The sequence below is a fragment of the Pristis pectinata genome, chromosome 13 (assembly GCF_009764475.1).
Source record: "Pristis pectinata isolate sPriPec2 chromosome 13, sPriPec2.1.pri, whole genome shotgun sequence".
NCBI classification, from domain to species: Eukaryota; Metazoa; Chordata; class Chondrichthyes; order Rhinopristiformes; family Pristidae; genus Pristis; species Pristis pectinata.
Window position 1 is genome coordinate 32,285,438 of NC_067417.1, and position 72,089 is coordinate 32,357,526.

Genomic DNA, 72,089 nt, shown 5'->3' on the forward strand with positions numbered 1-72,089 from the left:
CAGCTCATTTGTTCTAATTGACTTTTATTTGTTGTATAAATAGTCTAGAGGGAAACCATTTTTTTTCCTTGGACCTTTGTTGACTTCGGCAATCATAATGGTGAACAAATAGATGTGTGGGTTTCATATTTAACAAGTAAAAAAAAACTGCATTTAAACAGTAACCAGAAAATCGTAGAATAATCGGTTACGTGGGGTTCTGAACAGGTTTATAATGTTGGAAGGATTCCTCAGAAATAACCCTGTAGTTAAAGAAAATGTAAGTTATTAGTCAGGGGAGTTATTTTTCTGCAGTATCGTTTGTGATGGAAAATAAAAACCGGGTCGTTCCTAATTCTGATCGATGACAACCTCTCTGATTTCTGATGTTCAACTGTCCAGTGTGGTCTGACGGGGGCACTACAACGTGGAACATCAGCCATCATCCCACATAGTGATTTATTTACTAATAATCGATACAAGGAGGGAACACAATTGAATCACCCTTGATTATTGCTGACATTGTATAATTGATCATTGTTCATGAACAGAGGTTCTCACCGCATAATTGAATCATCAGCAATATGGGTCAGCCAAGGGCGCCAACTTAATACAGCAGCAGCCAAAAAATGATCCTGATTTTTCAGAATGTCCAGAGGGTACAAGGGGCGAATCTAGTGAAATCTGCTAACCTTGTAACCAGATGAGGTGAAACATTTTAACTCGATTTGTTTCTTAACACATTTGATGGCTTTTGTTTGACCTGTTTGTCAGCAATCCACTAGTGCTGTCCTTTTTAACACTTATTGATAGACATACTTTAAGATGATTAACTACAGATTTACAGTTGACAACCCACCTGTGGAAGGGGATAACGCATTCACCTTTATGGAAGCGCTATGTTATATTTTAGATGACAGCTTGTCACTATTTATAAATGCATATGTTAATTGAAAACGGACCACATAAAGCAGGCTGTCCACATTTCCATATTTCCTGTCTCTAGCGATCCAAATACAGCTGCTTTACGTGCATTTTGAACGTTCAATCTTTCAGCTACAAGCAGCAAATATGTTTCATTTTTTTGTGTTAGGAAATGACAGCAAAAGCTTACACATGAAATAGTGATCAGGGGTCAAAGCTTTTCAAACGTTTTATTTGTTGCAGTCTTGGGCACAAGATGTTTATCTACAGCCACCAGACACATACCCAGGACAGAGTACCTTAATTCTGTCTGAGACAGGCTGTTATTGTTATTGATAGTTAGCATCAACGTCCAGGGTGAGAAATGGAGCCGCTGCAGGGAACTTCATGCAAGACATGGTATTGATCTACTGGTTCCCTTACCTCCCTGAAGCTAGGTGGAAAGAACAGAAGAAATCCACGCTTTATTCAGTTTCTATATCAACTATTATCAGTTCTGGAACATATTAGCAATGACAGAAGGCGATCTTTTGCTATCCAGCACCTCCACAGGCTAGAGTAGGAAGTTTTTTTTAAAAAATCATATAATGTATAAACACAAATAGTGCATTGAAGTGCACCGGGGTCGTCGACGAATACATTCTCTTGTCAATGAAGACCCACGCAGGGGGAATGAAGAATTAATCAGACTACACATACCTAACGTAGCTGCTATCGATTGTTCAGCTAAATCAACCTCCGAAGTGTAAGCATTGTTTCACTGGGTTACCAAAACTTAACTGCAAGCTCAAAAAAAAGTAGCATTCGGAGATTCCACACGAAGGAGCTGTAGCTAACTCCGACAACTTGTCCACGTGTGCACAACAATTTTCCGCATTGTATTTTTGCACACAAGATTATAACAATTATTGCAGTTCATTTCCAAAACTTATCAACTATTGATTCCCTTCAGCATTACGGTTTGGTTTTTCTTTTGCCTTTTAAGGTTTTATCGGCTTATATAGGGTTCTCGTATAATGAATGAAAATATTTGCGTTTAGGCCATTCCTATTTCTGTCTGAACGCATTTATAACGGACGCCTCTCCTGTCAGTATAAATACTGGTTCTACTTAAGTGTTTTACCACATGGGGGTCATTTAGAAAGTTGTTACTTCTTAGGTTGTAATAATAAAATATAAAACACTAAAACATTCATATGTAAACACTTGCATCTTACCTTGACTATCTCAAAAAAGTGGACAAGTTAAACATTAAGTATTCAAAATAATACAATGTAACATAAGGCAATTATAAATATACAGAACAACGTGTATTTTGTGTTTATTTTGCAACGTCGTTTTACTACCAATGCAAACAAACTTGGCGATAGGTGATGCTGTGTAAATTTCGTTGCAAGTTGTAGCTAGTTACTCCAGCGAAGCTTCGATGTTTATCTTGCAGTGGTGAAGTTTAAACTATTTTCGCGCTTTTTAGCGACGCGATTTCCCACGAATCTCCTACATATTAACAAATCCACTCTTTGATATAAACACAATTAGGTATAATGGTTTGGAATATACAAACAAGGGAAGAACCATATTTAACGGCTTTAAATTATTCTATTTGAATTAAAAATATCAAGTGGAATAGCAAGAATAGAAAAATCAAACTAATTTGTAGAATCTCTATCACTTTAAAAACATTGTTACTTCAACTAATTTAGTCTCTCCCTCAGACGTCACCTACTTTCCTGTATTAACATTATAGTCGTTTATATAACATCGCGGAACAAAATCCAAACGCTGAGAAATTATTCCAGACTTCTGAACCTAATTTCACTATAAATATGTAACTAGAATAAATTCAGATCCACAGGTAAAAATCTCTTTGCAATTATATCACTACTGTCTAACTAAACAGTAAGCAACGTGTCCTGAGAGGAATACTGTAACTGACATCACTCTATCAGATGTACTGTATCAGCCTCTTCGAATCAAAACCCCGTGGATGCAAAGTATTACAGAGGACCAAAAATTAAGATAAAGCCTATAAACTATATTTCAAGAGGTAAACTAAATAGTAAACATGCAGGTAATTATTATTGATCACTGTAATTCTAAATCATGCTGGTTGTGTTAATGGGCTGATTGTATCATTCATCTGTAAGAACAAAGACCTTCCATAACTGAAAAACCGTACATAAATACGCAATCTGTTGATTTTGGACAAAGAGAAATTTGGATGATGTGATGATTTTTGTGAGCATTTACAACACAAATGATTATTGTACTTCAAATCCCCAAACACAAAGCATTTCCTTCTCAGGAAGATTTCATTTAATGCCAGAAGTTGTTCAACCCTCAGTGTTGTTTGGCTGAATTTATCTGGAAACTGTGAAATGTAGAATTTTTAATTGTCTGAAATACACATTGAAAGGTGTAAGGAGATATGTTCAAGTATTTGCGCCAATTCCTTTGAGTAACTGCTACTCCAAATCTTAGTTGTTGATTTATTTTCTTTTTATTTTAAAATATATACAAGCATTTCTACACTTTTTAATCATAATTTTGGTAGTCTCAGAGACAGTGGAGAAAATAAGGCAATCTTAAGCATATGCTTGTACATCCTTGCATCCATATGTGGAGCTTGAATTTAATTCCAGATTTTATCTGGCAAAAAAATACTGCCCAAATTATTTTTTGTATATTTGGCACAGGCATGAATCCATAAATGAGGCACCCTCATCCTCTGCTACTTTTAGCAGCACTTATGTTCAGGATCTTTGAAGATTTTTTTTAGGGGAGATGGAATTGTGACTAATTAAATTGTCCCTGTCATTGGGATGGCTGGCAGTCAAGGATTAAATCATTTGAAATCAGAGTAGCTGTGAGCTAATTTTGAGAGATAAATGTGGAATGACACAAAACTGAGGGAAATCTATCATTTACACTGAAATAATGGAAAGATCAGACATTAACAATTAAGATGCTAAGGACAACAAAGGATGATTATTTTAACTGTAGGGTTTCTTTTGCAGATTATAGTATCCGTAAAAGATGAATTTTGCTTATTTCCTTGTGCCAAATATTGAAAAGTGATATAGAATAAACACAGGGATTCACACGACTTTCCTAGGGAAGCAGATAACCTTCACAGAGACATATTTTGTGAACATTCTGGAAAATAAGAGCTGAAGGTAAATATTTTCAGGATTTGAAATTTTAATGCTTCCTGTCCTGGATCCCATGGACACAGTGAAGAAGTGAAATAGCATTAATTACGAATAATTTGTATTAATTTTGAGTTATGATAATGAACACGGCTAGAGTGCAATTACGCTTTTGAGTGCAGTAAACACACTGGAGGTGCAAAGAAATTCAATGCGTTCTGTAATTGAAAATTCATTTCCAAGGCTCAGTTCCAGCCTGCTATCACTGTTATGTGTACCAAGTTTGAGGAAGCCCCGCATTGATTTCTGAGTCTATATGTCAGCCATCCCATCCTCTTTCCTCCGGCAATCTTGCATCCTTATTGGCTCCATGAAAAGATCATTAAGGCTTTACTTTTCCCACAACTGTAAGCAGGAAAATAAGTTAAACAACACAGATGAAGAAAAAAGCATGATGCTGTTAATATTTATTAAAAATGAGTCAAAGATTTTGTCAACGCTTGTATGATCCTTGATGGAGGAGCAAATACAACTATGGGGTATTGAGACATACAAAATAGGAAGTATGTGAGGTTATCTTGGTCCAGTTATAGTGGAGATGGGACATTTTCTCAGATCAGGATTAGGGAGAAATGTTCTTCCTCATGAACATCATTTAGCGATCTTATTCTAAATGCCTTCATATGATTGCCAAGAGACAGTATGCTTGAGCATGGTGGTAATCCATCTCCCAAGCATTACATTGCTGATGCTGAGTGTTGAGACTCAAATACGGCTACTTTGATAAGTAGCGCAGGGTTGCTAGCACATGAGAAGCCATGAAGATGAATCCATGGTATGGAATTTTCAGCTGTATTGAGAGGACACTTACTGCCATGAATTGCATGGTAAAAGTCAAGCTTTTGCCTAGATGCACACCCCTCCTCTGGGAGTGTTGGATTACTGAATTACCATCTATTCCATTGAGTTGGGTCATGTAAGAAAGGAGAGATATAGTGTATGTGCACAGAGAGGATTTGGAGGTGGGACAAGGACAAACACATGGTAGAATACGCTTCTCAATTGTACTTACTCTCTTGCTTGCAAAATGTGTATGCACAAATCACATAACATGGATGATATTAAACATACGAATTCAAATCAGGACGGCAAACAATCCTAGAGCAACAATGGAAAACAAAATAGGATTAATCTAAAATTGGTGCTTGATAGTTGATGTGGACCTGTTCCTGTGATCAATAACTCTGACTTATTCAAAGAAGAACAGAGCGGGTTTTGTTTCACTTCTAATTGTTTCACTCCATATTATATAATAGTATTATATAATAGAATGATCTTTCAGATTAACTCTAGTTTTTAAAACATAGAACATAGAACAGTACAGCACAGCAACAGGCTCTTCAGCCCACAATGTCTGCACCAAACACAATGCCAAGTAGATTCAAAAATAAAAACAGAAAATGTCAGATATACTCAGTTGGTCTGGCAGCATATGTGGAAAGAAGAATAGAATTAATGTTTCATGCTAATGACCTTTCATCACTACTGCTCCTTAGCTATCAATTCCTTTCCTGACCTCTCTCTTAGGGTGAACCAGAATGTTCACAGTCTTGGCATCCTATTTGACCCTGTGAGCATTGAACCCTCTCTCCCCTCAATCACCAAGAGCGCCAACTTCTACTTCTTTAATATCACAGTTCCACTCCTGTCTCTGATTCATTATTTTTATTTGTTTTGTTGGATATAGAGATTACTGGCAAGGCCAATATTCAAAATTAATTTTTAATTTGGTTAGACTGGTGGGGCCAGGGAAGGGGTGTTAGTCGTTGAACATGAACATTAAGATATAATTTCTATTTGTACTTAAGGGGAGATATTTGGATAAATTCACAAAGGTATGGTGATATTACTTAATCAATTTAAAATTAAGGGAATTTTGTTATCTCCAGGAATGACCATTCTGCTGCTCTCCATCCAACTTTCACTTTCCATATATCTAAGCTCATTCTAACTCAGAATGTTCCATTCACCCATCTTATTCCCCTTCTTAAGCAGTTCCTTGGGATTGAGAATGAGTTACCTCCACTCCAGTTCCACACCAGATGATTAATGAGACCTTATGGGGGATTTACAAGCTATGCCACATGGCTAGATTTTCATCTCTCAAACTTGCTATGTCTTTCTCTTCCTATCTGCTGGATCTTTTTGATCAAGCTTTTGGTCACCTATCCTAATGCCTATGTCTTGGAGTCAATTTTTGTCTGATTTTGACTGATTACAAAGTCTGAATTTATTTGGAATAATTGATTACATTGAAGCCAATGCAATTTTTAGATAAGGTATCAATATTTCATTGTAAAAATAAGTAAATTAATAAGATATTAAATAATGGTAAAAGAATGATCATCATCTTTCAATAAGATGCTTTTTTGTTCATTCTAATCCTTGTCTAACATCAAAAATTTTTGCAACCCTTTTTCTTTCATTTTTCACTAATCCACTCAAAAACCTTTGAGGTAATTAACAGTGAGAATGCAACATGACAGTCAAAACAGATGATGCATACTTTTCTAAAAACTATTGTTCATTAACTTTTCCCCAACCTTCCATCTTTAATAACTCCTTTCATTAACTCATTGTTGCAATTGCATTGGGTTGTATCCTTCAAAATTGTTCCCAAGTAATCTTTCTTTATGTGGAAACCTGAACAGTTGATGGTCTCATCAACTGAGGACATCAAAGTACACTCAGCAAGTGTCCAAGTGTATGTACCTGTAGAATAATCAGGATCAAAAACCGAGGCAAATATTTCCCTCCCTATCCTGGAGTCAAGCATAATTCTTCTATCACTGCCTGTGCTGAGCCTAACCACATCATATTCTAAAATCAGAACTCAAATGAGAATAATTAGAAGTGGAAAAATAAGTTGTGAATTTTCATGTCTTATAAATAAAAATAACTTTTAGAATATATTCATGACAGTAACACACACAATTCACAAATTGTCTGAATTTTGCTTTTGTTTATTATTTCACCAATGTGTATTATTGTTCTGTTAAAGTGTTCTCCGTCAGCTGAACTACTCTTAATTTTTAGTGGTGAAACTTGTTTCTTTTTGATCAGGGTGTACCTCTGTACTAACACCTAGTACTTCTGTTGTGTGATAGTTTACTATTTTTCCACTGCTTCGGCAGTCCTCAGGATCAAGGATGACTTGCTTCCACTCTGGTTTAGTGGGTTCTGAGGTGGTAAATAAGGCTGATGTGGGAACCACAGACTCTTCCGTGGATGGTGCGTGATGGATAGTTTATGAGGTAGTGCACTCCTCCTGCTGCTTACGCAGGGCCTCTGTGTGCTCCCAATGCATAGACTCAATTCAATCCCAAATGTTCCTTCTCCACTTCGAACGGCCATGGGTCAGAGATTCCCAGGAATCAGTGAGCATTTCTTCAAGGAGCCTTTGAGCACGTTCTCGATTTTTTTTCCTCTGCCCACCTGGTAATCCCTTTCCATGACTGAGCTCAGATTAGAGTGTCTGCTTTGTACAGTATGTTTGGTGTCAGGTATGCAAAGTACATAGCCAGCCAATGTAGCTGACTGAGCATAAGTTGGGTCTCAATGCTGGGAATGTTGACCTGGGAGATGTTGCTTTGTTTATCCTTCCAGTGAATTTGGTGATATTTGCAGAGTCAGCATGAGTGTTATCTTTCCCATGTCTTGAGGTACCTGATCTAGGTAGTTCAGGTTTCAGAATATCACTGCTGCCCAATAGCCAGGTCAGAAGTCTTGACCTTCAAATATCCTTTCCCTGAATTGACTAAAAGCTGTCCTGGCACATTGAAGACGTTGGTAAATTTCATCATCGATTCTTACTTTCCTGAAGAGATATCTCCCAAAAAATGGGAAGTGGTCCATGTTTTCCAGGATCTTGACATGAACCACAATTGTCACAATGCACCGAGAATTTTGACAACTGGTGTTGGCTACCTTCAGCAAGTTTTGGCCAGGCTGCAAGGCTACACAGTAATGCTGGAGATCTCTGTCATATTTCAAACTCTAAGGATAGACCACATTTTAAGCATGCTAGCCATGCTAGCCACTTTAATTTTATTTATTGTACGTTTGGACTATCTAAGTTAAGAGAAAAGCTTCATTCCTTGAGTATGCCTGGAAATGACTTGAGGGTTTGGGTTGGATGTCTGCCCAGCAATCACCTTGGCCAGCTTAACTCTTTATTCTTTTATGTCAACCCAGTGACAACATCTTACAGTACTCTAAGCTACAGCATTTCCTTTGGTTCTTATTTTACAGTTTGCTTTGTTCTTTATAGATACTGTCCAGATTCCATGTTATTGTTTGTTTGACATGGTGACAACAGTCTGTGAAATAACTAGAAATTGTTGGAAAAACTCAACAGGTCAAGTAACATTGTGACCTTTCATTGAACTCTGTTTCTCTCTTCAGAGATGCTGCCTGGCCTGCTGAATATTTCCGGCAATTTCAGGTTTTATTTCAGATTTTCAGCATGGGCAGCATTTTGACTTATTCTCAAATAACCCTGGTTCTCTCGCGGGGGTGGGGGGAGTGGGGTGGGTTCTACTTCAGGGTTTAGGGGGTTAATTAAAAGCAGCATGCTCAGGCTGGAGGTATGATTAGAAACCTTGGCCTGGCTAAACACTTGCAGTTTCAATGATGCAGGAGAAAAACCCTGAAAATTCCATGGGAATGGACAGTACCTCAGCCTCACAGTTCCAACAACTCAGGTTCAATCCTAACCTCAGGTGCTGTCTGTGTAGAGTTTGCAAGTTTTCCCTGTTACTGCCTGGGTTTCCCCTAGGTGTTCCACCCACATCCCCAAAACATGCAGGTTGATAGGTTAATTGGTCACTGTAAATGCCTTCAATGTGTTGGTGAGTGGTAAAGTCTGGGGCAAATAGCTGGCAATGTGAGGAGAATATGTTACAGGAAAAATTAGTGGTGAAATGGGATTACTCTGTGAATTGCCATGGCCTCAGTGGGTTGAAATGATTTCCTTCGATGTCATATGGAAATAGGAAATAAACCTCACATACAAGTTTTGTGGGATGCACACACAGCCCTGATTTGGAGAAACAATGGCGTTAATTTCTTCATCAGTTTGATACATCTTAAAAATATAAAATTGTAATGATTTTTCATTGTCTCATAATGATCAATCTCTTATTGATCAAAATGAGGGAAATATCAAAGGGCCTATATTATTTTCTACAACACAGGTGTTCTTTTGTATCCCAAAAGTAAAGCTTCATTAACAGATGCTGTGTATATAAGGTCAAACATTGGAAAAAGACAAGCATTTACATAGCAACTTTCAGGTCATCAGAAAATTTCAAAGTGCTTTACAATCAACCAATTGCTTTTAAAATGCAGTCATAGGTGTTTATTAGGAAATGGAACAGTTAATCCATGTGTGGCAAGGTCCCACTGAAACAACATTAAAACTCATTATTCTGCCCTGATAATGTCAGCTGAGGGTTGAAAGTTGGCTGAGAAACCTGGGGAACTCACTTGTCCTTCTTCAAATACGTTTAGCTTGAACAGATAACCAGGACACAGATTTACACCTGTAAGAGAGTAGCTTCAGCAATGGAATTTTCCTTAGTTCTGTATTGCAGTGTAAACTGAGATTACATGCCCTAGTGTATGATTTCACCTGCAAGTTTTTGACACAGAGGCTAGGGTGCTACCATTGCGCCATATTAATTTGTAGGCAGTAAAGGCTCATTTATCACAATCATTCTTTACAGTGAGTGTCTGAAAAATAATTGGATGAGGGTTAAAAAATTGTAGCAGGTGCCAAAGTTGCCCTCAGTTTTCATGAGTTTTGGAAGGGAAAATATCAGCAAATAATATTTGATTATTGTCAAATGGTCCTTAATGCACATGTGTAGAAATCAGGAGAGAGCAAGTAAGGTTCAACATTGAAGAAGTGGCAACTTGTGGAGGGATCAAGGTAGTTTCATTACCTGTAGGAGACTGTTGCAGCATGATTCAGGAGTGGAATAGTAAACCAAATAATTGTCCAATTGGAATATCTCAAATATGATTTTTCTTTCTTATATTAAATTAGTTTCTTACAAAGTGCACCTTATTTTCAAAAACAGCTCACAAGGGGAAATATAAAGTATATACAAAAATCTGTGGTGACAAAACAATGCATCTTGCAAGGATCAGAAGTTCTATGGAAGCTAACAATGCTGATGTTTTGCATTAACTAGTCCTTGTGTATATCTGCTTTCAGAATTCGGCAGCTACTTTCAAGAATTGCATATATTCAGTCTATTTGTTCCCTATACACAGCTTAACCCTTTGATCAGTGGATAACTCATTCAGCTGGTATGTGTAAACAGCAATGATAAAAGGCTACAAGAGAATCAAAATACCAGACAACAAGCAATAAAATCCAACTGAACATTGTTTCTGAAGATATGTACTAATGGGATGTTTTACTGCTTCCTGTTTTCAACTTTGAAGTAAATTAGTAATAAAAACCACTTTTTTTAAAAGCAACAAACATTTCAAGTTAAAGGGAATAAATGGTGGACTGAGCCAGTTTAATGTCAAATAGGCACATATCCCCTTTGTTTTACAAAACAATGATATTACTTGGTTATTAGCCCTGGTAATGCCATTTTACATCATCTTTACTGATTTGCCACAGCCAACCTTTGAGAGAAATTAACTATTTTTTCCCAATTCTCTTTCAGCAGCAGTTCTTATATTCAATTAATCGAGCAGTGAAACAAACCACTGAGTGATTAGAATTTAAAGCTGGCTGGTTGGAAATGGTTATACAAGATGATATCAGCCAGGTTTTCAGGTTCACAGTTCTGTTTAACAAATATAATCTGCAAACTGTGATTTTTCCCTAAAGATGTATTAACCAAAGCACACCTGGATAAGATTTAACGAACAATGGTCACCAACATATATAAGCTGTTCTTCTGTGCAAATGCCCATATACAATGAGATTCTTGACTCTACAAACTGCAATCAATTTAATTGATAGGGATTCTGGAATAAGCTGTGAATAGGAGGTTTGTTGTTTACTTTGGGTAATTGCAAAATATTTTTTAAACTTAAACCTAACTACTCAGTTAAAGTTAGATTCTGGAGGTGTGTCATTAACTTGTATAGAGAACTAATATATTACAATGAAATTAATGCACGAGGTTTCTTTAGACAAAAATAAGCATGTGCAAATACAAGTTCTTTCAAGAAACAAATGAAACAAATGAAATGAGGATCATATTACACCATTTGTACCTTTATCTAAAATGTTATCTCTGATCTATGGTTCATTTTATAACACTGCCAGTACATTTGAAAATTCACAAGATAAGGGTCTCAATCTCAAGGATTAATCTAGCTAGTTTCTGCAACAATTTGACCTCACAGATGACTTTGGATAGTATTACTTGTTTGAGTCCTCAAACAATTATCAAGGGACTGTTAGAAAACGGTTCTTTAATGGTGCAAACTGCAATTGCTTGTTGCAACAAAAGACTAAATGTTGACCCTTGAGATTTTAAAACTCTGGAAAAATACTGTCACAATGCTGATGCTGCTCTGACGACAGATAGGAAGTGAAGTCACTGAAATGAATTAAACAAAAGGGAAAATAGCCCCTAACAAACAAATACACAAAACGATAGAATGGAATGCATTGTGCCAAGAGTCTGCTTTCTTTAAGAGTTTAGACCATCTGTTTTATTAAATGGCATGCTGTTACCATTATGTCAAAAATAGGTTTAATGCAAAAAAGCACCCGAACGGTACCAAATTGGAACAAGGAAGGGAAAAGGAATTTGCCAATGTAATGACTGGCACTTTTTTGTTACATGCATATTTGTTTCAAATTCAAAGGCAGCGATAGCAGCAAGACAGAGAAGACACCAATAGAAGGCAATTTCTCTTTGTTATCAAGTGAAATGACTCAACAAATATGACAATAAATCACTGTAGAAATCAATCTGAGTGTAGGCAACTGCTCTGGGCTGATAATGCATCAATCAATATTTAATGTTTACACTTTAATTAATCCACGGTCAGGAAGCATTCTTTCAGTGACAAAATAGTGATTTGGAATAAAGCACCTTTTATATCAAATGCATACAAGTTGCTGGCTATCTATTACTCTTTGATTTGACCGCCAATTGATCATCATGCCCTTTCGAATTTCATGAGTATACAGAGTGACAAAAGCTGGTACATGCCATAAATACAGTTATTGAAGCCCTATTTTTTTAAATAATAAAATCTGGCTACAGCAGATTATAACATAAGGAGAAAAAAGGCAGAGTGTGGAAAGCTGCAACATGCAAAGGTGTTTAAAACCAGAGATGCTACTCAGCAGGAAAGGTAGTTGGTATTCTGACTACTGAAACAGTGGAGCTTCTGAAAGAAATCATAAATACTATCAGTGCACACACACGCACACACACACACACACACACACACACACACACACACACACACACACACACAAACATCCTCATTAAAAAGATTGTTTTAAAAATAATCACTTCGATCACATATCGTAACTATTGCTTTAAATAAAAATAAACAGAATATAATACAATGGTTTGGTTCTGAGTACTGATTGTTATAGGGAAGAATTATTAGAAAAAAATGATTTACAGAAAAAAACATACTGTTCATTCCTCTGAGTAAACTGTCATAGAGTAAAGTTGGTACACAATAATAGTACAAATTATCTTTCTTAATGTTCTGGACGGTAGAATTTCCAGTGTGATTTATCGGAAGAAAGTTGCTATCTTTCCCATGGTGTGTGTCGATTTAAAAACTCAATCAAGTATCTGAAGAATTTTATAATGAGAATCACTCTTGCACAAACCTGACAGCACAAATGGATAAAATCACAATCTGATGCATGCTTTAGTAGGCTACATTGACACAAGAACAAGAGTTTGAATCTGAATTCATTTAATCTATATAATCTGAAGCCTAGGGATGGATGCTTTTATTCTCAGATTGTATCAGAGTAAATCTCTGCCAATTCTCATTAAGCATTATTATTTTGAACCGAAGCATATTCTGAATCAATTGTAGGAACATAGGAGTAAGAGCCATCAGATCTTTTCATTATTCAGTGAGATTATGGTTGATCTGCAACCTGACATCATGCAGCCAGTTTTCTCCTTATAAACCTTACTATCTTTGACAAATAAACATCTATCACTATCGGAGCTAAAACTAACAAATGACCTGGCATCAATTGCCATGTTCCAAAGTGAGTTCCAATCCTCCACCTTCTTTTCAATATCCTGTAACTTCATGTTGGAAAGGCCTTTCCCCGAATTTTAGACCATAGCCCTTGGTCCTAGATTTCCCAGCCAGTGGCTATCTTTCTTCCTAATTGTCCTATTTATTCTTAGTATCTTGGAAACTTCAATTGAATCATTTCCCCCTCAAAGTTGGTTCAATAATGTTCATTGTTACAAGTGGAGTGCCACAAGGATCAATGTTAGGCCTTCAGTTGTTCATAATTTATATCAATAACTTCAACGCTTTACTGCAATGGTTTTTTGGCTGCACCTATTTCAAAGAGATTTTTTTTCTGCCTTCCCCAACCCCAGCCTTCTCTACTCCAATTATAAACATTAATAAAAACTATTTGTTTTTATAGGTGCATCCCCTACTAATTTCACCCCATTCTCCACTTTACGGGCCCCCATCCACCACGTTTGATACTTTGATAAAAAAGCAGAATGTAATGTATCTAAGTTTGCTGATGATCAAAACTGAGTGAGGAAATGAGCTGTTACCAGAATTCAAGGAGCCTCTAAAGAAATATATGCAGGTTAAGTGAGTGAGCAAGAAGTCAGCAGATGGTTTTCAGCGTAGAAAGCTGGGAGGTTATTCACTTTGGCAAGAAAGGTACAAAGAGAAAACCTTTGGTAAATAGTGAGAAAATAGTAAATGTTGGTCTGCAGAGGATCTTGGTCATGTAATGCAAGAAGTAAATATACAAGTAGAGCAAGAAATTAGAAATCCAAATGGTATTTTGGCCATTATTATAAGGGGATTGAAGTACAAAAGCTAGAAACTCTTGCTGCAGTCATTCAGAGCTTACATGAGACTACATTAGGGAATACTGCTTGCAGTTATGGTCTCCACTAAGCAATCACATGCCAGAGATTCCCAGGAGTCAGCAGGGGTGTTGCTTTTCTTCAAGGAGGCCTTAAACATATATTTGAATCATTTCCTCTGTCTGCCTAGTAATCTCTTTCCAGGATAGAGCTCAGAGTCCGTTTTGGGAATCTGGCGTCAGGTATGTGAAGAACATGGCCTGCCCAATGTAGCCAACTGAGTGTAACCAACTCTTCATTCACATCTACTCTGATAATCACTCTCAATGTCTTTACCACTCAATTTTTCAAACTCCATTGAGAATAGGCCATTCTTCCTTATCCTAGGAATCAATCTAGTGAATCTACGCAGAGCTAACTCAAGACCAAACCACATAGAATTGAGATGAGGAAAATTCTTTTCCTTCGAGAGTTATAAATGTTTGGAATGCTCTAATCCAGAGTTCTGATGATGCTCAATCGACACTGATTGCTATTTCTTCGTTGTCATGTGTCAATATCATCAAACTCCACCAAATAGTTCAACTCCACCAGACACTCTCTCCACATGTATTATACAGCTTCAATAAGGCAGCTTACTGGTACTTTCTGAAGTGTAATTGGGGTGCACATGAAATACTGGCCTTGCTGCAACACATGCATCCCATGAATGAATTTAAGCTAATCAAGGAAATATTATAAATCAAGTTAATATTCAGGTCAATGACCTTGCATATGAATGGAAAAGTTCTGATGGAAGGTCTACCTTAACTTGGTATTCCTCTATACATATACAGCCAGATCTGCTGATTATTTCCAGTATTTTCTGTTTCTGTTTCATACTTTCAGCATTTTGTAGTGTCAGTATTTCAGTATTTTGCTTTGATGCCTGGGGAATATAATCCTAGTTTGTGTAATCTTTCCCCATAATTTTCACCCATAGAATCCAGTATCATTCTGGCACACTTATCCTTCTTCATGCATCCAGTATTCCAGTTGTGGTCTACATAGGGCTCCATATAGCTGTGGTATAACTGCTGCCTATTTGCATTCTAGACCTCATTATCTACAGGTCAGAGCTTATTTGGCATTTCTGTTTACTCTCTATAGTATCTTATGGCATTTCAGAAATTTGTGTATATGGACCACCTCAAGCCTCCATTGTTTTCAGCTTTTCACAGTTTAGAAAGTATTCTGTTCTATCATTTTGTGCATTCACTTACTACCTTATTATAATTTAATGGTTTCATTTAGACTTCTTGCAATGCTGCAAATCTTTACTTCATTAACAAACTTGGATTTGTTGCTTCCTCTCCCACTATAGAAGTTGTTCATAAATACAGTGAACAGTTGGGACCCCAACATGGACCATTGTTTTCCTTCACTCATGACACACTGACATTTTGAAGACCTTCCCATTATTTCTATATCTCTAGTTTCTTATCACTTTTGAATTTCATAACAAGATCAATAATTTGTTTTTAATTCCCTGAACTTCACCTTGTGCCAAATGTCTTTTATGGAGTTTAATCAGATGTCTCTGGAAGTCCATACAAAAAACATCCTTAGATATTACCTGGTTCACAACTGTATCCATCTCTTCAAAAACTTCATTCAGGTTTTTCAGGCATGATGTACTCTTTATAACTTCATGCTGTCTCTCTGCAAGGTCTCACCACATTCCTTAATTATTGACTGATATAATTTCCCTTCTATAACTGCCAGGCTAACTGCTTAATTCTTTGTTTCTTTCTCTCACTTAGTGGAGTGACATGATAATTTTCAATCTGAAGTAGAGTTCCTGAATCAAAAGAACTTTGGAAGACAATAGTGAGAGCACCTGGAATCCTCCTTTCCTACACTAACCCATATCTCTTGATTCCCTTCACATCTAAACTGTCAATCTCTACCTTGTGTCACGAACCAGCAACAAAAGAAACACACTGAGCATGATTCAGTGTTAAAAACTATTTTATTAATCACTACTTATGATAATACGTAAAATAAAAGTAAAAAAAAATGTTAGTATGTTAGAATTCAAGAATGTTAAACCTCGAACGTTAACCCCAAAACTAAACTCTTCGTGTGTGTGTGTGACAAAGTCCAAAACTCCCAGTTCCTGAATGGTTCTTAAAGTTCAGTTCCGCAAGCCATAAGGTGAAACATGAGCAAGGGCTTCTTCAACAACCACCGTTGTCTGAAGATAAGATGTAGGTGTAGAAAAACATAGAGAGAGTACATACGAAATCCAAATGTTCCACGATGGAACCCAAACGACACTTCAGTGTTTACTCGGTAGTGACTTCCTCACCCCGAAAAGCATCCGAACCGTGGTCGTCCACACACAAATACCTGTTTCCTTCTACAGGTCAGCAACAAAGTGAACTCCACCGGATTACTTCCAACTTCCATACATGGGTTTCAGTGGCAAACACAGTTATTGTTTCTCATCCATCGATAGAGAAAACAAGCAGGCTGGTGTCTCTCTCCCTTCTCTCTCTCTCTCCTTCTTCTTCTTCTGACTTCTTCAACAACGTCATTACGTCCTTTATCTTCTATTGACGTAAGCACGCCCCACACACACATACACACACACTCTCTATCTTAAAGGGACTTTCACTGAGTCCATAACACTTGAATATACTCAGCTTCTGAACCTTTACAGTCCTCTTGGGTAAAGAATTCCAGAGATTCACTACCCTCTTGGTGAAGAATGTTTTTCTTATCTCAGTCCTGAATGGCCACCCCTTTATTTTGAGATTGTGGTCCCTGGTTCTAGACACCGCAGCCACGAGAAACATTATCACTTCATCTACCCTGTCAAGCTCTGTAAGAATTTTGAATATTGAAATGTGATCACCTTAACTCAAGACTGCATAGGTACAGTCTGCTTAATCTTTCCTTATAGGGCAAACCACCCCTCCCACCCCCAAACCATCAATCAATCTGGTGAATGTTTGTCGTACTCCATTTCTCATAATTATATCCTTCCTGAGGTATGAAGTCCAGATCTGTCACAATACTCCAGGTACAGTTCCACAAAGGCCCTACGTAATTGCATAACTTTCAATGATTCACATTCAAGGTCCATCTGAAGATTAACACCCTTTAATTTCTCACCATTTAAAAAGTACTTTACTTTTCTATTTTATCTACAGAAGTGTACTATCTCACCTTTTCCCATATTATGTTCCAACTGCCCATTTACTTTGCCTGTTCACATTCCCTTACATTCTCCTCACAACCCACACTGCCACTAGATTGTGAACAGGTAGGACAAAAGCACCAATCCCAATGGAACCCCTTTAGTCATGGCCTCAAATCCTGAAAATAACCTTCTCTAATTTCTGTTTGTTACCCAGTCATCAATCCATGCCACTATATTACACCCAATAGCACGTCCCCTAATTATGTTTGATAATTTCTTGTTGTACCCCATCGAAGGTCTTCTGAAAGTTAGAATACACAATTACACTTGTTCCTCCTTATACATTCTGTTACTGCAATCTCAAAAAAAACCTCAAACATAATTTCCTTTAATAAATTCATGTTGACTCTGCTCAATCTTATTATTATTTCTAAGTAACGTTTTATCATTTCCTTGTTAATAGATACCAGCATTTTCTCTTCTACTGATGTCAGGCTATATATTTACTGTAAACTGAGCATTCCTATTTAAATGTTAGCCATTTCTCACTTAAGGTGATATCTATAATGTGGGTTCCCAATCTATCATGGTCAACTCATGCCTCATGCTTTTGTAGTTTGCTTTGTTTAGATTTAAGACCTTCATTTCAGATTGAACTAATTTACTTTCATTCTTCATATAAATTTGAACCCTTTTATGATAATGCTTGCTGTCTGCCATTCTCTAAATTTCATTTGCAATACCTTTATAGTAAGTTTTCTGGAACCAATATTATTCCTGCTCACTCTTTTTCTTGAAGTAACTGTAATAATATTTTGCATTAATTTTGATATCAGAATCAGGTTTATTATCACTGACATATGCCATGAAAGTTGTTGCTTTGCGGCTGCAGTGCCAGACACAAAAATTACTATAAGTTACCAAAAATAAATAAATAATGTGGTGCAAAAGAGGAATAACAAGGTAGAGATCATGAATTCATGGACGGTTCAGAAATCTGATGGCGGAGGGGAAGAAGCTGTTCCTGAAACAATGAGTGTGGGTCTTCAGGCTCCTGTACCTCTCCCCTGATGGCAGTAATGAGAAGAGGGCATGTCCCGAATGGTGAGGTTCCTTAGTGATGGGTGCTGCCTTCTTGAGGCATTGCCTCTTGAAGATGTCCTTGATGGTGGGGAGGGTTGTGCCCGTGATGCAGCTGGCTGAGTCTACAACCTTCTGCAGCCTCTTTTGATCCTGTACATTGGAGTCTCCATACCAGGCAGTGATGCAATCAGTCAGAATGCTCTTCCCTGTACATCAATAGAAATTTGCAAGGGTCTTTGGTAACATACCAAATTTCCCTTGCAGGGTTCTTTGTGTTCTGTCTTTTGTTTGTTTTGATATCTATTTTGTCACCTTTACTTTTCTCTTCTGCCAAGATATTTAGCAATGATCCATTGTAACTTTATGGTTGTACCAGGAATGATCTTCATGCAATTAGTTCCTAATCAAGGAACTAATTCAAGGCTGAACAACAAGTCTCCCCAGGTGCCACCAGTCTTCAAGGACATGGACATTTCTAATCATGGTCCAAAGATTTCTAATCATGGACATTTCCAATCATCGACATAAGCAATGTGGTCACTTAAGCATAAGCTTTAAATCAAATCTTTCGGCCTTGAATATGATAATCCCAATCAAACAATAAGTCATATGATCATATTGTGCCCTTGACACAAGTTCAGTGGAGATATCTTTGAAATATACTCCCTCACTGAAAAAGGCCAGACAGTGGCTTATAAACCTCAAACTGAATTTATAAATGTTGCACTAGCCATACACAAGAAGTGGAAGAAGAATCAAAATCACAAATCACGTGCTGTTTGGGCAACCCATTCATGATTATCATAAATGAAAAATTGCCTGCACAAAGATACTTTAAATGCCTTGAGATTGTCAGTGACATTAATAATATAAATATTAAAACTTTATTTATACAGCATGGTTACAGGTCTTTCCAGCCCAACAAGCCCGTGCCACTCAATTACACTTGTGTTAACCTACTAATCCATATGTCTTTGGAATGTGGGAGGAAACCAGAGCACTCGGAGGAAACCCACGCAGTCACAGGGAGAATGTACAAACTCCTTACAGACAGTGGCAGGAATTGAACCCTGATTGCTGGCGCTGTAACAGCGTTATGCCAACCGCTACACTACCATGCCGCCCAACGTTGTAGAGAAGGATTCAAAAAGTATAAAATATTTCCAAAAATAATTGTATACCTTTGAGCCAGAAATTGACAACATCAGTATCAACTACCCCGTTCTGGGATTGTCAAAAGAATGTACAAAGTAGAAAAGATGGGCTGATCATTCATAACCACATTTCAACAGTTTAGTTCATTCAACTGTAGCTCAGTTGGGTCCAGAGACTTGAGTACCATTATACATGTTGACAAACCAATGCTGTAATAGGGGTATGATGCACTGTCACAAGTGCTATCTTCTGGATTGTAACTCTGTATTTCCATTCAATTGGATGTAAAATGTTCCATGGCAACGTTTCAAAGAAAAGCAAGGAAGTTATCCTTGGTATTCCAGCGAAGATGTAGCCCAAATCAACATCACTAAAAATGAATATCACATGGCTGTTTGTAGGATTATGCTGAAGTGAAATTGGCTGCTGTTTTTCCCACATTACATGGGTAACACATTTCAAAATTACTTTGTGGCTGTAAAGCATTCTGGAATATCTTGAAGTTGTTTTTGGCACTATATAAATGCAAGCTTTTTTCTTACCGAGTACCATTTCACACATCCTCTGCAACTATTCATTTCTATATTTGGGCCTCAGTCTTCATTATTCCTACATCCAGAGAATTGCCTTCAACAAGGCAGAGCAAATCCCTCTAAGTTTCTTGTAAAAACCCAACCACATTTCCTTATTTCTCTCCACCTTTCAATGCCTCCTCCAAATCTGCCTCTTGCCCGCTACTTCCTTTATCCTTTCTGCTAATTTTTGCTTAGTATCTGAAATTTCCCTTCTCTTTTGTGAAACACCTTGGAAGTTTCTGCAACATTGAAGTTACCGCAAAAGTATAGTTTACCAAGCATGCAATTGTTAAAAATAATTGTACGATTCCCTCAAATAAGTCTGAATTTGTGCATGGACAGATTTTTTTTTAAAGCATGTGCCAAAAAGTTATCAAAATTACTGTCAGCCACCTTGAACAGGATGCCCTGCTGAATATTTAGTTCACTGGACTGAACAAGTCTATTCTTTTCGATGAACTTTTCGCTTAAATCCTTCAATATGGCAACCATTTACTTTTGTAAATTAATGACTGGTTATTCACAGGTCATCAGAGAGTAACACGTTCCATACTTATAATACTCTTCAGGAACATTTTACAGAAAATGGTTTTAAACAAATTGGTATGATTTTCCTCAGGTGACTGTTATGATGCCAGAAATAATACCTGAAATTTATAGTTTCCATGAAAGTGTCAGTGTGTGAGTTAATGATATAACTGTGAACTTTACGAACCTTGCATTCTGTGCTGTACAATTTTTTTCTTAAGTGCTGATAAAAAGTCATGGATAAATTGTCCCATCACCTAATTAAAGATTATATTCCAATTTTTTTTTTAATTCAGAAATTCCCAGAGATGTAATTAGATTCTATTCATGCAGAGGATTAGGACCTCAGATTGCAGCCATAGCTACATTATCCCAGGACTTCTTTTGGTTTGAGAATGGCTGTATTAAATATTCATTGGGAAGCTTAAAACAGTATAAATGACAAGGTAACAATAGGGTAGGGAGTAGATATAAAGTTTTGTACCCTAAAAACAATCTGGTCTGTATCCTTGATCACATTTTAAAAAAAGTTTCAGATTCTGAGTGTCATTGGCAAGACCAGCATTTATTGCCCTTACCTAAGTGCCTCTGAGAAGTGATGGTGAGCCGCTTTCTTGAATCACTGCTGTCCTTCTAGTGAGGATCGTCCAAAAGTGCTGTTGGGTATGGTGGCACAGTTATGCAGCAGTGGGAGCTGACATAGACACAATGGCCTGAATAGCCTCTTTTAGTACTGTGGTGAGTAAAAGCTCCAGGATGATGAAGAAACAGCAATAGCTTGTCAAGTCAGAATAGTGCGCAATTTGAAGGTGGTGTGGCTGCTACCCTTATCTTCCTTGGTGGTAAAGATAGAGGGTGTGGGAGGTACTGTTGGAGTATCCTTGGAGAGTAACTGCAGTGCATTTTGTAGATGGTACACTCTGCAGCCACTGTGTGCTGAAGATGGAAGGAGTGAAGGTTTCGGATGGTTGATGTTGGACAAAATAAGCCACCTACTTTGTCATCAATGTTATTGAGCTCTTCAGAGTTGTTGGGATCTGCCCTCATCCAGGCAAGTGGAGGGTATTCCATCAAACTCCTGACTTGTGCCTTGAAGATGCTGGAATAAGACTGGCATGTCAGGAGCTGAGTAGCTCAGCAGAGTATATACATCCTGTTCTAGTAGCCGCAATAAATATGGTCCAGTTGTGTTTCTGGTCATTTGTGACCCCCCAGGGTATTAATGATAGAATCCAGTAATGGTAGATGCCATTGAATGATTGGGGAGGTGATTACAGTCTCCCTCGTTAGAGATGGTCACTGTCTGGCCCTCTTGTTCCTCAAACATTACTTGTTACTTATCAGCCCATGCTTGAATGTTGCCCAGGTCTTGCTGGATGTAAGCATGGACTACACATCTCATCAGTAGTGTAGACCTAACTGGCTGACATGCAGTGTGCTGGATTTTGTAGTAAAAAAACTTGGCCACCATTCTGGAAGATGTTATAAGATAATTGGTCAGATCTAGGAGGACGTAATTCCTGGCCAGTTCTAAACTAGAACTCTTGTCATTTGTTGCTGCTCCTTAGCTATCATTTCTACCTTTCTCCTTAGCTTTGATCGGTGCTTCAAGGAAGTTCGCCAACCTCATCTCACTGTAGTGTTTGTGTTAAGTGGTGTGCATGATGTGATGAGCTATGAAGTAGTCAATCAGGAATTCCCTAACTCCTGGGAGACCACCTGGGAAAAACTCAAGGGAAAAGGAGGTTACGTTACTCTATTTTCTGGGTGGAATGACTTCTAACAGATATAAGATACCACTTATGCCTTAACTCCAAATCAGAATCAGAGTCAGATTTATTATCACTGACATATGTCATGAAATTTGTTTTGTGGCAGCGGTACAGTGCAAGTCATAAAAATTACTATAAGTTACAGAAATAAATAAATAGTGCAAAAGAGGAATAACGAGGTTGTGTTCATGGGTTCATGAACCGTACAGAAATCTGATAGTGGAGGGTAAGAAGCATTATCCCCAAAAATTCATTGTCTTTGAAATTTCTACTTCAGAAGGATGTGGATGGTCAACAACCCTTCTGATTGGTTCACAACCTTCTGAGTAAGTTTATTTTCATTTCAATGGGTGATCCTTAATGCTGTGATTTTGAGCTGTGATTCCAGAATCCCCAGCCAGGGGAATCATTTTCTCAGCGTCCACCTTTTTTGAGTGGGTGCCAGTTGCATGGGAATTGCTCAAAAAAAAATTACTGTCCATCACACACTAGTGTTCTATGCATAAACCTTCAAATAAATTGCCAAACTATATGTCATCTCCTTACTCTTTTAAATAACAATGTTTTGCATTGCCACCCTATATTTTAAAGCTAAACAATATTAATGTAAAATACAGCAAAAATAAATCAAATGAATGACTGTACTCACCATCACATGAAATGCCAAGTCTTCAAATCAGTCTACAACTGCACTGCCCTTACGTATAAACATAAATAAACTACAACTCCCTTTTCATACTTACTTTGCATAACACTTGAAATAAAATTCACTGTTTGAGCTTACTTTCATGAAAACTGTATTTTGCCAGTTGCATGAATACCAGATAAACAAACGGTTGCTGTAATCAGACATTTTTGCTGTTTCTTAAAGAAAACATCTATAAGTAAGACTTCTTTATCCTGTCGTAGTGAAGATCAACAGAACCCGGAGGAGCAGCAACTCATCCTTTGATTATGCCTTTTACTGCCTTTCAGAATCAAAACAGAGCTCTGGATTGGAGTTCATAACCACCAGCTCCACTTTATTCTCAGCAATTGTTGGTGATGGTTCCATAGATTTACACCAAGTCTAATCCTATTCTCTGTTTCTTTTCTCATCACATTACTATTGTCTTTTTACATGAATCATCATTCCTTTTGTCAATTAATGACTCCTGCCAGCTGTCCTATAACAGACTTTCTTAAATCAATCTGTTCCATTTTCTTGTCTCTCTACATGTTTAAGATCTCCAAACTTTTCCACATGCTGAAAGCTTGTAGACCAGAAACAATCACTTGTCTTCTCTCTCCACAGATGCTGCCCGACATCTGAAACTTCAAGTATTTCCTGCTTTTATTGCAAATTTATTACCTGCCTAGGTAAAATATAAAAATTGTGGCAGTCTGCACAGCATTTGGCAGCTTTTAGAGGGAATAAAGCTGACAATTTTTGTATGACACGTTATGAATAATAACAATTACAAAATTGCACTCATGAGAGGGGTGTTTATATTTAATTTGTGATTCCACAAGTTGACATGTTTAATACTGTTTTAATCACAGGATCTCTTCGGCTAACCATTTAAAATCCACTATGTAATTGATATGATTTCATAAATAGCTTTCTGCCTGAATGAAATTACTAAATTATCATGTTCTATGTTAGTAACATCAGTTATCCATTCCTTAATTCACTTAATGTATCCATCTCAGCTAATAGGTCTTGCACCAGATAAACAGAGAACCATTTACACAATTTTAACATCCCATTGTTCTTTTATCACCTTGGATATTAATAAGGTTATTTCCCAGTGGGATTGTATGTTCTGAGATGTGGGTAAAACACATCAAAGGTTATAGCATTAATTGTGTTTACAGAGAGCTCTTTCATTTTGATTCATATCATTTACTGTGACTTTGCTTAATCGTCTAAGTCTCAGTTAATCACTGGAACTCAGACTAAGAGATTTGCAGCAGCAGCATTCAAATATACAATGCAGAGGAATTCAGTTCTCATTGTGCTGAATGTGACTTCATGCTGTTTTCAAATATTTCTCAATTTCTTTAAATTGACACTTAAATCCAAGCACAGTTTCTGTTACGGCACTTCTACTTAATTTGCAGTGGTGGCTTGCTGGCAACCAAAAATCACTAATGCCAACAGCCAACTCCCCAGTAACAATGTTCACCATTAAGTTCTATAATACTGAAACCTTTCTCCCGTCAAATACTGTTCCCAGCAGCATATAACATATATCTGAGCTTTAAGACTTGTTTTCATGATAGTCAGTAGGCTGTGTGGCTTTGCTTACTCTGTGAGGTAGGGTTGCCATCTCTGGTTGGAGTTTTTCTCTGAGGTTTCACCACATGATCTGCCTTGCCCCATGCCTGAGATATTAAGTGTCCAACATACTGACTATGCATGGCCAATCAGAAAACAGGCAGATTTTCCTGTTACTCAACTTCATGATTAACGACTATCAGCCCAACAACATTTTCCCATATTGTTATTTACTAAAGAAAAGAGTCCAAGAGTAATGGGAAAACAATCACACACTTCAAGAATTTTCTTCCTGGTTGTTTGCAGCACTGTCCAGAAAATGAATCTTTAATACCTGTGGCCTACAGGACCATCCTGGTACATTGGCGGTGCTAATACAAGTGCAGTTGTGCAATATTGACGTCATTAGCAGTGTGGAACTTACTAGCTTTTGGGAAGGTTCAAATGCCAGCAAGTCACTCAACTGTGACTATGATACTACATAAGCAAACTAGACCACATCTTCCTTACTCTGAAGTTACATCAAAACCATGCACATGAGCCATTGGAGATTAAACAAACCAGGTAAAGCAAGTTTCTGCCATTTGACCTAGATCTCCAGAACATCATGGTGGCCAGCATACTGCCTGTCACATGTGCAGAAGGCAGATGTCTGTAAGTGTACCTTGAAGAGAGCAAGGCCTGAAACTGTGGGAGAGAAAGAGAAAGGGCCAGAAGTTACTAACACATGGCGGAGAGGGTAGAGCATAGAGTGTGGAAGGAAAACCATCGGGAGGAGCATTGAATGGAATAGACATCCTGGAGATCCTGGCTGGGACTGAATGTGAGCAACTCAATTCTAAGCCATCAGTTTAGTCTGAGTGCCCAATGTAACAGCTTCTCTCTAAACCAAGACCTTTTTTGCAGGCCAGATTTTATTCTGTGGTTGTTTTACCACTAGAAATATCTGAACCTGAAATTATCTCACCCAATGGTATCCAGGGAAAACCAGTCAAAATTCCCCAACTTGCAATCAGGCGACAATTCAGTTTCAACAGCTGGATATGGCAATTCCACTTGGAACTGTATGTGTAAGTTAACACATTCAGGTCCACTGTAGCACATAGCAGGACTATGCACAGAGTACCCCCTCCAACAAACTTTGCACAAATATACAAACCTGCAAAAGGCAATTCTGCTGAGCATCATGATTACGAGAGGTTCTTGTATCTATCACAGGTAGTTGCTGAAGCAAATAACATCAGTGGATTTAAGGGGAAGCTAGATAAGCACATGAGAGAACAAGAATAGAAGGAATAAAATCAGAAAGCGTGAGAAACACTCAATAGGTCGGGTAGTATCTATAGAAAGAGAAACAATCAAAGACCTTTCGGCAGAGTGTTGCCAGCATTTTCTGTTTTTATTTCAGATTTCCAGCATGCACAGTTTTTAAAATTTCATAGGTGGGAGGATATACTGATTGGTGCAGATAAAGAGGGCAGGGAGGAAAGTCGCTTAGATAAGATTTCTTTATTAGTCACATGTACACCAAAACACAAAGTGAAATGCATCTTTTGTGTAGAGTGTTCTGGGGGCAGCCCGCAAGTGTCGCCACACTTCCAGCGCCAACATAGCATGCCCACAACTTCCTAACCCATACGGCTTTGGAATGTGGGAAGAAACCTGAGCACCCGGAAGAAACCCACGCAGACATGGGGAGAACGTACAAACTCCTTACAGACAGCAGCCGGAATTGAACCCGGATCGCTGGCACTGTAATAGCATTACGCTAACTGCTACACTACCATGCCAATCAGACTTGAAGATAATCCAAGCTCAGAAGCATATAGGAGAGCAGGGAACATGGCTGCTTGGTAACATCCGCGTTGAATCCTGGGAATCTCTAATCCATGGCTTTTGTGCAAAGTCTGAGGTCCTGATTTTCAAATGTCCTTCTCCTTAATCAAGCAGAGATTGCGCTGGCATCTTGAAGGTGGTGCTGAATTTTATCATGGTTGTCTGCCTTTGCTGCGACCTGGATCCTGAATTACAGGAAGTGTTCCATGTTTTTCAGGGTCTTGCTGTGAACCCTTATTGTTGGAGGTCATTGTGATATTTCTTCTTGCTTACAGTGTGACCTTTTTCTTGTGAATGTTGAGTGCAAGGCCCATCCCCTCATCTGCTTTAATAAAAGTGTCAGTGATGACTTAGAGCTCAATCCCCCACCATGCGCATGTGCTGGTGAAGTCTTCATACTACTGTTCGACAGCCGAACTTTGGGTAACCTTGGTAGTCGTTATAAATTGAACAGTTCCCCATAGTTCTGAAGATTGTTGGAGGTGAGACGCAATAACACAGCAAGAAAGAAAAATATTGGGGCAAGGACACAGATTTGTTTGACATGAATCTTCACTGGGCATGGTTCTGCGGGTTGGGTAGTACTGTGGCTTATATGACACCTTAGAGCAAGTGTAAGATGGATATCAAATTTTTGTGAGCAGCCACGTTTGAGGAGGATGTTCCACCATCCTTCCTGATTGACGGACTCAAAGCATTTAGTGATGTCAAAGCTTCCTCGAGGAAATTTAACATCCCCATTGAATCCTGGGAATCACTGACCCATGGCTCCTGAAATGGAGAAGGCATTCAGGATGGTTTGGAAAATTTCAAGGCCATACAAATTTTACTCATTTCCCTACAATATAGAAGGAAGCTATTTTTCCCTTTAAGTCCAGCTCTCAGAGCCATCCTATCAATCCCATTCCCCAACCTATTTCCCTGTTACCGATTCTCTCAACGCGTCCATTATCATCTCTTTGCTTCTCCTACCGCAACCTACACCAGAATTAATTTACTGTAGTTAATTAACCTTAAAACTTTGGGATTCAGGAGGAAACTGGAGCCTAGAGGAGCAAAGCCCCCACAGTCACAGGGAGAATGTGCAGACTTCACACATACAACACCTGAAGTCAGAATTGAACATGGGCCACTGGAGCTATGCGGCAGTTGCACTACCTGTAGCACCACAGTGCCTCCCTTGCAGCACCACTGTACTGCCCTACATTGATAGCCTCACATAAATGGCAGAAGGGGCATATCACCTCAGAAATGACCCAACCACCTGCCCCATCAGCCACAACCTGCCCCATCTGTGGATGAATCCATGGTTCGTATACTGGCCTCATTAAGCACCTCAGAACCCATGAAACTGGAGTGGATGCAAGTAATTCTTGGTCCTGTGGGGTTGCCTAAGAAGAAGAATATACTATTCACTGTTGCTGTGAAAGGACTGGGGGATGGAGGAGATTTATGTCCTTGACAGAACAATTGCTCAACCCCAGTAAGGTGTCACTTTTGAAACCTGTGTTGCATTTCATATGATGAAATTTTCTTCAGTAATTGGACATAGTTCAGAATCAGAATCAGAATCAGGTTTATTATCACTGACATATGTTGTGAAATTTGTTGCTTTGTGGCAGCAGTACAGTGCAAGACATAAAAATTACTATAAGTTGAAAAATAAATAAATAGTCCAAAAGAAGAATAATGAGGTAGTGTTCATGGGTTCAGAAATCTGATGGCAGAGGGGAAGAAGCTGCTTCTAAATTATTGAGTGTGGGTCTTCAGGCTCTTGTACCTCCTCCCTGATGGTAGTAATGTAAAGAGGGCATGTCCCAGATGGCGAGGTTACTTAATGATGGGTGCCGCCTTCTTGAGGCACTGCCTCTTGAAGATGTCCTCGATAGTGGGGAGGGTTGTGCCCGTGATGGAGCTGGCTGAGCCTACAACCCTCTGCAACCTACTTCAATCCTACGATTTGGAGCCTCCACACCAGGCGGTGATGCAACCAGTCAGAATGCTCTCCACCGTACATCTGTAGAAATTTGCGAGGGTTTTTGGTGACGTACCAAATCTCCTCAAACTCCTAATGAAGTAGAGCCTCTGGTGTGCCTTCTTCATGATTGCTTCAATGTGTTGGGCCCAAGATAGAGATATTGATGCCCAGGAACTTGAAGCTGCTCACCCTTTCCACCGCTGATCCCTCAATGAGGACTGGTGTGTGTTCTCACAACTTCCTCTTTCCGAAGTCCACAATCAATTCCTTGGTCTTGCTGACTTTGAGTGCGAGGTTGTTGTTGCGACACCACTCAACCAGCCAATCGATCTCACTCCTGTACGTCTCCTCTTTGCCATCTGAGATTCTGCCAACAACAGTGGTGTCATCGGTGAATTTACAGATGGCATTTGAGCTGTGCCTAGCCACACAGTCATTAGTATAGAGAGAGTAGAGCAGTGGGCTAAGCATGCATCCTTGAGGTGTGCCTGTGTTGTCGGTGATGAGGAGATGTTACTACCAATCCGCACTGACTGTGGTCTCCCAATGAAGAAGTTGAGGATCCAGTTGCAGAGGGAGGTACAGAGGCTCAGGTTTTGAAATTTGTTGATTAGTACTGAGGGAATGATAGTGTTGAACACAGAGCTGTAATCAATAAGCAGCAGCCTGATGTATGTTTTGCTGTTGTCTAGGTGCTCCAGAGCCAAGTGGGGAGCCAATGAGATTGTGTCTGCTGTAGACCTGTTGCAGGGGTAGGCGAATTGTGGTGGGTCCAGGTCCTTGCTCAGGCAGGAGTTAATTCTAGCCATGACTAACCCCTCAAAGCACTTCATCACAGTAGATGTGAGTGCTACCGAGTGGCAGTTCAAAGACAAGAAGATGTATTGCAACAAAATGCTGTCTATTGAGATCATTTTATAATTTTTCAGATGTAATTTATGTTGACTAATAAAATAGCATTGCAAGTTTTCACTAGGTATTTGAGTTGCAAATGTTTTTTGCTGATTTGTGATCAATATGGAAATGGGAAGAACGTGAAACTATCTAATATAATGTCTGGAAGGGAAAGCTTTCACTGCTTGATCACAGGGTTGCTTTAGGTTTTTCGACTCGGAAGTTTATATTAATCTGACTTTTTGCCCATTTTCTCCTTTGAGAAATTGGCATCTGTGTTAAACAGGTCACTTAATAACTCCCATTGCACAGACAAACCAGTAATACTTCAACCATGAACTCTGTTGTGGCATATTTAGGTTGGGTCAAACTGATGCAAACTGATTGCAATCTTTATAGAGCTGTATAAGTAAACAGAGGGTGAAATTAGTATGCCTCCATCAGGCGCTTCATTACTATTAAGTACAAAAAAATTATGACTTTAAACAACAACAACAACTTGCATTTGTTTTTTTTGTCTTTGACATAAACATATTTCCAAAGAGGGGCATTAGAGAGCAAAATGGGCAAGAGGACAAGGAAAAAAATATTAGGAGGGGCAACTATAAACTTGTTCAAAGAAGCAGGAGGGAAATTGGGAGAGGGAAGTGGAAATGTAGGGTGGCTTAGGGATAAATTTCAGAGCCAAAGGAGCTGAATGTATCATTCAATGATGGGGCAAAAAGGGAAAAAAAACATTCCCTGTTGCTATTAGATTGGAGGTGTTGAGCTATTAAGTAAGTAAGTAGGTCAATGAGATCAAGACTAATAGGTGAATAGGATTCTCAGTAATACATGAAGGATGTAGACACCTTGGGGAGTGTGCAGGAGATGTTCACCAGGATGCTGCCTGAATTAGACAGTATTAGCTGTAAGGAGAGGCTGGACAAACTTGGATTATTTTGTCTGCAGCGTCAGAGACTGAGGGGAGGCCTGATCGAGGTTTATAAAATTATAAGAGGCATGGATAAGGTAGATAGTCAAGAGTCTTTTTCCTCAGGTAGAAATGTTAAATACTAGAGATCATAGCTTCAAGGTGAGAGGGGGCCAGGTTAAATGAGATGTCTGGGGTAAATTTTTTACATTGAAAGTAGTAGGGGCTTGGACCATGCTGATGGGGGTAGTGGTGGAAGCAGACACAATAGTGGCATTTAATAGAATTGACACAGGCACATCAACATGCAGGGTATGGAGGGATATGGATCATGTGCAGGCAGATTGGTTCAGTATAATTTGTCGTCACAGTCAGTACAGACATTGTGGTCCTAAGGGCCTGTTCCTGTGTTGTACTGTCCTATGTTCTCATACGGGCAGTAGGATTTTGGATAATATGAAATTACTGGAGAGTAGTGGATTGGAAGCTGGACAAGAACAGCTGAGTCAGGAGACAATAAAGATAAGTGTGAAGGTTTCAGCAGCTGAGAGGAGTAGAGTTGGACAATGTCATGGAAGTGGCACGAGGCAAGGGTATAAATTTGTGGTATGGAACCAATGATAATATTTTTGGAAATTTCAGTGTTGAACGAGGGTACAGGGCAAAATGCTGGTGGTAAGTGGTTAAGTCCAAAGGCCAAGATCAACAATCCAGAGATTTGAATTCAAATTCCACCATAGCTGTGGAATTTAAATTTAGATTAATAATCTAGAACTAAATAAAATAAAATAGACAATAGTAATAATTGTTGATTATTGTGAAAACCCACTGGATTCACTAATGCCCTTTAGGAGTGGAAATCTGCGATATGCATAACTGCAGACTTACAATAATGGATTGACTTTGAAATAGTCTAACAACCCAAAGGCAATTAGGATAGGCAATAAATTCTAGTCTTGCCAGCTTTGCCCACATCCTGAAAAATAAGTAAGAAAAACTAGACAGGTTGAAGATTGGGAAGTTGGACAGATTGGGAAAGTTGACAGCAGTCCCATGACAATATGCTTTCAATATTTCCATGAGTCAAAAGGAGCATGAAAGAAAGTTAGAAAGTTATATTATGAACATGCCAATTCAAGTTTTTCTCTGCCATTGTCCATCAATAATGTTTGATTCATACATTATCCATTACACTTTGTAAATGTCTTGAACAATTAATCAGAATGACACCTTATACAGGTATAAATTACTGCTTTGCAATATTTCTGGTTTAATTAACAATATAAAGTAGAATGAGCATAAGACTGTTTGCTTCTCATTTTTATCCATCTGAATTGTGCATATTAAAACAATGGTGCAAAATCAGCAAATTAGTGATGAATTCCATTTGGTGCCATGAGGACCTTCATGGTATATGGCCATTCCGAGCAGCAGCAAAGAAATTATTGCTTTAAGTTCTATTTACTTAAGTTTGTTTTCATATTTAGTGAAGTAAGAGGTCAACATGACAGTTGTGTCATACTCCAGTAAGTCTTTCAAAACTTTAATACTTTTATATTGTGCTCGGAAATAGAAACAGATTTAAAGGGTGTTGTTGTTTTTGGGAATTCTCAAACTTGGAACAGTCTGCTCTGAGAACACAATTCAAATCTGCTGCATTATCTGCTGGCTACAAGCCTGTGTTTTGGTAAAGGATTTTCTGCTTTGCTTTGATTCAAAAGTTTTAAAAGTATATAGTGGCTGTGTGATCAGTGCAGATTCATTACTTCACCATCTAATCCTCTGTTTACAAGCCTAATAAAATATATTCTGTCAGGAGCCTATGCTTTTATAAAGTGAAAAAATATGCTCCCTCCCCCAGAGTGATCTGAAACAGTTTGTAAATTGAATACAATTTTTTTCAAAAGCAAATAGATTGCCAGGACCTGACTTTAACTGACCTGAATATGCAGACAGCAAAAGGACTTTCACAATGGCACCTTCACAAACACAGGACCAAATTGGTAATGGTGCACCTGGATTACCTGCACAAGGTCGTGACTTTGCAAAGGTAATTCTGTTTAATGCCTGTTACCAATGAAAACTTACTGTAATTATTGTTACTCTGCATTTTCCATGAAAACTTTAAACAAGTTATATATAAAATTGCTCTGGGTGAAACTGACAAAAATAAGAGAGAATCATATTTGCTATATTAATTAAACTTAAAAGTCAAGAACTGTATGTTCAGAGTTCCATTTTAATTATTAAATTCTTCGTTGCACTCCAGCATCTTCTGAAGCATTTGAGTATATCTTTGACTCTAGACATTGGGTTAATGTCTTTGCTTTTTGCTGCTTGACATTCACAAGTGAGGGGGAATTCAATCAAATGGATCTACTATCAAAGGAAAAATATTTTGATTTTAACTGAGCAACACCCTTCATGATGATTTTGTCCCATTTACTTATACACGCAACAGTATTTGGCACATGTTAAGAAAATCTGAAATTTATCTTAGATCGAGTCAGTGCTAGCAGTCATGATGCAATGATCAACACTCCCTGAAGTCCCAAAGGAATCGTGCTGCATTGCACAGACCACAATGTCAGGAAACGATGGATACCATGTTATTCAGACTAGAATGATTCACTTACTTTCTGAAAATCCCTGAGAAACAGCTAACACTTATTCGTTAGCTTTCTAAGAGTGCTAAAACTAGAGGATCAACATTTGCTAAGACATTGACACCTGTTCAGTCTCCCAATGAGATAGCAAGTTTAATGAGTCTCAGAACAAAATGACAAAATAACTTTTGAGGTTCAGTTCTCAGTCCACGTTGACTTAATTTATTTTGACTGGATGGTATTAGAAGCATTAAAATTAGCTTCAATTTACCTTGGTTGGAAAATCAAAAATACTTCATTATAAAATTTGGCATAAATTAGCTGGGTATGGCTGGGCAGCAGACAGAGAGCCAATCAGTTGTTACTATCAAGTGACACAAATTTCTACAAGAAGGGAAGAGACATTGGACATATTCTGGGGATTAAGTCAGAAAGTACTGAAAATTGGTATTGGATTTATGATGTGCAGTTAACTCTCACTCACCCAGGAGATGTCTGCTCATCATGATATCAGCATGCAGCAAAGAGTAACCACACTATTCACCAACTACATATGTTCTAGGTGGGGATACAATATCATTGGTAAATTGCACTACTTAAGTGAAGCTACACTAGATGAAGCTAACAAGCCTCTTTTATTTCTATCTCTTTACTTACACTTTCAAGTCAGTAACAGTATTCACCACTCATGATGTAGTTCTATTTGCAGTTGGTGGCCAAATGCAGATTGAGAGACCACATTATGGAAATCCTTCACTTGGTCCACAAGTATGACCCTGTGCCTATGGTCATCAATAACTTCAAGTCTCTCTCCTGCTCGTACACTGATCCCACTATCCTTGCCCTCTGATTATTCCATTGAAGTTTAATGTGAGCTCATGGAACCAATTTTTAATGTCTGTGTGGGTCCTTATTTTAAAAGTATGTAATGCCAAGAATATAATGAACCACCAAGAGACATGGAGAACTGCTAAAACAGTTGCATTTTGCTTATTCCAGTCTTTCCTATTACACTGCACATTTGTCATACAAATATATGCCATACATTTACATAACTTTGCTCCTTTCCCCTTTTTGAACTTAAAGCGTGATTTGCATATTTACAGATTTAAACTCACTGAACATTTTCTGAGTCTTTTTTATCTTCCCAAAGGAACTTATGACTTGACTTGAGGAATTTGTCACTTCTTGACTCGATTCAGTAGAATCTTGTGTTTTTTTTCCCAAAGTATCCATTGGATCAACTTCTGGAATATACTCATGATCATAACTCTTTGATAGTCTCTTCTACATTCTGACAGGAATTAAGTGATGTAGTTGAACACTTCCAATTCCTCCTCCTATTTTTGCAAGATATTTCTTTGTACTGTATAGTTCAACCATCTAACATCTCATTTCTGGGTATCAAATTTGTTAGAAGGTGTTGACATATGAATTAATCATGTTGATTAAAATGTCTCTCACCATGGCTTAAGTCATAATTTCATAATTTGTTTTGTGCCTCAGCTGCGCCCCTTCAACTCCCTTCAAGATTTGGCTCAACCATTTTGCTTTGAATTTTCTACACATAAGTAATTCAGTAGCAGTGACATTGTCCTCTAGTTGAGTAAATAGTTGGTGAATTAACATCTTATTGTTAAATTTGAGCTCCAGAGCAAATCTGTTTCCTCAATGCTTCCTTGACGATTCTCACTGATCTCTCAGCTGCACCACATGATGCTGGATGATGCGGTGAAAGAAATGTGCACTTAATATCATTTTGTTTCAGAAAGTACTTAAAGAGAAATGAAATAAACTGGAGACCATTATTCAAGACCAACTTTTCTGATAAACTCTTTCATGAGAAAATAGATCTCAATTCTTCAATAGAATGCTTTGTTGTAGAATCGGATCCAAAATATTTCACTTCATTCTATTTGAAGTGATTTTCTACAACATGATAAGGGACAGGTTATTTTGTGGAATCAGTGATGACTGGATTGAGAAGCAGTTGTTATCAGAGGTGACTCTGACCTTTGAAAACACACTGAGAATTGTCCAAACAAGTAGAACTGGCAAGTAAAATTATGCAGGACTTGCAAGTGAAACCATTCATTATTGTGTGGTGGACAAGTGGCAAAACACACTGTCCCTGGAGCCAAACAAAGGCTGTTACCACTGTGGATCAAGACATGCCATCAGAATGCTGGTTCAGGCAAGAAAAGAGTCACAAATATGGTTCAAAAAGACGCATTGCTAGGGTTTCTTGGAATCAGCATCAATTACAACAAACAAAATGAGAGTAAGAAATTAAAGGAAGGTGCTGAAAATTTTATGTTTCCACTATTCTCAACATGTAAGGGAGCAAGCTGAGACTATAATACAGATGAAGTGTTCGCAGTATTCAATGATAAAGGTGCTGTCTTAACAAAAGTAGAACCTCTGATTATTGCCATGAAAATAAGTGACAGAGACGTGACATTTGAGCTTGACACAGGGTGCAGCGTTACATTGATAAACAAGACTGAATATGAGGCTGGTTGGCAAGAAAACACTGCACTTAAAAAAAAGCACAGTTAAATCCAAAAATCGTCACAGGTGAAAGCATTGAAGTACTGACAGTGAAATACCAAAGACAAATTAAAACCTTACCATTAGTAGTTGCAGACTCCAGACTAAACCTATTGGGAAGAGGCTAGCTAAAAAAAAATCACCTGGATTGGAGGAACATTAGGATGAGTGAGACCTGGAACATTACAGAAGCTACTAGGGCGATATGAAGATGTTTTCAGAGATGACTGGGCACATTGAAAGGCACCTAAGGTAAAATTTATGTTGATCCTGACATGTCATCTTAGTCCTTCAAGCCAAGATCAGCGCCTTATGCAATGAATCCAAAATTGGAGACAAAGTGACAGGCTTCTGAGAAAGAAAATAATTGAACCTCTTAAAGATTCTAAGTGGGCGGCACTCATTAAGCAGTGTTAAAGCATGCTGGATCCATCAGGATTTGTGGAGATTACAAGTTGACTGTTAATCAACTCTCAACCCTGGAACAGTATCCCATTCCTGGAACAGAATTCAGGTTTACTGTTTTGTCTGGAGGGCAGCAGATCACTAAGATGGATACAAGTCATGCTTATCAATAGATAGTGTTAGAGGATCAGTCCAAAATGTTTTTGACTATCAACACACACAGGGGCTTGTTCACATATAACTGACTACTTTTCAGAGTCTTGACTGCACCTGTTATCAGTCACAGAACCATGGAGAGGTTGCTGCAGGGCATTCCCAGGGTCTCTGTACACTTGGATAATATTCTGGTTGTGGGAGCCTTGAGAGATGAACATCTGCAGAATCTGGAAGAAGTGGAAAAGGTAGGCTTACATTTTGTGCATTCCAAAGAATTGCCACAGCAAGCTGATGTACTGGTCCACTACTCAACAGACAGAGTTAATCTTTTCTTGTGTGACATAACCACAGAGTTGGCTCATCAAATGGAAGAGGGTTCTGAAAAGCTGGTGGGGTTTATCTCCAGAACACTGACAGCATCAGAGCAAAAGTACACTCAACTGGATAAAGAAGTTTAACCACCATGTTTGGAGTTCTGTGATTCTATAAGTATGTTCATGGACATCACCATTTACACAGATCACAAACCCCTGATCTCTCCTGTTCCATGACGTAAAACCAGTGACTCAAATGATTTTGCCATAAGTTCAAAGATGGGCTTTGAGTTTCAGAACATATTGTTTACAAAACTGGGAAACGCCATGGAAACACAAGTACTCTCAGTCAAATTCTCGTAGTCAGAATCGAATGTTGCTGAAGGAAGACAGGAATTTTTGGACACTATTCCAGTGAGTACTGTGCAAATCAGACACTGGATAGGAAAAGATCATGTGCTGGCTGAAGAAGAAATCAGATGCTCAACAACATAGAGAGGGGATCTCCAGTGCATCTGAAAGATTTTGTTAAATAATTTGAATTAGAATGATCAGGGGTGGGGTAGTGGAATGTAGCAATGTTGGTTATTTATATAGTTGACAGTTGTTCTCCTCCAAGCCAACAGGTCATGGTAATTATGGGGCCTTATCTTGTGTTACTGTTTTGATCTTTGGCAGATGCATTTCAGTTGATCACTGCAAGGGCCAGGTTTGCAGACATGTGTATATAGCAGTGTTGATGAAAAGAAATAAAATTCTGAAAGATGAATCGCTAGGACTTTAATAATAGACCCTGCATAGTAGGCTGGTCTGGAATGCGAGAACATATGGGGTTCAGGGTGAGCTAGCAAATTGGATACAAAACTGGCTTGGTGGTAGGAGGCAGAGGGTGGTAGTGGAGGGTTGTTTTTCAGATTGGAGGCCTGTGACCTGTGGTGTGCTGCAGGGATTGGTGTGGGTACTTTGTTGTTTGTCATATATATGTTAATGATTTGAATAAGAATGTAAGTAGCAATGATTTATTGGTTTGCAGGTGACACCAAAATCTTCCCAATGCCGGTCGGTCACTTCAACTCCCCCTCCCACACTATCACAGCTATGTCAGTCCTCGGCCTCCTCCATTGCCAGGAGAATTCCAAGCACAAACTGGAGGAACAGCACCTCATTTTCCAACTTGGAACCTTGCAGCCTAATGGCATGAACATTGAATTCTCCCACTTTAAGTTATCCCCACACCCCTTCCCCCACCCCCCCACATCCCTCCTCCACAACCATGTCTCTTCTTTTCTCCCCTTTCCTAGCCTTTCTCTCTTTTTTCTACCCTTTTTTTTCTCTCCTTACCTTTGACCCATCCCCCGGTGGATCTGCTCTCCCCACCTCCCCTGCACCTGCCTATCACTATCTCTTACCTGCATCTACCTATCACCACCCTGTGCTCACCCCGCCTCCCCTCTTTTGTCCACCTATCACTGCTCTGCTTTTCCCTCCGATATACTGGGCTTTGCCTTTTCCTATCTTCAGTCCTGAAGAAGGGTCCTGACCCAAAACATTGACCGTCTGCTTTCCTCCACAGATGCTGCCTGGCCTGCTGAGTTCCTCCAGCATCATTGTGTCTTTTGTCTAGATTCCAGAATCTGCAGTCCTTTGTTTCTCACCAAAATTGGTAGTATGGTGGACAGTGAAGTAGGATATCTAAGGTTACTAAAGGATCTGGATCAACTGGGAAAGTGAGAAATGGCAGCCAGAATTTAATTCAGACAAGTGCAAAGTGATGCATTTTGGGAAGTTAAACCAGGGCAGGACAAACACAGTGAATGGTAGGGCCCTGGAGAGGCTGGGTCTGTTTTCTCTGGAGTGAAGGAGGCTGAGATGTGACATGATAGAGGTATATAAAATTATGAGAGGCATAGATAGGGTAGATAGCCAGTGTCTGTTTCCCATGGTGGCAGTGTCTAAAACTTGAGGGCATAGGTTTAAGGAGAGAGGGAGGATGTTTAAAGGGGATCTGATTTTTCTCACAAAGAATAGTTGGTATCTCGAATGAGCTGCCAGAGGAGTTGAAGGAAGCAGCAACAGGAACAACTTTTAAGAGGCATCTGGACAGTTACTTGAATGAGTGAGGAATAGAGGGATATGGAATTAACGTAGGCTTTTGGGATTAGCATAGATAGGCATAATGGTTGGCATAGATACGGTGGGCTGAAGGGCCCATTTCTAGCTGTACAACTCTATGACTCTGAACTCAGCCTCCACCTTTTTTTTTATATCTTTACATATTATAATAGACTGGACCTTCAAGAAGACATTGTATTCACCAAGTGTCTCACTTGAATTCTGATACCTAATTCCAGATTTGTAGTTCTGTGCAGTTTGTGGTGGTTTAAGATTCAAATGATCAGTTTACTTTTACACTGCTTCACTAAATCTTTGTCTTTTTATTGCATTAGGAGATTTGTGAATGTACTGTATGTTTCTGAATACATATCAGATAACTAAATGACCTTCTCACTCTCCTATACTGTACTATTAGCACCATCAATTTCCATTATGTTATTTCCCTATCAAACATTTCCAGATATTCAATGTATGAGCTGAAAGCCACACAGAGAAAATCTTATCCCCCTTGGCTGCCAATGTAACCAGCCTGAGTCTGAGTAACTATTTCAGCCTCTTCTTCTTCTGATGCTGTACCTGCAAAAATTGATGATGTCATACAAGATCACATAAAATTTCCCACCGCTTCAGCGCCTATTTGATTTAATGGGCAACCCTTTGAAATCCCTCCCACTGGTCGGAGAGTGTCTGTGCAGCCTTGCATGTCTCTGTAAGAGTAGTGTCAGTCCTTGTCCAAAGTACTCTTTCAAGAGCCCTTCAACCTCCTGCTCCTCCTTCCCATACAGTTATTGACTGGTATACTCCCTCCTGTACTCAGCAATGGCATTCATGCCTTGAACTGCTGCTGTGGTCACCAATGCTATAAGCCTCCTGGCTTGACTCTAAGTCTGTTTTCTTCTCTCTACTTGACATCTGATCTTTGCATCCTTGTTGCCAATTTGTCACGTGTATGGCTTCTTATTCTAACTACGTGCAATACTAGGAAGATAATGAATCACTAAGCACCCACTAAAACACATGCATTTTGTTTATTCCATGCCCTCCAACTTCACTGGGCATGTGTGCACCCATCATATATATGTCACAAGTTTAATTTTGCTCTCGTTCCCTTCTGTTTCAATTAGACATAGTCTTCCAGAGTCAGCCTTGAGTTCAGTTTCAGATAATAATTCCGCTGTTCCCATTTAAATCCCTGCGCCGATTTTGTTTCCTTGTCCTATTACCCGCACCACCCTGCCTCTGGTTCTTTAATCTCTCCTCCATCCCATCCTATCACGTATGTTCTCCTTTGATCTCTCCTTGTCTCCTCCCCTTGCTCTACATCTTAGAACATTATCTATCTCCCTTTTTCAGTTTTGATGGAAGATCATCAGTACTGTTTCCCTCCCCACAGATGCTGCTGGACTTGCTGACTAGTTCCAGAATTTTCTGTTCTCATTTCACATTTCCAACATGTTTAATATTTTGCAGTACAGTTCTGGGTATCTTATTTAAGGGAAATGCCAAGATCAGGAGGAAGGGAAAAAGATTAATACCATTGACATGAGGCCTGAATTATGAAGAAAACCTACTATATTTTTTTGTTTGAATGGTGAAGATTAAAACAAAGTTTTGCAGAGGGATTCAATTTTATATGTTTGCCATGGAAAGTAATGAACAATTACATCCAGTGGTTTCAGAGTCAATGACTCAGCACCATAAATTTAATGTTATCGTTAAAATTGGTGTACAGAAATGATAGTAGACTGTTTCTGCAGAGCATTGAAAGAACATGAAAATATTTATTAGCAATAGGGGTGGAAGCAGAATCCATAGGAGTATTTAAAAGTAGAAGTTATTAGTTATTTGCAAAATATGTTTTTGAAAGGTTATTCACAAAAGTCAGGAAGAAGGTAAGTGGTTAGCTTTTTTGAGAATAGCTTCTTACATGATGAGCCCAATATTCCAAAAATGTTTTCATTCTGAATGTTGAGTTAACAACTGGTATGAAGTAAACCAGATTAAATAGTTTATTACATTGAAGAGACACTTGTCAGAAACACCAGTTCCTCCAGGCATTCCACCACCACCACCAACAACTTCTATTTGTATAGCACCTTTAATGGAGCCAAACAGCACAAGGCTCTTCTCAGGAGTTTTATCAAACCAAATTTGACACTAAGCCAAATAAGACCTGGCACAGAATCTGTGAAGCCCACTGATCCAAAATGTACTTCCCTTTTGCCAGCAGTCTGGAAGAAAACTGGTGGTCGGGTGCTCTGCACATGTCGGTATGATTGCAACATCTGCGCGCTTGCAATGCATGAGCCCTTGCATCTGACCTCCTGCTGTGCCACTGGACTCAGCACCGCATGTAGGGTCTGGGCAGAAATATCCCAAGTTGGCAGAAAAGGTTCACTTCACATCTGGCCCCTCAGCCCCATATCAGTCATGGCTGGCTCATATAACATGATGTAACTCATTTAAGTGGGGTCACTGACTGAGATGGACAAGGTAGATGAAGGCAAGTGTTTTTTAAATTTTAATTAACATTCATGTTTTTTAATTAATATAAACCAGTCAAATATATTTTACATTTTTAAGATTATTTATTTAAAACTACTTAAGCTGTATTTAAAAGCCTCTGACTGTACAAGAAATTGAGGTATGACCTTCGGAAAGCTATCAGGAATGCCAAGAGGCAACACCAACTCAAAATAGAGTCCCTGACCAGCCGTCAGTTATGGCAGGGCTTACATGCCATAACAGGCTACAAGATGAAGTCGGGCTGCATAGCTAAACACAGCGCATCCCTTCCGGATGAACTTAACGCATCCTATGCGCGTTTTGAACAGAAGGGAAGTGGATTGTCACCATCCACCCTGACAGCCACCAGTGAAGCTGAACCTGTGATCACAGTGGAGGACGTAAGATCAGTCTTCCGGAGAGTGAACATGAGGAAAGCACCTGGCCCAGATAGTGTCCTGGGCCGCGTGCTCCGATCTTGTGCTGATCAGCTGGCAGAAGTATTTGTGGACATATTTAACCTCTCCTGCTTCAATCTCATGTTCCCACCTGTTTTAAGAAGACCACTATCATCCTGGTACCGAAGAAAAGCAAGGTAACATGCCTCAATGACAACCGACCAGTGCCTCTGACATTCACCATCATGAAGTGCTTTGAGAGATTGGTCATGGCATGCACCAAGTCCAGCCTACCAGACAACCTCGACCCATTGCAATTCATCTATCGCCGAAACAGGTCGACAGCGGATACCATCTCGCTGGTCCTACACTCAGCTCTGGAGCATCTGGACAGTAAAGACACATACGTTAGACTATTGTTTATTGACTACAGCTCTGCCTTCAATACAATAATCCCAAGTAAGCTTGTCACCAAACTCCGAGACTTGGGACTCAACACCTCCCTCTGTAACTGGATCCTTGACTTTCTAACCAACAGACCGCAATCAGCGAGGATAGGCAGCAATACCTCCGGCACGATTATTCTCAACACTGGTGCCCCACAAGGCTGCACCCTCAGCCCTCTACTCTACTCCCTATACACTCATGACTGTGTGGCCAGATTCTGCTCTAACTCCATCTACAAGTTTGCAGATGATACCACCGTTATAGACTGTATCTCAAACAGCGATGAGTTGGAGTATAGGAAGGAGATAGAGAGCTTAGTGAAATGGTGTCATGACAACAACCTTTCCCTCAATGTCAACAAAACAAAAGAGCTGGTCATTGACTTCAGGAAAGGGGGCAGTGTACATGCACTTGTCTACATCAATGGTGCTGAGGTTGAGAAGGTTGAGAGCTTCAAGTTCCTGGGAATGAACATCACCAATAGCCTGTCCTGGTCAAATCACACAGAAGTCACGGCCAAGAAAGCTCACCAGCGCCTCTACTTCCTCAGGAGGCTAAAGAAATTTGGTTTGTCCCCTTTGATTCTCACCAACTTTTACAGATGCACCATAGAAAGCATCCTATCTGGATGTATCACGGCTTGGTACGGCAATGGACACAGCCCAGCGATTCACGGACACCAGCCTCCCCTCCTTGGACTCTGTCTTTACCTCTCGTCATCTTGGTGAAGCAACCAGCATAATCAAAGACGCCACCCACCCGGGACATTCTCTCTTCTCTCCTCTTCCATCGGGTAGAAGATACAGGAGCCTCAAGGCACGTACCACCAGACTTAAGGATAGCTTCTACCCCACTGTGATAAGACTATTGAACAGTTCCCTTATACGATGAGATGGACTGAGACCTCACGATCTACCTTGTTGTGACCTCATACCTTATTGCACAGCACTTTCTCTGCAGCTGTGACACTTTACTCTGTACTGTTATTGTTTTTACCTGTCCTACATCAAAGCGCTCTGTACTAAGTCAATGTAACTGCACTGTGTAATGAATTTACCTGTACGATCGGTTTGTAAGACAAGCTTTTCATTGTACCTTGGTACAAGTGGCATTAATAAACCAATACCAATACCAATGGAAGGGCTTTTGACAGCATGAAAGACCATCAGAGCAGTTTGGGGACTGAACCTGAGGCCTGATGGCTATCTGTGGACCATTCTGCTTCACAGGATGGCAGCGAAGTCTCGAACTTGATTAGGCCAGATTGAAGAAATGATGGACAGCATCAGTGGAGAGGGAACACTGACAAGAACAGGCAATCCAGTGACCAGACAGTGTCATCATGTTCATGCAAAGGGATTGGGGAAAAAGGAAATTGCTCATATGGACAATAAGATTATGGAGGGGCCATGAAAGAATACTAGACAAAGGTGCAGGTTTGTGGTTAGATTTGGGGCAATTTTTTGGCCCTGTTGTCAAAGGAGGCCAATAGCAGAGGCAGTAAGGGACAGTCTGGTTCTTAGGGACGCAGAGGTCTAAGCTCCTTGTACATTGTTGAAGGAGGTGGGGTTGAGGCACTTAAGAAGACATTTTGTGGTTGAGAGAAAAAGTTGGGAGTTACCTTTCCATTCTCCATGATTGTGGAGTCTGGATAAAGACACCAGTGCAACTCCAGATAGAAATTCTCCGAGGGCAGATGTTCCTTCCCCAAGAGGTATGAGAAGCCATTTTAAAAAATTTTCTCACCTATTTTGCGGAATTATTTCCTGGAGAAAATGAAAAGTTTAATCAGGGAAGTGTGAGACACTTAGCTGATGTGGTCCCATAAATTTCTTTGTCATGAGGGTGGGTGTTTGAAGCCCCCTCTCCTTCTGATATCTTTTTCCAAATTGGCACATTCAAGTGGCCCTCACTGATCAGAGATGAATGGGTTTGTTGGCAAGTGCTCACAGACCGATTGATTTCAGATGGCATCACAAGCCTTCACCCCTTGGCTGCCCAAATGTATGCAATATACACACATTGGAGTCAACGGGGAGCTGAGTCACTCTGAGGGAAGATGAACTTTAAAGGCCATGTGCCATACTGCTGTGAGACTGTATGCATAAGTTAGGAGTTCAGGATCACTGTCAATGTTACCATTGTCATGAAACTAGCAGAGTGTAATTTGTAATGGTAGTGTAAACGAGTCAGCCCTGACCTCTGTAATAAAGATATTATTGAGGAACTTCAAATATGTAATCTTAAGATAAAAAGCTTTTTACATAGACTTTACTTTGGGAAGTGTCCAAAGCATCTTTGTAAAGCTCACTGTGGTGTCTCATTACCGCAGCAACCACTGATAATCCAATCAGCTGGTAGTTTTAAACACACTTTCTGTTGTACCAAATAAAATTCTGAACAACATTTGGGAAAACGTGCTGATTACTGGAAAAGGGATGTAATCCTATATCCCGTCACCCCCATCCTGCTGAAATGATCATTTTATTCTCTCTTCCCACATAAAACAGGGTTTCAGTGGGAGTAAACCAACATTGCTTTGTACCTAGCCACTGTGACGTGTGGAAGAGCAGACACATTGACTCCCTGTGATTTCTCTCCATCTACTGAAATACTTGCCTCTGTTTACATTTCTTGCAGGCCAAAGTCAAGAATTTTGAATAATTACCCAGATTTAGCTGACGTGGATTTTCCCAGTTCTGGAACTATTGGCATTTTTATGTTTAAATGACAGCAGGTACATTTGCCTGGTCAAATATGGAAATTCTGAATTTACTAATAACTGGGAATAGCACCCTGCCACTGGACCACAGTGGAGCTCAATGTTGCTGAGGTTCCACATTGTTTACTCTGTGAAATTGTCTCTTGGATCCTGCACCAGGTTTGATCAGACACAGAATCCACAACTTCAGTGAGGACTGTGGGGTTGTGGAAAAGAAAGGAAGTTCCTTTCCCTTCAATTAATTTGGTCTTGATTATTTTTTGTATATCTGTAGATATTTGCAAGAGTCTTTGGTGACATTCCAAATCTCAAACTCCCGATAAAGTAGAGCCACTGATGTGCCTTCTACGTGATTGCATCAATGTGTTGGGCCCAAGATAGATCCTCTGAGATGTTGACGTCCAGGAACTTGAAGCTGCTCACCCTTTCCACTGCTGACCCCTCAATGAGGACTGGTGTGTGTTCTCACAACCTCCCCTTCCTGAAGTCCACAATCAATTCCTTGGTTTTGCTGATGTTGATTGCAAGGTTGTTGTCGCAACACCACTCAACCAGCCTATCTATCTCACTCCCGTACACCTTCTCATCGCTATCTGAGATTCTGCCAAAAACAGTGGTGTCATTGGTGAATTTATAGATGGCGTTTGAGCTGTGGGTAGAGCTGTGACAATCACGAGGGTAGAGAGAGAAGAGCAGTGGGCTAAACGCGCATCCTTGAGGTGTGCTTGTGTTGATTGTCAGCGAGGAGGAGCTGTTACTACCGATCTGCATTGCCTGTGGTCTCTGGATAAGGAAGTCGAGGCTCGATTTTCAGAGGGAGGCACAGAGGTCCATCTTTTGAAGTTTGTTGATTAATACTGAGGGGTTGATGGTGTTGAACACCAAGCTGTAATCGATAAACAGCAGCCAAACGAATGTTTTGTTGTTGTCTAGGTGCTCCAAAGCCAAGTGGAGAGCCAGTGAGATTGCATCCGCTGTAGACCTTTTGTGGCGGTAGGCGAATTGCAGTGGATCCAGGTCTTTGCTCAGGCAAGAGTTAATTCCAGCCATGACCAATCTCTCAAAGCACTTCATCACAGTAGATGTGAGTGCTACCGGGTGATAATTGTTGAGGCAGCTCACCTTGCTCTTCTTGGGCACCGGTATGATTGTTGACCTTTTTAAGCAGGTGGGAACCTCCAACTGCATGATTGAGAAGTTGAAGATGCCCTTGAACACTCCAGCCAGTTGGTTGGTACAGATTTTCAATACCCTTCCAGGTACACCGTCGGGGCCTGATGCCTTGCGACGGTTCTCCTGCTTGAAGGATGTTCTGACGTCGGCCTCCGAGACAGAGATCACAGGGTTGCCAGATGCTGTGGGGATTTGCACAGGTGTAGTGTTATTCTCCCTTTCATAGCGTGCATAAATGGCATTGAGCTCATTGGGGAGTGAAGCATCACTGCTGTTTATATTGTTAGGTTTCGCCTTATAGGAAGTAATGGCATGCAAACCCTGCCACAGCTGTCGTGCATCGGATTGTGTCTCTAACTTCACACGGAATTGCCTTTTCACTCTCATGGTGGCTTTCTGTAGGTTGTACTTAGACTTCTTGTCGGGTTCTGGATCACTGGTCTCGAACGCCACAGATCTAGCCCTCAGCAGACTGCGAATCTCCTGGTTCATCCAGGGCTTCTGGTTTGGGAAAACTCGGTCTGTTCTCAACGGCACACACTCATCCACGCAGGCCTTGATGAAGTCAGTGACGACCGTGGCATATTCATTGAGATCCGAAGATGAACCTCTGAATATGGTCCAGTCCACCGATTCAAAGCAGTCCTCTGATGTAATCTGTATTCTTAAACAATCTGTATTCTTAATCTGTATTCTTAAACAATGATTTAAGAATACAGATCTTTACTAAATTTTCAAGGAAAATAGTTAGACAGGCAATAAGTGCTGGTCTTGCTCACAATGAATAAAAGAACTGGAAAATGAAAACCTTGAAAACAAATTTCTTAATAGCTTTGGATGGCACAGAGGCACAATTCGTCGAGCTGCTGTCTCAAAGCTCCGGACATTTGAGTTTAATCCTGAACTTTGGAGCTGCCTCTGTCGAGTTTGCACATCCTCCATTGTGACACCATGGGTTTCCCCTGGGGACTCTGGTTTCCTCCCATATTTCAATGACATGCAGATTTGTAGGTTAACTGGTCACTGTAACTTGCCCCTAGCGTGAAGGGGGGATCTGACAGAAATGTAGGCAGAATGCAAATAGGATTAATGTAGGTGGGTACTTGATGGTTGGCATGCAATTGATGGACCGAGGAGCCTGTTTCTGTGCTGTGTCTCTGTCAGCTTGTTGACCAGCCTTGAGTTATCCAAAATATCTTTTGTGATCCTTCCTATAAAAGTGATAATATTTCACAGCAAAAATGTTGGCTTAGCTTCAAATACGTGGCATATCTACAACAGGGTGAATTTCCCCCAAGTTCAAAAGCCTAAACCTCAAAACATTTGCACGTTGGGTTTTAGTGTATCTGCACAAGTTTGAAGAAAAGAATCTGCTACAATTGTTTACTTGCAATTCGCTAAATTGCAAAATCAAAATTTATGACAGGCCCTTCGATTCCTTTCTTCCTCATGAGTTCATGTTGGGTTTCCTTTAAATACACCTTAACCACTGTGTGAGAATTACCTGTTCACAAGTAATTTTTAAGTTTCAATATTAATCTCTGGCAGCTGAGCAATGATGAACATAATAAAAACAGGCAGGGTTAGAAGGAAGTGGGAAGTGTTTAAAAGTAAAGTTTTGAAGATGACTTAAAAGAGGTCTTAAAGATTATGAGAGAGAAGACGTTTTCTCCTGAGGATGAAATGAGAACCAGAATCATAAATAATAGGCTCACGTTCAACAGGGGATTCAGGAGAAACCCCTTTATCCAGAGATCAACGAGAATGCAGCATCTTTTACCTTGAGGAGTAGCTGAGGTGGATTGGAAGGTAGTATTTAAAGGGAACTCAGATATACTGATGAGGTAGAAAGAAATTGAAGGGTCTGGTGATGGAGGTTAGGAAAGCTTTGAAAGCTCATGAGGGGCATAAATATTAGGGTAGACATGTTAGGCCAAACATCTTGTTTTTTGGCTGCAAATACCTGGTAATTACAATACTTTGTAATTGCAATGTAATCATGGTAAAGTGGTTTTGAAAGTTGTGCTGCCTAGGGGATGGTTCATTTTTACATTTGGTATCTCAATGCCCCATAAGAAAGGCTCCTACAGCACGATCATTATGGCTGATTGTCAAAATTGCTTGTCATTTTTTCCTAAAGGGCAGCTTCGCTGACTTTTCCCTTGGCACATTACTGATATAGTTACTTTGGTAAAGCATTCGACAAGGTCCGTCATGATAGGCTGATCCTGAAAATTAAGGCACATGGGATCCACAGAGACTTGGTAGATTGGACTGAAAATTGGCCTGGTCCAAAAAGACAGAGAGTGGTGGTGAAGGGCCAGTATTCTAACTGGAGGTCTATGACCAGTCATGTTCCACAGGGATCAGTGCTGGGAGCTCTGTTGTTTGTCATATATATAAATAATTTAGATGAAAATGTAGGTGGGATGATTAGTAAGTTTGTGGACAACACAAAAATTGGCAGAGTTATGGATAGCGAGGAAAGTTGACAAAGGATACAGCAGGATACAGACCAGTTGGAAGTATGGGTGGAGAAATGGCAGATGGAGCTTAAACCAGACAAGTATGAGGTGTTGCACGATGGGAGGTCAAATACAAAAGGAAAGTTTACAGTCAATGTCATGACCCTTGGGAGCTTTGATGTTCAGAGGGATCTTGGAGTGTAAGTCCATGGTTACCTGAGAGTGGCAACACAAATGGATAGGGTGGTAAAGAAGGCAGACGGCATAGTTGTCTTCATTGGTCAGGTCATTGAGTATAAAAGTCAGGAAGTTATGTTGCAGCTGTATGAAACTTTTGATCAGCCGCATTTGGAGTATTGTGTGCAGTTCTGGTGGCCGCATTACAGGAAGGAAGTGGAGGTTTTGGAGATGGTGCAAAACAGGTTCACCAGGATGTTTCCAGGATTAGAGAGCATCACCTGCAAGGAGAGGTTGGATGAACTTGGATTGTTTTCTCTGGTGCATCGAAGGCTGAGGGGAGACCCTCAGTATATAGAATTATGAACGGCACAGGTAGGGTAGATAGTCAAGTCTTTTTGGAAATGTCAAATACTACATTTAAGGTGGGAGAGGGAAAATTTAAAGGAGATTTGAGAGGCAAGTTTTTTTTACACAATGCATGGAAGGTGTCTGGATCGCACTGCCAAGGGATGTGGTAGAAGCAGATACAATAGCAACATTTAAGAAGCATCGAGACAAGGCACATGTACAGGCAGGCAATGGAGGGATATAGACCGTCTGCAGGCAGATGGGATCAGTTTAAATTGGCATAGTGGGCCAAAGGCCCTGTTCCTGTGCTGGACTGTTCTATGTTCTATGATATGCTGATGGATGTTTAGCACTTTTGTGTTGTGCTATTGCAGCTTATTGGTGCTTCAGACTACACTGTATAATGTGGTACTCATTGACCTTGTAGCTTCCTATATTCCTGATCTGAAAGAGTATTTGAATATCAAGACCTCAAACCAGCACAAAATTCACGGGCTATTGGACAGCAGAGATCCTTCCCTTCACATACTACTAACAGCAAGCATTTGAAAGCATTTGAGTGATGTCCAATGCTGTTTCTGCAAGATCCTCCAAATCCACTTTCAGGATGAGAATGTTATCTCACTCTCCAGGGCTGACATGCCCAGAGTTAAGGCCCCAATTACACTCCATCAGTTCTAATTGGCAGGCCATGTTTGATGCATGCTGACTCCAGACACTGTATTCCAAGCTACATTATTGCAAGAAATTACTAGCCACATAGAGGAAACGGTTCAAGGTCATTTTCAAAGTCTTTTTGGAAAAGTGTAACATTCCCACCAATGAGGCAATCCTTGGAACCATGACTGCTCAAAATGGAGAAAGAACATTTGGCATGGCATTGACAATGTTGAGTTCATACATCAGGAGCATACAGTAGCCCCATGTAAATGGCAGGAGTGCACCATCTCCCAAGCTACCATCCTGATGCCCCATCAAGCATCTTTTACCCCACCCGTGGCGGACTCTGCTGGTCCCACATTGATCTCATCAGCCCACAAACGGGAGTGGAAGCAATTCATCTACAAACCTGAAGAGCCACCTCACAGATTCCTTCTTTTACTCTTCAGTCTGATGTTGTACTGAAAGAATGTCACACTGCCCAAAAACCCATCTTTTGAAAGATCCAACAAGCAGAAGATTCATCTACTCACTCTGGTGGAACTTTTCAAAAAAGAGTTCTCCACAGTAACCTATCCAACATCTATCACTATACCAACTCCATCAAAATATGTTAGTTGGATATTATCTGACTTCAGTTTGTGATGCGCAAATTAGCTACATTATAATCGTGACCACCCTTAAAAAAAATTCATCAGTTGTAAAGCACTTGGAAAGTTAACTTAAAACATCAACGAAGAGCATAGCACACTGGATCATTTCCACAAGACCTTCCTCCCCCAGTTTGCAACCAGCTGTGAATGACACCACTAATGCAAAGACTGCTGTTTTGATTGGGCAAACATCTATAATTAGTGGTAGCTTCAGATTCCCAAGTGCCCAGCAAGTTCCACCAATGCATTAATAAAGGGGCAAAAACTCTGAAGTTACAACTTTGAAGTCACTGGGGACTTTAACATTTGGGCAGATTAACTTTTAATATATAAATTAGTTTTATGAGTGTGCCTAAAACTTGCAGTTATGCCAGAAGTCTTTGAGAAAAGTCACAGTATAATTTAAAATATTAACATTCTACATAGACTCGAGTTTACATTTATTCTAAGATAACTATTTTCTATTTCAACATGCAAGTTCATGGTCTGTGCCCTGGACACCACCAAGATAAATTACAAGAGAAATTAATGTTCGGTGTGGTCATACTTCATATGAAGCAGTGAGATGCTGAGATTCTATCAAAAAGCTTCAACTTGAAGGTGCAAAATCCAGGTACAGCGGAAACCTTGTGGGTGAGCTGTTAAACTTACCTGGAGTACATTCCTATCAGAAATTTGCCTGAATTGTGCTGTCCACTGAAATCTACTCTCCAGAGCTGGAGGGGACTCCATCCCAAAGCTGCTGAGGCTTTACCAATATATGTAGGGCCATGATGATACCATTGTGACTGAAGTGAATTCTGATCTTTGGTGTGAGTGAGCCACCTTGGTTTTTTGCCAGATGTAAGCCAGTTGCAACCTCTTGAGAGGAAGTGTTCCTCTAGCCTTCATAAAGGAACATAAGTGCATAGGAAACAGGAGCAGGAATAGGCCAATTGGTCCCCTGAGCCTTCTCTGCCACTCAATAAAATCATGGCTGATCCACTTGTCTGCTCAACACTACTTGACTGCTCTCTCCTTATATCTCTTGACTCCTGTAGTTCAAACGTCTGTCAATCTCCACCTTGAATATATTCAATGACTCCACATCCATATCTCTCTTGGGTAGGGAATTCCAAACTCACAACCCTGTGAGATGAGAAAATCCTCCTCATCCCTCTCTTGAATAGGCAACCCCTTATTCTGAAATTATGCCCTTTAATTCTAGACACCCCCACTAAGGCAAATATTTCCTCAGCATTCACCCTCTCAGAATTTTATATGTTTCCATAAGATCACCTTAACCTCTTTTTATTTGTCGACATCTTCATTCTAGGCATCAACCTGTAAACCTCTTCTCACTGCCTCCAAACCTTTTCTCTTTCCTTCCTCAAAAACAGAGACCAAAACTGCACATAGAGTTCTGTCTGTGGTTTCACTAGCATCCTATAAAGTTTCATTAAAACTTCTTTTCTTTTATACTCCATACCCCTGGCAAAAATGGCCAAAGATCTCATTGTATTGTAACATTTTGTCATCTCACATTTTGTCAGCTTCCTGAATATGATCTCACCATTTACTTTGTATTGCCAGCCACCCAAGAATTAAAACAGCACACACATAATTTCTGGAGCTGAAGGTGTAGGTCACAATCACCTTGTGTCCTGCCCTAAACCAAAGGCCAAATTAGGACCATTATTCTCTAAAGCAGAGCTCAGTTACTTCTATTGTTTTATTTCATCTATTTATTCATGGCATGTGAATGCTGGTGCCCAGCATTTATTGTCAATATTTATTGCCCCTGAATGGAACAACTTGTTGGATTATTTTAGAAGACAGTTAAAAATCAACCAGATAGGTGGGTCTGGACCTACATACAAGCCAAATCAGGTAAACATTGCAGATTGCCCTCTCTGAAGGATGTGAGTGAACTAAGTAGAACCTAATTCTCTTCTTCAATTGTTGCTTCTTCTGGCAGGGGTATGATCGTTTGTTCAATTAAATCAATGAAATAAGTGCAGCTTAGATATTCACTGTGCCACTCTGTCAATTAAATCCCAGTACCATGGTTTGTCAGATCATGTTGTTTATCCAAAAGAAACTGATCTTAATTGCCTTGGATTGTTTTTACTGTGTTAAAGATATTATAGAAGTGCAAGTTTTTGTTCGGTTTTGTTGTTGTTGTTGACTGGCCACTCCTCTCCAACATAGGATCCTGCTGGAAAAGTACCAGTCTACCATAGAAAGCAATCATTAATTTTGTAATCGTTATAAAGAATCATACACTCTGGACCACATTGTCTGGTGGGAATAGATCTTGAGGCTGAGATGACATTGATAAACCTTTCAAGCTTCTCTCTTGCAGTTTATGTTTCATCTCAATACTTTACAGGCTCCTAACACAATAAAGATCATATATGACACACATTGAATCAGTACACACAAAGTTACTTGCTTGGCCCTTCATTTACTGTGGTTATGTGACATGTTTCCCTGTTGGGGTTATAGTTGCATGACCGCAAAAGATGAGTGGAGAGAATAGGTACAAACTATTAAACATTATCATATCCAGTTTATGAATCCAATTCAATCAGGGAGTTTCATTTTGCAGAAAACAGAATTTTTAGGGTAATAACACACTCAGTTGTACAAATCTTATCACCAACATGGAAATTAAACAAATACCTCTGCACTGAGTATAGCTCCATGCTTCCTGTCAGCACGTCCTTTTTCATATTGATGTGTACAGTATCTGCAAAGGGCTTTTATTAAACCATAATCCTATTCCTTGAAATTCATTCATCTGAATAACATGGAGCCACTAAATGGACAGTTGCTTATGGCCTGTATGAACACACAGCCTGTGTACTCTCAGATGCTGTTTATTATTCTTCATGGCGATATCTATAATTTATGAGCAAACTGTTTTGTAAGCATTCCATAAAGGTTGAGTAAAGTATTCAGTTGTTAACACTTACATTGTCATGCTCTGAATCGAAATGTGCCCACTTACATTCTATTCATCAAAGCACAAAGACATCAAGGCAAAGATATTATCCAAATATTATTAAAACTTTGAACCTTGTCCCCATAAATTATGGCAAAATGGCTTCTGAGCTATTAGTGAGGAAAATGTATGGGCTTCAGTTGCTTTGGAGTAATTATGTGCTTAAAAGGAAGCGTGGCTAAGCATTCTCCCAGTAAAACAAGAAGAGTCATGATCATTTGTTACTTCTTTAGTACTGTTCAGTATTTTCCACACAGGTCAAACCAACCTTACAGCACCACCATTATCTCTGTAGAGAGACCAACCATCTGTTACTAAGGACGTATAGACACTGGTGCAACACACTAAAAATCTTGTCTCATTCATCTGTTTTGCTCACAGTACTGTGCTTTAAAACACTCGGCCAAGTTTGCAAAGCAACCCTCATTTCTCATTACTAGTTTGATGCATCAACAATGAAATATGCAGCACTTCCACTCCCCCATTATGTCCTTAAATATATGCACAGTGTAGGATACCAGCATTGGGTCTGCCTGCTGGCTCCAAGTCTTTTACTAGAACTCACTGTGTCCACACAAAATGCAATACACAGAGGACTCTTGTGCTGATGCCTGCTTTATAACCCAACCAAAGCTGATATTTTTGGAATAGGTCAGGATGGATAACAAAAAAGATACCTAAGATCAGTTTACCAACTAAGAGAAATTATTATTTTACTGCTAATGAATAAAACCTGATACATAGCAGAAAAAAAATACATATATTGTAGTTTCACAGCAAGTAATGTTTCCATTATGGGAATTTGACTGTTTTGAAGACTTTTGTTTTTTTACATTTCAATTGAGACAGTGAACAGCAAAATAGCACTTGCTTGCTGCCTTTGTCACGTCATGATTTCATCCCCCCATTCAAGAGATAGCCAGTGTTGCAGGGAATGAGGAGGACATTTCATAAGAGCTGCAGTAATTGATTAAACATCTGTTAAACTGCAGGTGGTTTCTCTTGTTTTCATGGGGTGTTTGATAATGGATGATCTAATCTGTGTTCCTACATTGTTTACTTCATTACACAGGTGACAGAGATGAAGTGATAGTATCTGCCAACTTTTAAAAAAATGACTTGGCTGCAAGAAATGATTGTGCTAATTTCCAATGGGAAGAGCTGCAACATGTGCAACAAGCTCAGCTAACATGAAACCTTTATCTTCTGTGTCCTCCTCAGACCGATTGACTTGTTGAGCTTGAAATTCAACTTTTAAATCCTTTGATTTCTTGCCTGGGGCCGTACAAAACAATTACCACAGCAGAGGTACGAAAGAAACTGATAATTATAAAGATATGAGCTTTGTATTGGGGAATAATGGCTATAAACAGTGCTTCTTCACAGTTATGTGCAGGTTATTACCCTAAGCTTTATCAACAGTTATTGAAACAATGGAAACTGTCCACTCCAGCTGCAGAACCAGTATTTTAGTGACCCACAAAGAGCCTTAACAAGGAGAATTATTGGATCCACATTCAATTTCAAAACTTAGAAGAGTTAATATTAAGGTAGAAATTTAATTGTTTCATCTGTTAGCAATATTCGTTAGGCTAGACTCTGTGACTCCCTGGTCCAGTCATCCTTCCCCACCCACTCCTCCCTGTCCCCTGGCACTTTCCCAGAACTGTTAAGACCTGTCCCTACACACCTCCTCCCTCTCCACCATCCAGAGATCCTCATCCCCTTCCTGATAAGGCAGAGATTCACGTGCACCTCCTCCAACCTCTCTATTGAATTCAGTGCATTCGACGTGGCTTCCTCTCCATCGGTGAGGCAACTGTAGACTTGGCAACTGCTTTGCTGAGCACCTGCGCTCAATCTGCAATGGCTACCTCAAGCTGCAAGGTGCAAGCTATTTCAACTGCCCTTCCCATTCCCACACTGACCTGTCTGTCCTCAGCCTTCTCCGCTGCCAGGGTGAAGCCCAACACAAACCAGAACACCACTTCCATCCGGGCGGTCTACAACCCATTGAGTTTTCCGATTTCAGGTAAGCTGTACCCCCTGTGTTCCTTTTTCTCTCCATCTGATCCATCCAAGTTCTCACACAACCGCCTTCTTTCCAAACCCCCATTTCCCAGTTTCTTTCTCCTTCCTCATCTGGTTCCATCTGCCTGTTGCAAAGACACAATCCATTGGGCCTCCTATCCCGTCCCCCACTGGTTCTATCTGCCCATCATCCCTCTCTTATCTGGTTCCACTTATCACCTTCCATAGTTGTATTCCAGAATCTGCAGCCTTTGGTTGTCTCCACTTATCGCCGTCCAGCCTCCAGTTTCATCCTCTATCGCCACCCTCCCCTCCCTCTGCCTGGCTCCATCTGCCCATGATCCCCCTCTTCACCTGGATCCACCTATCCTCTGCCAGATTTTGCCTCGGCCCTCCTACTTACCTCTTTATACTGGGTAACTCCCCGCTAAACTCTCAGTCCTGATCCAGGGTCTTGACCTGAAATGTCACACAAGATCACAAGATAAGGGAGCAGAAGCAGGCCAGTCGGCCCATCGAGTCTGCTCCAAGGAAAAGGGAAAAAGAAATGGGGTGGGAAAAAAGAGAAAAAAAAACTATTCTAATCCCATTTGCCAGCCTTATCCCCATATCCCTTGATACCCTGACTATTTAGATATCTGTCTATCTCCTCCTTGAATACCCCCACTGATCTGGCCTCCACTGCTGTGCGTGGCAAGGAGTTCCACAATTTGGGTGGTGAAATTGTGGAACTCCTTGCCACGCACAGCAGTGGAGGCCAGATCAGTGGGGGTATTCAAGGAGGAGATAGACAGATATCTAAATAGTCAGGGTATCAAGGGATATGGGGATAAGGCTGGCAAATGGGATTAGAATAGTTTTTTTTTCTCTTTTTTCCCACCCCATTTCTTTTTCCCTTTTCCTTGGAGCAGACTCGATGGGCCGACTGGCCTGCTTCTGCTCCCTTATCTTGTGATCTTGTGTGACATTTCAGGTCAAGACCCTGGATCAGGACTGAGAGTTTAGCGGGGAGTTACCCAGTATAAAGAGGTAAGTAGGAGGGCCGAGGCAAAATCTGGCAGAGAATCTGCCTCCACAGATGCTGCCTGACCCGCTGAGTTCTTCCAGCAGTTGGTTTTTTGCTCCAGATTCCAGTATCTGCAGTATCTTGTGTTTCTGTCTTCCTTAGGCTAAATAGTTGGGAATGTGAGTGGTTACCTGCTCTTGAGATCTTTCAGGCCACAGCTACAGGCTCCAGCTTAGCACAAGTGGTTCCAAGGTAGTGTGGGTGTGGATAGGGGGTGGTATGTGTATGGGTATGAGGTCTTTCAGCCTGCAGGACAAGGGCCAGACCCATGATTTGCATTGAAGTCCATGGAGTTCTGGTAAGTTTTATAACTTACTAGAGACTTCAGTTCAAATCCAGGGAGTTCCCAAACATGCTTCCATATCTCTAAAAGATGTAGACACAGGAGACTGGAGTCCTGTTTTGAGCCAAAACCCTTCATCCGGACTGGTCCAGATGAAGGGTCTTGACCCGAGACATCAACTGTCCATTTCCCTCCGTAGCTGCTGCCTGACCTGCTGAGTTCCTCCAGCACATTGTGTGTTTCTCTAAAAGATATGTCTTTCGGGAGATCTTTGATGTGTATTATTCATGTTTGGCCTTACAAACTGAGGTTGGAGGGTCATAGGATTGCAAAGAGCAAAAACAACAACATCTACGTCAATGGAGATGCACACTCCAAGATGCTTTGGAGATGTATAAAGAAAATAGACACCACGGTGTTAAGTGGATTTAAAGAGACCGAGGAGACAGGAAAGATTAGGCAATGGGATTCTAGATTCCAGAGTAGCTGGGGCAAGATGGCTGTAAGTAGGGTGAGCCAGTGGGCTGATTGGGAGCAAATCAAACAGAGAGTAAATGCACAAGAGAAATTCAAAGATACAGGCAAATTTTAAACTTGAGGGACTATCGGGAGCACTACATACATGATGGGTGAATGGAATCTGGTATGAGGTATGACATAGGAGGCAGGATTTTTTATGAGCTGAAGTATTGTGGAGCTTGGACATTAGACCATTTAGGTAATCGAGTTTGGAGTTAACAGAGTTAACATTTCAGGCCATGACCCTATATTAGCACAATTTTTATTTCAGATTTTAAGCACCTTCAAGGACTTTTTGCTTTTCAATTGGGGCTGAAGAGGATGACAATATTGCAAATAGTTTCATTCATGGCTTAGGCTTACAGGTGTTCCTCAACATATGAGAATTTGATTTATGAATTTTCTCTACCACACCATTGAGTCTTTAGGGAACATGTCCTTGATTTACAAAGCTATATTTTGCGATAATGAAAATTGTGCCACTCTCCGTGCAGAGGAATATATTGTACCAAAGTTCCCAACCTTTTTGATTTATGAAACCTCACTTAATGAAATGTTTACCAGGAATGCATTTCTTTCGTAAATCAGGGCATGGCTGAATTCCTTCTTCAATTGGAGCCTGTACCTGAACACTAGCTGCCTTCACTGATGGGTATTACCTCTTCCCAGCTAAGATTAGATAACTTGGTACAGGACAGGAATTAAGCTCAGGAGCATCTTGTTTAGTAAACTTACTGAGGGTTAGAAATTTCTCAGGTGGTAGGACATGAAAGGTGGAATTTGATTGGCCATCTGTTGCATATAGTGCTAAATTTCTAATTCCATTCAATGCATCAGAATTAAATATCAGGCACTGCATGTAATTGATTCAATATCACTCACAGTGCACTCAGCTCCCAGCTGCAAATGAATTTCTACCTGGATATTCACTGGATGCACTCACTGAGCTATTGACTGAGATGAGGTATATTCTTAAATGCAGCCAATGTATTGAGGATTAATGCACCGGCATTTCTTTGTAGTTTCAAATTTGTATGATATCTATACCCTATGGAAACCACATTTTATAACACACTCCTGACTACATATCTTTTGCTCTTTCTAGTCAAGCCTCTATGTTGTACAAATACTGTATCACATTCATACACATGGACTATCATCTAATTGCATCAAAGCTCTTGGAAATGGTGTGAAAAATTGCAGAAGGTTTCTCTGTTTTGTTTCTTAAATGTGTCTCTGTCATTGGTGTTTTAAATTCAGACATTGAAGCAATTTATTTCTTGTTTGTTGAAAGCTTTAAGCTGCTCTTGGTTTGTCTGCGCAATCTTAGCAGTCCTTTCGAACAGTAAACAGCATGTAATGGAATGATTAATTTTAAGCGTCTAATTCTGACAAGCTCAGTAAGTGGTGTGGCATTTTCTAGGCTACCTTGGAGGTATTTTTTATTCAAAAATGATAATAGAAATTTTAGAAGTGTGACGTCCAGAATAAAATGAGAATAAAGTCTGAAATCTGTCCTTATTTAACAAATATATTTCTTGAACTCATTTTACCAAGCTCCCCACTGGAGTAGAATTAATCTACAGGACGAGCGGGAAACTATTCAACCTTAGTCAGCTCCTCTCCAGAGCCAAGATCACACAAATATCGCTGACTGATTTACACTCTGCTGTCGATGTGCACACTTGGAGGTCAAGTTCCAAACCATTGTCAATTCCTTCACTGAGTGTATAAGAGGGTGGGTCTTACACTAAACATCTGGAAGACAACTATTCGGTTCTTGAACCAACTTGCACGACCCTAATCACTACCTCAGAACAGCAATACTATGACCACTTTGCAGTACAATGGACTTTGTGTTCTTATAATCTAATTGTGTTCTTTCTTGAATAATTCTGTATAATATGTTTAATTTATATTTTTCTTGTGAATGTTGCTTTCCTAATGCTATGAACCTGTGATGCTGCTGCAAGTAAGTTTTTCATTGCACCTGAGCATACATGTACTTGTGCATATGACAATAAACTTGACTTTGACTTTGAAAAAGGTTCTCCAGCGAACATACCTTGCCCTACAACACCAGTCCCCATTAGACTTTGGCCAATGTGGATAATTTCCCAGACCTCAGGTGCCATCCCACAGTGAAGGCAAATATCAGTGACCATATCCATCACCGTCTCCAATGCACCAACACTACCTTTGGCTACATATGGGAAAAAGAGCTTGAAGATTAAGACCTTAAACACACTATCAGGCTCAGACTCTGTCGAACAGCATGATTCCTCCCCTCCTGTAAGAGTCAGAGACGTGGACAGCTTACAGTGAGCACCTCAGAGCAGGGGAGAAGTATTGTCAATGTGGCGTCTGCAAAGTCATCTAGATCCCCTGGAAGGGTCCATTGCCAGCATTCTTTTCCAGACAAAGGTCACTAGGACGATGGCTCTGATCATGTTCAACCAGTCTGTGCATGGGCCACTTTGTCTCATGCATAAGAGCAGAATCCTGAAGCAAGCGCTCTCTTCTAAGTTCCATCATGGCAAGAGACTTCCAAGAGGACAAAGAAAGTGCTTCGCGGACATTCTCCAAACCTCCTTGAAAAGAACATCCTCACCAGCTTCCAGGAAACTCTGGCCAAAGATCGCTTGAACTGTGCAGAAACATTCCTGAAGGTTCTGAGCTCATCGAGTCTCTCTGGTGGGAGCACATGGAGGCCAAGTGCAAATAGTGCAAGGGGCGGAGAATGATCCAATCGATCCACCTACTTGAACCATCAAGCCCCACCTGCTCCACCGGTAGCAGAGTCTTGGTCCACATTGACCTCATCAAACACCTCAGAACCCAGGGAATTGGAGCAGAACATCGGAGACCCAGTACCACCAGAAGACCCAGGTATCTTTGAGCTTCTGTTGTTAAAGCATTCTTCAGCCCTGAGGGAATGCCTAAAAAGAGGAAGAAGAATATTTTGAAAAGTTCGAAGTTTTATACATGCTTTATTCTTCAGATGTCTTTTTAACTGAGTTGCACTGAAGGAGGTCAAAGATACCCGGGGGCTTCTCTAGTCTTCTGGTTATACTGGATCTCTGATGCTTGTTTCAAATTTGCCTCACAGATTGCAAACACCCCCCTCCCCATCACGACCTTCCCTTTACGCCATAAATATCTCGGCAGTATGTGATTGCCTGTATCCTATTCTATACAAAGTCACATTTAGTCTTCTTATCCATTCTTCCGAGGTTATCTTGGCTCCTTATCACTGAATGGCTCAAATTTAAAATTCACATTTTTGAGTTTAGGTCATTTACTTCCTAAACCATTTAACCTCCTTCAGCTTTTTCCACCACTTGCCCCTTTCTCTTACTCTGGCCTTTTTCAATTTTTTTTGCTTTGGCAATTTAGCTCTATGTTCCAGAACTCCAAACACCCTTCAATTCTTCACCTTCCTCCTCTGGACTGACTCTCCCTGGAAATTTCGTCTTTATTTCTTCCGCGTCTCATTGTCAAGATAAACACCTGCAAAGTATCTCTGTAAATGTCAGCTGTTGTTGTAAAGCCTTTCATTCTTGAAGATGATAGCACTGCCACAACTGCAAAATTAGCATCTGAATGTTACCTTTGATATAGAAAAAAGCTTAAAGAATCTCTGCAGCAAATTCTTGGCAATGGAAATATATTTATCCTTCATACTTTCTGCCACTCTCATTTGAGCATTCTTCCTTTCTCTCTCATTTGAGCATTCTGAAGAGATTTTTCCCTCTGCAACTCCCTGGGCCACTCTCCCATCTTCACCTCCCACTTCCCCTACTCAGGGCACTTCCCCATGCAACTGCAAGACATGCAGTGTCTGCCCTTTTATCTTTTCCCTTCCCACCATCCAGAGACCCAAACAGTCTTTCCAGGTAAAGCAGTGCTTCACTTGTACTTCTTCCAACTTAGTGCACTGCACTCCCTGTTCACAATGTGGTCTCCTGTATGGAGCAGAAACCAAAGGCAGATTCAGTAACTGTTTTGCAGAACAATTCCGTTCAGTCCACAAGGCTGATCTGGATTTTCCAATGGAGAGTTGTTTAATTCTCTGTCCTACTTTCACTTTAACTTCTTTGTCTTTGGTCTCTTACATTGCACCAACAATAACCTATGCAAGCGTGAGGAAGAGCACCTCATTTTCCGTCTGGGCAATTTTCAGTCTTTGGGATTCAATACTGAATTTAACAATTTTAGGTAACCATTTTTTTTCTCCCTCTCTCTCCACAGATGTGGCTGTATCTTCCTGTTTCACTTTATTTCTCCTCTGTATCTGTATCTAATTGTTTTTTTAAAGTAATCGTTAACAACTTTAACCTACACCCCATTATAGACATTACTTTTGTTCCCCTTCTCTTCTCCCTCTTTGCAAATTAAAACATCCTTGTTTTCTCACTTTTCTAGTTCTGATGAAAGGTTCTTGATCTTAAACGTCGACTCTGTTTCTCTTCCCACATATGCTGCTTGACCAGTTAAGTGTTTCCAGCATTTTCTGTTTTTGTTTCAGATTTCCAACGTTTTCAGTGTTTCACTCCAAGGAACATATTGGGTCTGATTATTATCCTCTTACATGCTGAGGCAAACACAGCTTCTGGAGATGATTGGAAAAGCTAGTGGGAGAGTAGGAACCGCTATCATTTGCCTAATTTGCCAGTATCACTGTGTAATGCCAAACTTCCTTGTGCACAGTGTTTGAGAGGACACAGCCCAATGTGGTGCTTTCTTAACAAAATAAGATTGCATAATGTATGATTTTATTGCTCAAATGTATTGACTGTAAAACTGTACAAAGTTTCCTCTGTTTGTATGAACTGTGAATGCACATATTTTTGTATGAAAATATTTCCTATGACATTAAGTATTTTGTAAATATTAGCATCATTTTAACACTCACCAATACCAATACCATTCACTGGTGGTATTTCTGTTTGCTTCATCTGTTGTTATTGAGAGATTAGAAACTAAAGTTAAATTTTTTTTGAATAACCTGAAAGAGAAATACTCTTTAGTGCTAAACAGGCATTGAAATCCTTTGGATACTGCATCATCTTTGTTAGCAAAGGATTTAAAAGCAAAGTACGTGTTCTGTTCTTATTTGTTTCAGAGATTTATTTTACATCAGTTGTGAGATAATGGATAATGAAACACAAAAGCATATTTAATCAGAAAAGAATTGATAATGAGGCTGCAAGCTGATGAAAATCAAGAGAAATGTTGAATATCCTTAATTTCATTTTAACTGCACAATTGGACTCAGTAAAGAAGGGCTGCTCCCCTAGTTCACACATAAAGGCTGCTCCTCTACTTCACACATATGGTGCCATTGAGCTGGCTGACAGGAAGTGCATGAGAACAGCTCAGGGTGATTTGCAGTCTAATTTTATTCTCTGTGCTGTCCATGGGGAAAATTACCTGGATCACTTACGCGTCATGACGAATAAAAGTATGTAAAGAATTATAGGAATAGTAGAAAGGCCAATGGGCTGATCAATTTTTTACTTGCCTTGTCTCAGTGCATCAGTTTCCACTGGAGCGTGCCAACAGTAGTATTTTATGTAGGACATGGGAGAGTTACCTGCAGTGCCCTCTCGACGATGACATGAGGGACATTGCTGCCCCATTGGCTGAGTCAAGTGTGAGGCATCCAGCCAATTCAATGTTTCCACATGGTGTCTTTAGTAGGTGACAGAAGCCCATGAAAAATGGGCTACTTCATATTTATTCAGTGATACAACATTATACTGAGCAGCACAAAACTAAATAGGGTGAAACAGTGCCTCAAGGTACAATGACTTGGCAAGGGAAACATGAGCACCGATGACAACTAAAATTCATTCCTCTATAATGCATATTACATGCTGCCAGTTTTAAGACTGCAGCAGCCAATGAAAATATTTGAATCAGCTTCATGATTTGAAGTTTTCCTGGTTTTGTGCCTCCCCCACCCCCACCCAGCTCCGCCGCACACAACATAGCGGATGTGTGAAGCAGTAATTAGATCTCACCATCTGATCCACGGGCTGCTTCAAGAAGGTGCTGTGCAACTGTGGCGGGAATGCTTCATTGGATGCAAAGTGAAATTGATCTGCTGTGCAAACAGGAGATCTGTGCAAGACATTTATGACAGTCATTAAATCTTATTCTTCCTCGGTGCTGAAAAAAAGTGAAACTGGCTTCCTGTCCAAATCAAACTCCATCAAGCATTTTTTCCACATCTTCTTCCTTTCTACCTTCAGTCATGAAAATAGATCAATCATGAACATGGATGTAATTATTATTGCTAGCTGAGCTGTTGGCATGCTCCACAATGATAATTAGTCTAGAGACTGCAATCTATAAATATTGTGCAGTAAGATGATCCTCTGTCCTCACACCGATTTATCTAATAAAGAAAAATAATACTCCATTTAGAGTCAACATTATACAAGCACAATAATATCATCTGGAAGTCATTTGTATGTCCTGATGATCCATCACAAGCGTGTGTGAAAAATATGCACCCTGCGTTTATGAGATTTCCAAAACGATGGCCAACATCTGTGCAAACCCACAAACTCACTGAGCATCTCCCTGGCAAATGGCTGCAAGCCTTTCAGGCCCCAGGAAAACACTGTTGGAATGCAGAGCTATTTATTGTTTATAAAAATAAACCATCTGGACAAAGGCATACAGAGAAATCATATTGAACAGCTGAGAAAGCAAGCCTCAGAAGTTATCACTGTCCATCTATGATGCAATCAGACCACACTGACAGAGCAAACCTGAAGTTTGTTTCTACTTTATTGCCTTGTTGCTGAATATATATCCTTGTAAATAAGTGATAGGCTCTGTGGGTGGCTGGCAATCAGAGGTTTGAAAAATCAATTTGTCAACCAATAGTAACTGGTAAAATTGATAAAATTAATCTATAATTGTCATATTGCTATATTCCATCATCTTTTTATTTCACTTACTCCCTATTACTAAGAATTGTTATAAAACTAACAATCATACTTGTGTGCAAATTTTCCCCTCAGTTGTCTGAAGGAAATCCTGCAAAAAGTGGAACTCGTCTTGCACCTGTAACTACTGGTAAACTGCAGCATTTACTTGCTGCCGTTCTGGGTGACTGGAAAATCATTACTGCATTGTTGATGACTTGTCTAGACAACATGTCTAATTTTCTTTCTTCACATAAGATTGTGCAAATATATTCCCTGATCATGTCTACATTTGTTTGTGGTCTACAGTAGTGACAGAATGTTATTGGGGCAAATTATCATCCACGGTGACCCTGAGTGAGAGTTTTGCATTCCAAATTGTTCCTGAACTACAGGGACAAAGAGGGAAATATTGCTCCAATTCTATGCACAGAATCCATTCAAGCTCAGTGAACAGATAGTTGTGCAATTATATTTGTCTAAGTATGGAGTTTTCAGGTCAATCTTTGGCTTGTACGCAACATTTGGCTTGTGCTATCAGACATGACCCAGAACCAGGGTCTCACAGAGAAACTGTGATATGATACTGTGCAATGTTAGTAATAAACACGTCCTATGTGATTTCTCTGCAAATTTAACAGCTGTATTAGCCCATTCCGTGGAACCTATGCTACCATGCAAATAAGGCAAATTCACAGCAAACCAATATTATTGAAGCAAGTCAAGTCAATTGTCATGAACACAAGTATGATGAGGTACAGGCACACTGAAAAACTTGCTTGCAGCAGCTTCAAAGGCACATAGGTTTAGACATTAAGTTATACATAAATTATACAGTATACGAGACAGTGAAGAGAAAAAAAAGACTGTGTGAAACAAGACGTTCGTGCAAAATAAACAGAAACATAGATAAGTCCATGGTAGTGCAAGAGGTGGTCCATAGTGTTCCATTGCTGAGGTAGGATTAGGATTGGTTCAAGAACCTGATGGTTTTAGGAAAGTAACTGTTCCTGAGCCTGGTGGTGTGGGACCATTGCTACTTGAAGAGATTATATCAAATAAAAGAAACATAAGGAAGAATTGAATCATTCCTACAAAAACCTGGTGGTGTTCTTAGGTTACTGTATGGACAGTTTCTCTCTGTTATACACCATGGATCTCACACTTACCACGAGCAGACAGATGTTCCATTCTATGCTTTGTAAAGGCCCCCAAAATGCTCAGAGATCAAATACCTTCATAATGACATCTCCTTAATTCCCTGTCTCTCCACTTCCATGTGAGGAATGAACTCAAATGAACTTGGTAACTCAAATTATCAACCCAAAAAGAGCCTTGGCCTCTAGTCTCAGAGTAGCTGTGAGTGATTTTCTGAAGGGATCCCAAGTAGGTTATTGGCTCCATCCCATGAATAAGATTTGTCCAATTTCGGCCTCAGAGATTTTGTTTGCCCAATTATAAAATAAACTCTCTTCACTACTGGAACATAACCCAATTTTTAAATTTGAGCAAATACAGACATAAATAGGGAAAGCTCGAATATAGGATGCCCTAGATATGTGTGAGGGTATTCATGTAGTTTAATCAAATAAAACATCACTGCCTACTAGTACACAGAACTGGCAAACATCCCATTACATCTACAGGTAGGACTACCCTCACTGTTAGAGCATTGAGTTCAAGGTTAACTGGAACTTTGGAAACAGTCCTTTTCCTCATCCAGGATGGCTGGCTGCTCACCAGCTCTGTTGTAACCATCTTGGCTCAGATACTGGATTGCCAAGTCTGCCACAGAACCAATTGAGTCACAAACCCTTTTTCAGTTGAAGCTTGTGGACTCTTCCATATGGAAGTGTAAGGATAACAGGTATATTGGAAAGTAACACACCATTCAGACTTGGAATATATCACTGCTGTTTCATTGTTGTTGGGTCTAAGCCCTGGACCCCTTACCCAACAGCACAGTAGGTACACTTTTCCCATTTGATTTCAATGATTCATCATCATTTTCAAGAGCAATATGGGACAAGCAATTCATCCTCGTCCTGCTGGTGAAGCCACATCTTGCAAATGAAAAAGTAAAGCCAGGCTTTTCTGTGCTTTACTGCAGCTGTTTTGATATAACTGTGACTTGTCATCCCACTTAAGAGCCAACCACATTGGAGTGGGCCTGGGGTCACATATAAACCTCCTTCCCTGAAGGATATGAGAGAACCAGATGGGTTTTTACAGCAATCCAATAGTTATATGTCATTAATACTGTGATTGGCTACTTTTTAAACTGCAGATTATTTGATGAAATGAATTTAAATTGCAGCACATCACCACTTTTCTGGACAACCAATTGAAGAGGCATGCATGGAGTGGGAAAAGCTAACTCCCAACAGAATCCCGCTCCTGACAAAATTCTTGCAAACAGGAAAGGCTGGATATCTGAAATTACGGGTCCCGCTGGCTGTAACATGGCCCCTTTGCAGAATGCCTCCATTTTAGTCCACTTGGCTGATCCTGTGCTTCTCTATTGAAACACCTAAGACACATCTTGAGAAGGCTGACGTTTCACTAAATGACACATCTAGTTGTCACATGACTTCCGCTGTACTGATCATGCATCTCAGTGTTTGGGTTCCTCATGGATGTTATTGCACTTAAAAGAGCATTCCTTGCCTCCAGGCAACTAGTCAGTAGGCCTTTCTGGAGGGGCAAAGAGATCAGGGAGGGTGGACTGGTGTTTCAATGAAGCAGATGAAACTTAAAACCCATGTTAACATCCTGCTAAGTGAATGAATCTTATATTGAAATTAACAAGCTGCCTCTCTTCAGGAGATTGGTCACACATGGCTTAACACATGGGAGTACAATGCAGAAGTCAGTGAGATGGAGCTGACTGTCAATCGCTGCCCATTTAACTCTACCACCCATTCACTTCCACATGCACACGGTAGCACAGTATTTAAAATCCAGTCTAAATCTCTGTGCTTCTGAAGCAGGAAGTTGTTTTGCCTGAGGCATCGTCAAGTTTCCATGCTTAACGAAGATGGGGGAGGGTATGGTGAGCAGAACTGGAAACAACTGAGACGTAGAGGTAGAAAAATCAGAGGCATGCATTTACATGAAGACCTTCAAATGCCAGGTGTTTTATCTCTTCAACCATCCTCTCTGATCATAACTCCATTAGCTGATCACCCTTCTGTCACAAGCTTTTTCACTGCCAGAGATTACCAGATGGATAGAGGAAACAATTCAAAGTTGTTCTCAAAATCTCCTTGAAAAAAGGAACATCTCTACCAATTCCTGGGAATCCCTGGCCCATGACCACTCAAAACAGAGTAAAATCATTTGGGGTGGCAATGAAAAACCCAAGTCCACGTGTTGGGAGCACACAGAGGTTGAGAGTAAATGGCAGGAGTGCACTACCTCCCAGCTCAGATAGACATCTTGGTCATCATGGATGAGTTGGGTTGAAGGGCCTGTTCCCGTGCTGTGTGACTCTGAACCACTCAGCTGCTCCCCCACAAAGATTTCCTGCCCAGATGTTCCAGTATCTGCTGGTCCCACTTTGGCTTCATCAACCACCTCAGACCTCACATTGGAAGTAGGTCATCTCAATCTCAAGAGACTGAGGATCTCACGAGAGAGAAGGATCACCTTTTTGCTGACAGTATCTGACTGATTTGTCTACTTACTTTACTTTTCAGACCTTGAATCTTGAATCTATTTCCAGAATTTTCTGTAGAACAGCAGCAGAAAACTCTTTCATTATTGAAAAACATCCCAGTGTACACAAGAGAAATGCACATCCATTTCTATGTTATTAAAACCTCTGATCTTGAATCGAGCCACCCACAAACTCAGCCCTTTCAGTGCTCTGTAACAAGCAGTCAGATATGGGAGACCATTGTTCAATTTTCCCGACAGCTAAACAGCATGAATTCAGAATATATGTTGATGTATGAATTATCCTTGGACATCTGTAAGTACCAATATACTGCACTGGTGAGAAAATGAATCAGAATCAGGTTTATTATCACTGACATATGTCTTGAAGTTTGTTGTTTTGTGGCAGCAGTACAGTGCAAGACATAAAGACATAAAAATTACTATAAGTTACAAAAATAAATAAATAGTGCAAAAGAGGAATAACGAGGGAGTGTTCATGGGTAATTTCATAGGAATGTAAAATGATTTCATGAAATACATACGTCTTTCGTAGGAAAATTAAATTTTCAAACTTCTTTGATAACATTAAACATTGTTAGCTCATATGTTTCAACTCTGGTGCATGAATTAAGAGCCCAAGGTATTGGGGGAAGTGTGTTAGCATGGATGGAAAACTGTCCGTCACATGGGAAATAAAGAGATGGAATAAATAGATCATTTTCAGGCTGGAAGGATGTGACAAGTGGACTACTTCAGGCATCAGTTTTTGGCCCTCAATTGTTTACTATTTACATGAATGACCTAATGGAGGGAATGAAATGTAAGGATTCCAAGTTTGCCAATGAAGTGAAAGTAGGTGGAAGGGCATATTGTGATGAGGACACAATGATTCTGCAACAGGATATAGATAGACTGAGTGACTGGGTTAAAACCTGGCAAATGGAGTTTAATATGGTGAAGCCAGAGGTCATGAACTTCAGTAAGAGGAGGAAAAAAGCAGATTATTAAATAAAGATTGAGTGAAGAGGTGTTCTAGTGCATGAATCACAAGAAGTTAGCAGGCAGGTCCAACAAACAGTTAAGAAGGCAAATGGCATTTATACCCTGGGTCTATGACAATACACCCTGGCCTATGACAATAAACCTGAACTTGAAACTTGAAAACCCACCATCCCTAAGGAAGACCCAGACCTTGCACTGCAGTCTAACATTAATGCAATCTTCCATCAAAGGAGAACCTTGATATTCAACATCTGGAAAAAGAAGAGCAGCTTCCCTCTGGGTACATTGGCTGAGTCAAGATAAGCTCTAACTCACACAATATCCTCACTCGAAAGGGTATTTTCCCTTTCTTGCATGCTTGCACATTCACTATATTATAGCTGTGGCCTTAATAGCAATGTCAAGCTCCCTCCCTTCAAGCAATGCAATGGATCAGGAAGGTATCTCCTCATCATCTTCAATAGTAAGCAACTAATGCTGAACTGCCAGCAAAGCTCAGCACCCACACGTATATCGAATAAAGTGAAGCCAAATCCTCAGAGTGACACTTCCTATGCTGTTATCTATCTGTTGCTGAGTTGGCCAATGTTTACTTGTATTCCCTTCTGCACAAATTATGAAATCCAGAGCCAAATAATCCAATATGTCAAAAACATCTTTGCATTTCCAATCAAGAAAAAAAACATACCAAGCATTGACTAATCACTTTTATATCCATTCCCTCAGTGCCTTTGCCTGTCCTACATTGGCACAGTGTTCCCACTATGGATGCAGCCAAGTTGGTGGTTTCTTGGAGTAGGAGAGGTTGTGCTGGCTATAAGGTGTGTCCAGGGGCTGCTCTGGGTCCAGAGGTCCTGGCTTCAGGCTACATCAGCCTTGCATGAATGGCAGCAGTCTGGGTTAGCTGTTTGGTTGGAAACACTGTTAAAGCAGCAGTGATGGGAGCATGAGTGCTATCACCCTGAGGAAAGACTGTGGATTTGCACTCACTGAAACACCCAGCTGGCCAAGCAATTTGCTGGAAGACAGATTGCTGGAGTGTTGTTGCAGCCTTAAAGCCTCTAACAACTGTGGAATCAAGATCCACGATGGTGGCAGACTGAGTCTGCATTGGCATTACAACGAATTAACCAGCAGAACTCAGAGCTACCACTGCTAACCTGGATTTGTGCTTCAGTGGTGCTGTGGCCTCTGTCATGGTCAGGTCTAAGGTGGATGCGGCCACCATTTACATGTTGGAAAGGATGGGCTCCTGCTCTGGGCAAATTAAGCTGCCAAGGCTACAACTGGGGCTGCTACTGGACAGCTCACACAGGCTGTCAGACAAGCTGATCAATGTTCCAGGCAGTTTCCGACTGCTCTGCAGCCTGTTTCTCACTTAAGTCCTCCAGATCTGGTGGGAAACTCCTTTCTCCATGAGGTTGGCACACCCCTTGCCTGGCTGCAGTCCTTTCAAATGGGGAATGTTCTCTGGCTGGCAGAAGGGTGTGGCAGATGCAATGGTGCAGTGTCTTCTTCCTTCCCCTCTGAAGGTTGGTACTTCTTGAGTGTCGGAAGTACAGGAAGGGAGCAGAGCTTGATCAGGGTGAGGAAGGGAGCAGGTAAGTGGGCACATTTAAACCACCCAGATGCAATAAGGCAGAAGGGATTATAGGATGAAGGATTGGTAGAATATGAGTAGGACGATTACTTATGATGATTCTCTGGAGGCCATCGGCTTTGTTTTCATCAGAGTTTCCTCCAAATGCCTGAGTGGGTGGATACAGTGGAGACCCCTCTGGTCTGTGGTTGCACCTGGCAGTGTGAACTACCTTCTCCTGCAAGGAGATCAAAAGGCAAGTGTTTCGCAAAGTATCTTTGCAATGTGTCAGCCATGACCGAATAGCTGTAAGTGTGAGTTTGATGAAAGAAAGATGTGTGAGAGTTGGTGGAGGGGTTATGCATGTGTGCAGTAGTTGGTTCATGTGTTAGCTGATGAGCATTGTTTCTTCTATCTATGGCCTTGACCACATATCCTCTTCCACTAATGTCTCCAGCTCTATATCTTTGAACTGGCAATCTCTCCTACCATGCTTCTTATTCACTCTTATTCACATGAACTGCACGATGATGAATGGCCATGTTTGGACTCAGGGATTGTTGCCCCTTGAAGAAGCAAAATGTCAATCATTGCTGATCATTATCAGCAATTGCACAGACATTATTCAGGCTTAGTGTGGGCTAGAGGGAAACACGTCACAATTGGCACCTCTAAAGTGCACAAGTGCTTGGACAAGGAGCATGTACAAAAATTACTCTCCAGTCATACTGAGGTAAGCTGATGCTGGGATTATTTCCACCTGAGTACAGAAGATGAGAGGAGATTTAGACAAGGCTTTAAATTATGAAGCGTTTCAATAATGTGATTGAGGGGAAGCTATTTCTTTGGTTGGGATCTAATGATGAAAGGTTATCAATTTAATATTATCACTAAGAAATAAGGAGAGAGGGGATGGGAAATATTTGCAGAATCTGTTTTGCTTTGGGAATAATTAAGGCAATAGCTATTGCAATTTTCAAATGGGAAGTAGATAAATACTCGAAGCTGATGAAGATAAAGGCTATGGGGAGAGAGCACACAGAGAGATTAGCTTAGGATGGCCACAGCAAACAGCTGGCACTGACAGGCTAGCCTGAGTCTCTTTCTTTCATGTTGTAAATTTCTAAAGTTATATTAGGCCTGCTACACTTTGAGCTAACCAAGCAGTTGAATCACAGCAAATCCAGACTAAGCTCTCAGTAATCCACTTTCCCAGCTCCTTCCAGCAGTGAATTGCGAGCAGACTGATCTTTCCAAGTCTCTTGTTCACTATAAGGAGACAGTGGTGAGTATTTTTCTCACATTTACAACCATTATCAGTGCACTATTAACAATTCTAATGTCAGAGTCTCCCTGTTACTTCTGTCTTGAAGCATAGCCTCCTCACAACTTGCTGCTGATGAGGATAACATAGCGAATGACTCCCCATCCTGGTTGGGTTCTGGGTGGAGGTTCCTTTGACCTGAAACATTAACTTTTTCCTCTTTCCACCAACGATGCCTGACCTACTGAATGTTTCCAATGTTTTATATTTTTGTGTCATGTAGACGATGTAAAGTGGAGATATATGTATGTTAAAAAAAATCACACTTGGTCAACCTTCTGTCTTCAATATGAATTTCTAGAACTGAAATGTCGGGACGCTTGTTAACAGCCCCCACAGCAATAGACCTGAACATTGATCTGCTATCATAGCCCAGGAATTCAGATGTTTTGATACTGTCCTCACCACCCTGGGTGAGACACAATGGGCAGAGAATGGCCAGTGCAAAGAACAAAGTGGTGAGTACACCTTCTGGAACGGCAAACCAGAACAGCAATGCCAACTTCATGGGGTGAGCTTTGTCAAGAATGAGCTGGTATGGTGTCTCAGCAACTATCACTGTGGGATAAGTGAATATTTCGTGACTCTCCAGCCCACTCTGTTGCAGAAACTGCATGCTATGGACATCAGTTCATAAACCCCAAACCTGTAAACTACAGATGGGGCCAAAGAGTTCA